Source organism: Corvus kubaryi, unplaced genomic scaffold, assembly GCF_017639235.1.
Source record: "Corvus kubaryi isolate FWS band 111438036 unplaced genomic scaffold, C.kubaryi_AGA036_p1.0 37300, whole genome shotgun sequence".
NCBI lineage: Eukaryota > Metazoa > Chordata > Aves > Passeriformes > Corvidae > Corvus > Corvus kubaryi.
In genome coordinates, this window is record NW_024581093.1 from 15,879,571 (window position 1) to 15,951,659 (window position 72,089).

General features: G+C 40.9%; 1 long non-coding RNA gene across 1 annotated transcript; it reads left to right on the forward strand.

The window, feature by feature from the left end:
* Window positions 1-9,245: 9,245 nt before the first annotated feature.
* LOC121664363 lies at window positions 9,246-57,284 on the forward strand. The gene is made up of 3 exons (XR_006015984.1): window positions 9,246-9,819; window positions 20,481-20,602; window positions 55,540-57,284. It is a non-coding gene; the product is annotated as an uncharacterized LOC121664363 (long non-coding RNA).
* The last annotated feature ends 14,805 nt before the right edge of the window (window positions 57,285-72,089 follow it).

Below are 72,089 nucleotides of genomic sequence, written 5' to 3' on the forward strand. Positions count from 1 at the left end.
GAAAAATTAAGCGAGCTTTGACCAAACCTTGGGAACAAAACTCAGCAGTTAGCAATGGCAACCCAATTAAAATACTTTCCGTGTACTTGTTTTTAAATATTCATGCTATTGAACCATTCCCACTTAATGCATAAATGACAACATAATATCCGACTGTAACAGTTGGTGGAAGCCATTTTAAGTAGCAGTTTAACAAACAGAGATGGATTTTAATTTGCAATGCCAGTTGAGCTGTAATAAAAACTAGTATTCCAGCTGTGAAAAAAAAAAAAAAACACAGCTTGGTTTAGAGTTATTTACAGATGTGTAAGGATTTTTTTTTTTTCCTTAAGCTGTACAATGGAACCATTTGGCCATTATTCCTCTCAAGAAGTATTTGTATCAGATGCCCTTCCTACCCCTAATTTCTGGAGTCAAACGCTCACAAAAATTCACATTAAACTACTATGGCAATTCTTAAGTGCTCATTGATTACAGGATTCAACTTCCTGTCAGAAATGTGACTGTTCAGTGTTAATATAGCTGTTCACTTGTTTTATGGACTCTGATGAGTTTCTGTTGACTTTGAGATAAATCCTATACTGCTGTCTTTGAGTGATTTCCATGGGTTGGCATTGTTGCTGTCTCCTGGAGTGTTATTAGGATTCTTGCAACTTTGATTTCTGTTTGTTTATCCTTCTCAAAATACCAGCTGCTGGAATCATGGTACTTTGTGAAAGTTTTAGTGCTTTGTCTTTAAAAGTGAAATTCTCAGTAGCATGACAGAAAAGTCTGCAAGTAAGGACCATGCACATTCTTGAAATCTCTTCGGAAACTCAAAAAAAAAAAAAAAACCTCCAAGTTTTTTTGAGCATTAGGTTAAGGCAAGAGGACAGGTCACATACTCTAAAGCAAGCCTGGAGGAACAGCTCTTGGTGCAGCAAGAGGTTGTCACTGAGTAGCTCAGTGACTTTTCTGCCCTGCTTCATGGCTTTATTGAACACATCATGGTCCCTGGAGGTTCATCTGTAACTAAACACAAGCTCTCATGACCAAAATGTTCATTGCCCTGGGAAGGGTTAGATAGAATACTTCTATTATTTGGATTAAGCGATTTAGCCAACTTTCTTGCTTTTCAGGTTTGTTTGTTTGTATCAGCATAGTTTTATTAGAGTCCAAACGATGGTAAAATGGACCATATTTTTAACCAAGCACTCAGGGGCCTGCAAGTCTGCAAACAAGAAGCAGAGCAGCAAAGCTCCCAGAGAGGACAATCCGTAGAACTCATTAGCCTGAAGTGCTTTAGTGAAGAAGTTCAGAAAATAAATAGGAGCAGCTTCAAAGACACAAAAAAGTTGGGATTAGATGTTTGAAATACACAGGCAAACCAGGGGGAGGTAAAACAGGTCTGGTGCTGGAAATCAGGTTTCAGTAGAGGAGAAGAAAAGATACAGATCAAGAAAAGAGCTGGAGTGCCACAGGAAGTGTGGCCAGGTGGTCAGGGAGTGGATCCTGCCCCTCTGCTCAGCCCGTTGAGGCACAGCTCGAGTGCTGTGTCCAGCTCTGGGCTCCTCAGCTCAAGAAAGAGAAGGAGCTGCTGGAGAGGGTCCAGAGGAGGCCACAAGGATGGTTTGGAGTCTGGAGCATCTCTCTGATGAGCAGACTGCAGGAGCTGGGCCTGGTCAGCCTGGAGGAGAGGAGCCTGAGAGGGGATGTTATTAACCCATGCAAATATCTCCCAGGGCTGTCAGGATGGGGCCAGGCTCAGTTCAGTGGTGCCCAGTGACAGGACAGGGAGTGATGGCCATAAACACAAACACAGCGAGTTCCGTCTCAGCATGAGGAAGGAAGGTGGCAGAGCCCTGGAGCAGCTGCCCAGGGAGGGCGTGGAGTCTCCCTCTCTGGACACATGCCAAGCCCACCTGGACACATTCCTGTGTCACCTGCTCCAGGTGACCCTGCTCTGGCAGGGGGGTTGGACTGGAGGATCCCCAGAGGTCCCCTCCAACCCCAAATATTGTGTGATTCTGTGACTGTGTAGGAAATCACATCAATTGCGCCTACCTGAGATTCAAGGTTTCCTACTTCAACTAAAATTTTCGGAATGGTCGAAGGTTTCACTCTAAGCAGCTGAAGTACAGTGCAGGACTGTGGAAAATACTTCAGTGACAAATGGAGAAGCTACAAGTAAATGTCTGAATTATGGGCTCCTTAATTGGGAATGACATCAGGAGAGTGTGACAGGAGTCGCCGTGGTCTGAACTGCGTGTGCGTTAAACAGATGAAGAGCACAACAGCGCTTGGCGTGCTCAGGAATTGTTTGGGAGGAAGGCGATTATGGGGAAAGGCTGAATCACAGTACAGGGTATGTAAGCCCCAGAAATATTCTTGAACACTGCAGGGAAATTGATAGTGCATCTTGTGAAGGACAGAAAGGTTAAAAAAAAAAACCCTGAGAAAAGAGTTTTGAAGAACGTAGTTTTATAAAGTGTGAAGGATTTCAGTTCCACCCTACAGCAACTGTACAAAGTAATCTGTTTCTTTCATGGTATTTTTTTTTTTTTGTATTTTAAATAATTACCTTTTCCAAAAAATGTGTAATGAAGGATTTTGCATCAGTGCATGTTAGGTATGAGAGTCCTCAGCTGCACCAAGAGGTGTGGGAGGTGTGTCCTGCTGTGCTGTCAGGCTCCAAGCCCAGGGGACTTTATCTGACAAGAAGGAGGCAGGGTCAGCTGGTCCTTTCCCTGGTGGGAGAGGCGTTGGCTGCCCCTGGGTCTGGGACTGATTCAATAAGCTCTGCTGGAAGGGCACCTAAAGCACCTGTCAGTAGAAAGGCTGAGGAATAATGGCTCCTGTCTGCAGCCAGGATGAGAACTTCTCTGCCTCAGTTTCCTTTCCTTCTGAAACAATAAATATCATTGATGTGTGATTCTTCTGGGAACAGACTGACAACAACAATAGGAGAAACAAATGAGAGTATAACACGAAAACTTGACTTATATGCCAAGACATAGGTAGGAAAGATGAAGAAAACACCGGGCAATAATTCCCTTCCATCCTTTTGCAGGACTCCAACACTAAATAGCCATCTTCTGGCAGGCACTTGCTCGTGTACCTTCCCTGAAAATACTGACATCCATCCTGCCTTAAACCTCTTGAGATTCCAGGACAGACTTTTCAGAACCAGAGCTGCTCACTTAGCTGCCTTCAGGGCTGGATTCCTGTCATTCTTAGTTAAAAGCTGGTGGCTTGGCATTTTTGCAGAGGGCACCAGTATTACTGCTATGCAGATCACTTAATTATTCCAAGTGTTCTGAGTGCAAGTCTCTGAAGATGACAGAGGAATGCAGGGAAAGCTGAAATGAGAGGTAATGGAAGGTAATGAAAAAGTCAGAGGTAGACAAGATGATCCTGTGATGTGAGGTCGAACAAAACAAAACACTTAATAAAGGACTGTGGAGCTGGAATTAGTCAGGATTGCTGAATGGGCCACCAGTGTCACCAAAGCAATATCCTTCCTTCGAGTGGGGAATGTGCAGGGTCACTGCCGAGCAGAGTGAACACCCCACACTCCCTGCAGGCTGCTTAAATGCTAACAGTGCACCTCCTGGAAAAGATTTATCCTGTGTTCAGCTGCTCTGAGGAGCAAGAAAGATGAAGCTTCTTGAGGAAAGTGACAAAGCAAACACAAAATGACTGTCAGCCCCCCCCAAAAAGGGCTGCCTCAAAACTATAGGCTTTCCTGAGTGAAGGATGCAACCAGAGGCATGGACATCTCCATGAAATCTTTTGTCCAAAATGAAAATGTTGTTAAAATTTAGGAAAAAGTTTCACAGAAAATAAGTAAAATTTACCTGATCATTCAGATCTAGGACCAAACTATTCATTATCAGGATTTTACTTCATGACCAGGATTAGAATATTCAGTTTGAAGGGAAGAGACTATAGGAAACCATGCCACACCGCCTTCCTTCTGAACCTCCCTGAACCTGATCTTGGTGTTGATTATTACATTTATTTTTTTGAATTGAGAAGAAACTGCAGTCTCCTTCTGGGTTGGACCATGACCCTCCTGTGCTAGGTATTTTATAAACAAAAATTAATAAGACACTCCCTGTCCTAAATCACTTTTAATCTTAAAACAGATAACAGATGGATACAGGCAGATGGCAGAGAAAAAAAAGTGACTAGGTCTGATCAAGAATGTTTTCTCATCAAAATCATGGTGATTGATAAGCCCTCCTTTAAACAATTTGGATTTGACAGTCTTGACAAAAGTTTTGCTGAAAAGTAAAGGAGAGAGTTTCCAGTTAAGGTAAGGGGGACCAGCAGGGATTAATGATGATGTCTATTAAGTGGGCTGCAGCAGATCAAAGTTCAAGTGTTTCCTCTGAATTAGGTATGAATTAATCAGGCTTTTGTGCTTTCTGTGTGACTGCTGCCCCTGGAAGAAGGCCCTGCAGATTTTAAATACACGCACACACACGTGTGTGTATGTGCAGGGACACACACACTCACACACCCAGACACTCATGAAAGAGTCTCAGATTTGTCTCACTGCAGAGAAAGACTTAAGTTTTCATGAAGAAACCATTTCCATTTTCTGTGTACATGGAGAAGAAAGATGCAGGAAGGGAAACAACAGAAATGAATTAGCTGAAAGGCAAATGTCTGTGTCAGTCTCTGGTTTGGCTTCAGCGCTGGCCTCAAACTGCTGCAAATCCAGCTACGATGGAGGAGTTCCAGTTTAAATCCTCAGCTATGTGATTTTGGGGCCCACACTTAAATTTGTCTTAAAACTTTGGGCAATAAGGTGGAGTTGTGGTGATCCCTTACAGAGGAATGGCCGTGTGAGAGATTTCCTTAGGGAATGCTGCTCTCACAGGGCAGAACTCTTCTTCCTGAGTTCTCCTTCTTCACTTTCTCACCTCAGCAGAGCACTGCATTTCCTCTTTGGGGAGGGGTCTTCAGCAGTGTTCAGCTGCAACTCCTGAGTGTCCTTCACTGGCATCACTGCAGTGAGAATTCTCCAAGGAGTTTAAGGTGAGAGATGAGAGGATGGCTGAGGAATGGGAAAAAATCTTTTGTGCCATAGAATAATTTACCCTTCTATTAAAAATTGTGTAAGAAAGTTGTTTCTGTAACCTTCAGAGGGTGAAATCTCTGATGAACCACTATCAGAAACCCAGTAAAAATGTTTAGATTGATATGAAATATCCTCTCAAATCATAACAACAGCAATAAAACAGCCTTATTTTCAGGATGTTTATCATACACCACAAGGAATGGGAAAAACAAACAGGGATCTTTCTGTCTCATCCCCTACAGTTATCCCAAAGAAAAGTGTTTTAAAGCAAATTTTAAGGAAGAAATTTCATTTGCATATGAATGTACATCTTATTCAGCACTAAACTGGCAATATCAAAGCTAATTGAGGGTAGATACTAATTGGAAGTCTGATTTACATAGCTGAACAGTGGAATAGTGTAAATATATGTTGAGATGCAAAATATAACATGAATCTTAATTCAGTACCAGTATCCCTTTCACTGTTTTGTGGGTACAATCAATTAAAGCATCTCTGTCCCTTCTGTTCTGACAAATTGCAGCATTTTGTCTAAGATTAATTTTGATACATTGAAACACCCATAAAATAGTTTGATTCCTACTCATTGTAATAATTTTGTGGATGAAGTCAAATATTTCATGGCTTAGATTATATTTCTTACATATCTATCACGTTCAAAGTTTTATTGACTTAAATATTTATTTCTTGAGTTTCCTTTGCTGCCTGCTGGGTCATTTCACCATGAACAGTCCTGCACAAACCTGGGGAAGTTTAACCCTGGCTTTGAATGACATTGTTTGGGACAAGGAGGTTTTCTTCCAAACCAGATCTACTTCTGTGAGGGAGAATAGAAATACAAACAAGACTGAGTCTTTTTATTTGCTTTGTTTTATTTTGTTTTTCTCTTGACCAGAATGGAACAATCAGCAGTAGACAGTGAAGTTTTCTCCCCTAGCAAGCACAAATTATTCATTAAGATGCCAGAGTATTTTAGCTTTATTTTTTTTCTTGAGAGTTACATTTTGATGTTTTTCATGCAAAATATAGGTCAGAAAATGAGATTCACCTCAGTGTACCTCTGTTTTTATTTAAAGGATTGCAGTTGGATAAGAAACCTTTTTCAGTTCCTAAACTTAGCTATTATTTTTAAAGATTACAAAAAAAAATAGTCTTGCAATTAAAAAAAACCCCAACCCTTTCAGTCTTTATTTGAATTTAATTATTCCAGTAAGAAAATCTTTAATTTTAACATTTCCTTTTAAGGCTGGAAGTCTGTTTCTGTAATTTAGAAGTATGTCTTGTGAAGTAAATTAAAAACACCATCAGAGTACAGAAAGAGGCACATAATGAGGATTTCAGATATTTTTCCTATATTCTCTGATTTTTTGTTACTAATTGCCTCCTTATATGATTGAAAATGGGAATAATATAATTTTATCTTTTCTCCAGCACAGCCATTTAAAATTTGTTAGGAGGCTAAGTTATGTCTAAATACTGAACAGAAAGTGGGAGGAAAACTTCCTGTTTTGACTAGAAGTAAAAATATTTAGTGAAAGCATTAAAAAAAACCCACAAAACAAAAAAAAAACCTTTAAATGAGAAGTTTAACTCCACGAAAAAGATTTTGATTTTTGGAAGGAGCTAATAATAGGAACTGAACAGGCAAGGACCTGGGTTTAGGAAGGAAATCTCGGCTGACCTGCCCCCTCTCCACCTCATGGAATCTGTCTTGCTGTGCCTTTTTGTCCATTCAGTTTCCTTCTGGCCCCAAAATATGGCTCTCTCTTTATCCATCCTTCCTACACTGCTTTAAGCCTTTAAATCCTTGTAAGATACCCCAAATAGAAATACTTAAAAAATAAATCTTAATATAAAATTTTTATTCTGTCTCTGGACAACCTTCTTCTTATGCTGGTCTGGTTTCCTTAGTGTCCAGATAATTTTTGTCCCTAAAATCACGTCTGAGTAAAAGCCATGAGGTTTAAAGCCCCTGCATTGTCTTTCACCTGGGACTTACCCAGTCCTACCTGTGGTGGCACACATGATACAGCAATTTTTAACTTGTACATAAGGAAACTGCCTGAGCTGCCACAGAAGCAATTCCTCTTCTATCTCAGTTAAAATAATAAAAGTGCATTTCTGTTAAAGCCAGTAAATGTGGAATAAACCCAAAATCACTGTGATAGTTTTTCTTTGCCTTTGTGGAAGTATAAGAAGGATTAATGCACTGTATGGGCATAGTAGATGATAATAAAATAGAATAATTAAAATCACTTCAACACATTGTAGATAAACCTTTGAAAATACGTAAAAATTCAGTCTTAAGTCTCAGAATAATTGGAAAGCATGAGTGTGAGTAACTTTTCCTAAGAAAAGCTACTTTTAAAATGCTCATTATCAGGGTGTAACAGAAGCAAGCCTTGCATTGCTGGAGATAATTTGCACAGAGGGCTGAGAAATTGAAAAGGTGGAGAAGTCTGCAGAAGGTCAGGGGAGAGGGGGGAAGATGATCCATCTATCATTTCTGCCACAATGCATCTCCCTTTTTTTTGAGAGAATAGTGTGACCCTAGAACAGTGAGAACAAAATTGCTCTGCTCTTACTGTTTCCAGTGTCTTAGCATCACCATGCAAGTCTTTGTGATCACGAGCAGATCGTGTTCTGTAAGTGCTCATTGTCACAGGAAACACGATTCCTGTGTTTCAGTACAGGGCACTGAACGTTTCTATTTCTGGCAAAGAGCAAATTGCTAAAAAAAAAAAAAAAAAAAAAAAGGGGATTATATTTAATACAAAATGAAATAAAATTAAAAAAAAAATATGAAATATGCAGGATTATCTCTTCAGTAGGTTTCTGTTATCCATCACATCAGACTGTAAATCCTCTGTCATTTTTTAAACAGCTCTAGCAGCCACTAACAGCAAAGAAACTCGCAGACATTTGGGTGCTGGAGCCAGGAGGATGCCAGAGCACTTGGAAAAATCCTGTGCCACCTCAGTCTGGAGGTGACAGACTCCGAACCTGGAGTGCAAGAAAGAAACAGTGCTCTGGTGCCAGTAGAGATGTGGATAAAGGGCTTGTGTAGGTTTGTGTTTCTCTGAAGAGCACTGGAAAAATTAATGCACAATTTCTTCTTACAAATTTTTTTTTGTACAGGAAATTTCAGAAACTGAGCAGCATTTTTTTTAATAGGAAAAATTGGTATACACAGCACACAGTATGCTAAAGGTCATAAATAACATAACTGCTGGTCATAATTAATATTAGAAAACACAAACAGACCTAAGAACTTGCATTAATCTGTTTTTCTAAGTGCTGGAAATTGTTCTGTGCTTAATTAAGGGGTAGGATAATCTTGTCTTTATGGCTGTGCTGGAGCTGGGTAGGTGTTCAAGTCCCTGTTCTGCCACATGCTTCCTTTATGATGTTACTCAGAGTGCTTTTATGTCTATTATTTTTGTATTTGAAAATTGGGCATAACAGATCCTTTCCTCACAAGAGCAAATATTGTGTCTTACGCTAATATTATAGTGAATATTTATGGAGTAAAGCAATTTTATTTCCACTGTATGTGGAACTGGGTAGACAAGGATTCTTCAATTGGCAAATATCAAAAAAGAAATAAAATTGGAAAGATGAAATTAAAAATTGTAAAAGCTTAGTAAACAGCCGAAGCAGAAACCTGTTCAGAAAAATGATAAAATAGATCATAGCAGGGAAGGTAAGAAAAGGCCAAATTGTTTAACTTTTTTCAAAAGGAGACTTAACTTTTACTTGTCTTCACATCTAAGAATTTTCTGATTGCTCTTAACTTTGTGAAAAAGGATAAGGAGTTACAGTGAGGGGAAGCCAAACCCAGACTGGTTCAGAGTGGAAACAGAGGGGCTGTTTGAAAAGGCCAGTGGGAAATAATATCAGTCAGATTAGAATTTCTATTGTCTCTAATCTTTTAATGAAGGCTTAACAATGTTCTGAGAGAGATTTTATAGCTCAGCAGAACTGACAGACGTGATGCAAAAATTATTGGTCTGCATCGTGAGGAAGGTCAGTGTGGACTGTCCCAATAGTTCTTTCTGGCCCTGCAACCCGTAAATCTCAGGATTAATGACTGTGGGAGAGGCTGATCCCATAATGATGGGGGCATGGACACATGTGAGTTATGGGACCTTCCTCAGGGTCCGAGCAACGAGGAGGATGAGAGGGAGCTCCCAGAAAACTCTCCAGGAACAGCTCATTGCCATATTTCTCACAAGTTAATTCTGTGAAGGGCATCTTATGTTATGTAATGACAAATTCTTGTGCATGGCTGTGAATCCATCTGCTTTGTTCTGTGGGTTAGCTGATGAGGGAAAATTGGATTTGTTGGTACAGGGGGTTATGTCTTAAATGAGTGGTACAAAAATAGGTCACAAAACTGAGAACTAAGCTTGCTGTTTATTTATTTCTTTTTATTTTAATCACCCCAGATCCTTTATTTGAGAAGAATGGGCTACGTAGGTTGCCTGCTCACAGATTTGGTCGCATTTGCTAATAATTTCAAAGAAAAGGAAAAATCGTTGTCAGCACTCAGTGTCCTGGATGGAGACGTGGCAGAATAATCTCTTCCCTATGTCAGGAGCTGAGCTGCTGCAGAATCCATCAGGAATATGGCAATTCTGGCAAATCCTCGCTCCTGGAAGAATTTCAGCTCCGGTTTCCCAGCTCCCAGGAATGACCCACCCTGCAGGTGTCAGCACATTCTGGTGGTGCAGAGGCGGGACCAGCTCCAGGTGAGCTTTCTGATTATCTGCTTCTCACTGTTGGCTTGGGTGTTCATGGAGATTTAGAGAGAACTGAAAGACTTTCCTTAAGAATACCATCTACTATCAGTAGAAATAGCTGGGGACTCCCTGTGCTCCTCTGTGCTTTAGCCATGCACAATTATATGTATAATTGGATAAGTAACTTCCCTGGAAACACTGTGAAAGTCTTCTATTTTTTTTTTTTTCCTTTTTCTTTTCTTTTTTTTTTTTCCTTTTTCTTTTCTTTTTTTTTTTTAAGCTTTACTCAAACCATTACTCCAATACTTTATTTTAGAAGCAGAATGTTGCACACAGGGTGAAAATTTTTTGTTGGATTATTTTTCTTTCTGCATGAGAAAAAGGCATATTATTTAAAATCCATTTGAGCCAAAAGAATACACAGCTTCTTTTGCTTTTTTTTTCTTTTCTTTTTTTCTTCTTCTTTTTTTTTTTTTTTTTCCCTTCATTTGCTGTCCTGAAAATAATTGTATAGTTCTATGGGCTCTTGGGCATGGTGAAAATGGAAATAGTCAAATGGCTGCTGTTAAAATTCGAGATGTGATGAGTCCTTGTGTCTATATAGACACTGGCTTGGATTTTTTATATGTTCACTATGAACAGAAGAGGCTGGAGTTGATTTTGGTATTGTATTATGCTGAGATAACCACTAATTTGGGTGGAAACTATATATTAGTGCACGGAATCATATCCATAATACTTCAAGTTATTCTTCTTAAAGAAGGTCCCTGGCAGAATTGATGGCTCTTCATCTTGCCCCTACGAGAAGCAACAGTTTAACACAAAACAGGGGGGAAAACAAATGCCTTTTCTCTGAGTTTCTGACTGCTCCAAGCCCTTGCACAATGAAGGTTGAACGCACCTTCATTCATCCCTTATCTGTTGACATTTTTCAAGGCACACGTTGTGCTCAGTGTTCCTGCCTGGGGCAGCAGATGTCCTTAGCACATCTTCCAGGACAATACCCTGCTCCCTCCTCTGCCCTGGCTCAGAGACCAGCTCGGCTCTGCAGTTTGGGAGAGGCTGAAAGCCAGGGACAAAGAGCCAGGTAAGGACAGACACCTTCCCTTGGGTCTGCCTTTCCCTTGACCTGGGCCGCACTTTGCTTTTCTTGTTTCCCATCTGTGTTGAACACTTGGAATTATTTTTAATTTCGCTGCTTCCAGGAGTGGAAAGCACAAAACATGAAACAAACATGTAAGGTAGAATTCACTTCTCAAAAGGCTTTGGGTGACTGATGTTCGTCTGCAGAGTGCAAGTAACTGATGGTTGTTCACAGTTTAAAAAAGGACAAAAAATAGGTCAAACACGTTTGTTCCACTCTGAGCTCTCAGTAATATTAATATTGATAACTGAACTACAGTTTTAAACAAAACCTGGTTTAAAACATAACATTGAAATGAGTAGAATTGTTGAAAATATGTAAAATATTTTCTGAGAAAGATTAATTTTCTTGAAAATATTTCAGATAAGCTCAAGTTTTGGTCAATTTGAGTATTTTCTTAGGTGGTCGGACTTTGTTGTGGGTGGAAGGAAGATTCTGTGTATGTGTTTCAGCAGGTCAACAAGAACTGAAGAAGTCAAATAAATTGATACCAAAAGTCACTTCAATTACTTTAAATAATGTCCCTCAAACTAAGAAAATGGGGCATGCTACTATTTTTAGGAGATAAATTTTCCCTCCAACTCATATATGTGTTCTTTCTATTTTCTGACATCCCCTCACTAATATGCACACAGACATTGTGATTGTCCTTCTGCACTTCAGAATACATTACTTAAGCAGCTTATAATAGATGTAAAATCTAGGCAAGATACTGCATTATTTATTCCAGTCTCTTTGAGTTATTGATTATGGCATTTGGAAGTATTTCTTCCTTGCTTTTTTTTTCTTCTCCCTCCTAGACTGATAATAGAGAAAATAAAAATGAACAGGGAAAAATAAGAGCATAGTCTTGGTTTCATTTTCATTTCTTTGTTAAATTCAATAGCACATTAACGAGGCTTTTGTTTTCCTTCACAGCATTCCCATTTCCATATCCTGCACATGGCCATCCCTCAGAGAAGCCTGGCTGCACACATCATATCAGCCTTGCCTTGATATGAAGGTGCAGAATTTTCATTCATAGAGGCACGGTGGTGTTTTTCCTTCTGTAAATGCCAAACTGAATGAAAAATACTCCTTAGAGAATTAGAAAATAATGAATGATTGGCATTTGGTGTACAATTTCTTATTCTAGTGAGATTTTGGCATGCCATTCACTAGGAAATTCAGAGCATTGAATGACATCCACGTTTACCAGCTGGGCTGTCAGGCATACTGTGTGTCAACACCTTTGCAGGGTATCACTTGAAGCCTAATTCCTCTTGTTTGTGGACATCTGATCTGGTGCTTCTGAATGAAATATTGTGAGTATTTTCTTCCCACTCCCAAACTGTTCATGTCACTAAAGCTACAGCTTGGTCTCTTCACCCACAGAGGGCTGTTTATGTGTGGGAAGGGGGTTTGGGGAAATCCATGAGAGCACAAGTTCTTAATTCTGTGAGGTTCTTCTGAGCTCTCTCATTTGCTGGTACCTTAAGGAAATATGGATCTTATGGCATCTAACTACCAGGAGCTAGTTCAGAGCCCAGCTGGTGGTCAGTCAGAAGTTATCTTCCTCAGGAGTCGATCCTAATAAAGGGCTGCTGTTGTCTAAGCCTTCAGTAATGATCTGTTTGTTGAGGTGAAATCTTCAGCAAGTTGGTGGATTACACCACAGCATGTGGAATAGTTGATCTGTTTGACAGCAGAGAGGGGCTGCCACTGGAAAAGTTATGACTGGGATGAAGAAATGGGCTGAGAAAAACTTCCCTGGGGTTCACCAAAGACAAAAGCATTGTTCTGTGCCTGGAACAGAACAAAGGATGTGGCATAGGAGGTGAGGTGTCTGTCAGAGGACAGCTCTGTGTGATACTTTAGTAACATAGTCCCAAGTGTGGGCGGGAGAGAGATGGGCACTGATTTTCCAGTACTTTGTGGACACCAGTGGCCACTGAGAGGTCACACTAAGTGTAGTTTGGTGTTTGAAATGCATAAATGGTGGTTAAGGTTTCATCATACCTGTACATTCCAGCACTGTGGTGCTGGGAAGAACCACAAAATCCAGTTCAGCTGTGTTATTTCAGTGTCTGCTGTGCTCCTTGCAGCAGGGTGGCTCACAAAGGAACCTGTTTCACCCCTCTATTGTTCCCCTTTCTGCAGGTTCTCTCTGCTCTCTAAGCAATACCTTATTTGTTGCAGTGTAATCCCTCGGCTTGTTGCCCTGCTCACCACAGCTTGGTGAGCAGATTGAATTCTCCATTTGATGGGTTTTTTTCTTGTCAGCTGTGTTTCTCAGTCTCTGATCATTTTTTTTCCTCACTTCTGGGTTCTCTCAAATTCATTCGTGTCTCTACAAGTGTGTTTCCCAAAAGTGAACTTAAATTAACTGAGGACTTGTGAGTGCTGAGCTGAGCTCAGAGATTTCTCTCTGTGTCCTGCAGGTCATAGTTTTCCTTATAATCCCAGTATGGAGTTTCCTTTTGTGTGATACCTAAGTGATGATTCATGTCCAGCTTGCAAACCAGTGTAGCTCCCAAATCCCTTCTTATGAAACTGCTATCCAAACACTTCATTGTGTAGTGATTTATCTAGATTTCTGAATAACAGAATGAGTGGTGACCACAGCTGACTGGAATAGGTTTCATTCTTGGCCACAGACCATCTAAATAAATATCTTTAGAAGGTTGTTGCAGCTGCTTGTTAGAGCAAGCAGCCAAGAACTAGAAAAAATCTGAGATCAAATCCTAATTAAACTACTGACTTGCTGCATGACCTTGGGTGGTTGCACTCTTTGTGCAGCCAGGAGCCCCAGATCAAAACCTCTCCACTGAACTCTCTGAAGAGAGATTTAAAAAGCTGTACAAAACAGAACCCATGTCCATCACCGGCAGTAATGTTCTGTTGGTAGTGAACTCCTAACCTAACCCCTGACACTCAATGCAAAATACAGTTGTGCCTTCCTGTATTCTTCTTGTGCTTGTTTGTATTGCTTTGTATCTGCATTTTGATTAACACAGATATGTCCACAGATAGGAGTACAGACAGCAGGGTTTTGCACATCTGATTACCTGTGTTATCACACAGAGATGTGGACATTTTTTTGGTGCAGCTGGTGTAAGATGATGCATTTTTGTGAGGAAGTGTGTTGGCTGTAGCACTGTGTCCAAACTTCAATACAGAAGTTTTACTGCTCAGCACTCCCATAATAAACATTAAGTTCTTGACTTAAGCCAGGCTGTGTGCAGAAGGCTAATGAGTTTGGGGCAGCTGGGGAAAATTGGAGCTGAAGGGCTACAGTGCTGCCTGCCTGTGAGACTGGAGCTGCAGGAAAACAAGAGCCGGGAAAAATCAAAGCACACGTCTTTGCTTGCAGTTTGCCAAGGACCTTGTCTGGAATGTATTTTAAATGCTAACCATTCATCCAAACAAGCTGTGCTGTGCCAGTTCGAACAGCACCACTTGACACATTGGGCAGCTGAGCTGATGGGAAATCTCTGTGAAGTTTGCAGGATTCCCAGTCCCAGGGGAGAGCCAAATGCAGGCACAGCTGCCTCTCTGCGGCTCTGTCCAGTTGAAGGCTGCAGTGTGCTCCAGCTGGGGGATATCTTTAGCTGGGTAGTGCTGAACCTCCCAAACTTGAAGGAGATGTTTCTGTTGTACATTTGGAGAGCTCACAGAGATGCCCCAAACGCGGATGAGTCAAACTTTAAAGGTCAGACCATACTCAGAGCCAAATCCTGCCATGACTGCACAGCATTGTTGCAAGAGTGGCACTTTCCCATGGAGTGAAATGCTGATAACTATGGAAATAATAGATGTGAAGCTCTGAAAGAGCACACATTCAGTTTATTAAATGCCCCAAAAGGGATTATGAGGTGAATGAATAAATTAGATATTCCAGCTTTACAAGATTTCTCAAATGATATAGAAACACAAAGAAAGGAAGTGAGAGCAGAGAAGATGGGTATGAAGGCAGGCACTATTCCTTTACCAGGTTTGCAGTTGCCTGAGGTGGTTGCTTGGCTGATTAGTTTTTGGCAGGGTGAGTTGTTTGGCTTTTTACCTTGTGTTGAATGGGACCTAGTGGTCATTGTCACGGTGCTGATAAAAGCTGTGGGGAACCCACGGAGGTGCTGAGGGGACTGGAGCCCCTCCCCTGTGGAGCCAGGCTGGGAGAGCTGGGGCTGCTCAGCCTGGAGAGGAGAAGGTTGGGTGGAGACCTCACAGCACCTCCCAGGGGCTTCAGGGGCTGCAGGGAAACCAGAGAGGGACAATTCCTCAGGGACTGCAGTGACAGGACACAGGGAATGGCTTCCCAGTGCCAGAGGGCAGGGCTGGATGGGAGATTGGGCAGGAATTGTTCCCTGGGAGGGTGGGCAGGCCCTGGCACAGGGTGCCCAGAGCAGCTGGGGCTGCCCCTGGATCCCTGGCAGTGCCCAAGGCCAGGCTGGACATTGGGGCTTGGAGCAGCCTGGGACAGTGGGAGGTGTCCCTGCTCATGGCAGGGGTGGAATGAGATGATCTTTAAGGTCCATGCCAATCCAAGCCATTCCATGACCATGTGCTGAAGAAAAGTCTGAAGATGCTGAGCCAATTTTCTGTAGAGGTGTTAACTGGGAGGTGGCTCTTTGAACCACAAGGTTTGTACAGAGTGAAGTGTTGCCTCGTTATATAACATAGTTCATCTATAGCAGTAGAAAAATATTAATTCCCTCCTTTTCAATCTATTTTATCCTTCAAGTAAGGAGCTCTTATAGAACTCTACAGAATCATGTTCTATGGGTGATTTCAACATAATTTTTATGACAGCAATTAAAGCTTGACATTAAAACATATTTTTATTGCTTATAACATGAACTTATGCAACTGAGCTGAAGAAAAATGATGTTATTCTTTGAATTGTATGAAATTTATTAAAAATGAAAATTTCACCTGGAAACCTCTCTTCACCATCTCACAGTGTGGGTTGTTGAGTAATAACTATTTGTCATCCAGTTTGAGAATCTAATGCTGAATTTTCCTTGCTATTAAGCTGAAAACACTTCCCTTCAAAATGTTGCTGTCACTGAATTTAATACTCATTTTAATTTATGGCCGTTGCTATCACTTGTAATGTTCTTAGAGAATATTGTTCTATCACTTGAAAAAACACTATTACAAATCTCACAAATAGCTGGTGGCACCACTTATCATTCTTTTCCATATGCATACTGAAAAGTTTTCTCTAAAAGAGTGAGTTCCTTTCCCATGGTGGATTAAGGCCTCAGGAAGCCTCTTGGCAAACCCATAACTTCTAAGGATATATTTAATAGGACTCCAGATAAGAGCATGTGATAATATATCTCTAAGAGCAGGTATCATGCAAAATACTTTAATGACAGATGTAGAGTACAGAGATCCCACAAGAATAACGCTGGGAGTCCAGGTGGGCATGCACAGCTGAGGAATGATCCGTGCTAAACACCCAAACAGAGCCTGCCTGCAAATAATAGAGAATTTCTGGGCAAAACATCAATGAGAGGGAGTGTCCTCCCTCAGTACTTCACACAGAGTAAACAAGAATGGAAAATTATTGAGGGATAAGGCTGTTTCATCAGGAAAGTTGACTTCCCAACAACAAGAGCCGCTAGCTCACACCCTTGTAGTATGCACTCTTTTCATGGAGTGCCCTTGCTGCTCTGTTTGACTGTTTATATCACTCATTACTCATCCACGACAAAAGCATCGACTCCAGAGTCAGCTTATGTAGATCCAAACATCAAAGCTGATTGAAAGATATGAAGTGTCAAGGAAGCTGGAGTTTAGCATTTTATGTATTTGGAACCCCAAGTTCCATGAATACTTTGCAGGCAATTCTAGAATCTCACAGTTCTTTCAAACCCAGCAGTAACTGTGGGTCCCGGCTTTTGGCTCTGGCTTTTGCTTCACTTAGTAATTTTTCAGAATGAAATTCACAGGTTTTCATCCATCTGAAAAGGAATCAGCCTCCTCAAGTCTGTTTTCTGTGCTAGATATCTGAGATTTAGTAGGTAAAAATATATTAACTGAATGTAGACAAATTGTGTTGCCATATAAAGAACACAAAATGCTTTCCAGTTTATGTACACAGTAGGAAATAATATGTTATTCAAGGCAATTGCCTCCCCCTTGTTTCAAAAACCTGTCAGTGAGGCTGATGTAAACAATATATAAAGACAACTGAATATTAACCAGAGGTGGGTGTTCTGGAACACCTGTTTAAGGCAGTATGCATAGCAATTGCTCATCATCTCTCAGGATCTGACCCCTTATATGAACTGTAAAACTCCAAAATGCACAATAGACACAGAAAAATAAAAGAGGAAACAGGAGGTCTCATTCAGTGTGGAAAAAGAACAGCACTCTGCTAACAGGGCTGAGAAGAAGAATGTGCTTTCATTCCAGCTGATCTGTTGGAAATCGCAGTATGCCCAATATTTTCCCTGATTCATCTGAACAATGTGAAAGTCTGAACTCCAGCAAGTGCTCATTGCTCATTGTTCTCCCAAACAGCCTCATACCATTCTGTTTCACCCAGCCCAGATCATCGCAGATGGATTTGAGTGGAGATTTTCAAAACTGTTTATGCTAGCAGCAGCTGATAACTCGGAATAAAATGTGCCAAAATTGCTTTCAGGACCAACCACACCACTCAAACACAAAGGCCAACATTTGGGACTATTTGCAGCTTGAAAATTCCCCCCTAGAATGCAGCTGCCTCAAGTGCAATTGCATATATGTAGATTTAGTGCCACTGAGGAGTATCCCTATTTCTCTACCCCCAAAAGGCTTGAAAGCTGATGACTTTTTTTTCTAATCTTTACCCAGGTATTTTATGTGCATCTGACCAACATTTGGCCTATTAAAGTAAACAGGGCATTGTCATTTGATAGAATCAAGATTACTTGACAATCCTCTTGACAACCATTGAGAGCATCAGCTCCCAAACATCTCTCAGCCTCTGACTGAATAAGAATTGGAAGAATATCAAATGGGTCTATTTAGAGATTAAGTAGAGACTAAAGCCACACTTAGATGCTATTTTCTAGTCCCAGATACATAAATAGGACTTGTGTTCCTTTAATTCACCATTCCAGCTTCAAGGCACCTTTTGAAGTAGGGTTCCTGCTGCCTAGACAGTTTAGTCCTGTGAGATTAAATTGGGAATGGAGCTAAGAAGGAAACTTCTCTTTACACACGGTCAAGAGTATAGATAGGCATTTTACTTATCTTCCTGAAATACATGGCTCAGCTCCAAGGGCTCGGGGATGTTTAGAGCTAGGCAGATGTGGCAGACTTTTTTGGGGGATTTGTATTTGGTTTTCATATTAGTAGAGAAACCTTAATGAAAGCCAGGCTTTTTTTTTTTTTTTTAAATAAACTTATTGCAAGTTTTGTATCAATGCGGTATTACAGGCTCATTTGTTCCTTAGAAAACAGTCAAGAATATATTTTATTGGATCTTTTAAACTCAGATGGTTGGTTTGCATATGTTCAGATTATGTGGTCTACTGTCTCTGAGTCTCAGCCTAAGCAGCAGGAGCAGAAGGTCAGGAGGGAAAGTGTGTTTGCACAATAATTGTTGCTTATATTCAGGTATGGCCACTCTGGAACTGCATGGGACAAGCACTGAATATGACTGGTGAAGTCAGAATCATTGTCCTCTGAAGCACAGCTAGTAAAAAGCAAGCAAACACCTGAAAGAGCAGCCCTGGATCATGCAATTAGCATAAAATAATATTCCAGAGGTGTTATGTGTGCTGCTATAGCTGAGGTTAAAAAGGATTTGGCAATAGAATCTGCATTTTCTGTGGGATTTGTGAGTGAGACAACTTGAGTGAGTTGTTCTGGGTAGAAAAAAAGTGTCAAAACCCAGTCCAGAGAGGAGTGCATACTTCCCACTTTAAACCCAGGAAGAATTCGTGTCATGCATGTACAATTGTGTAAATATGAAGGACTGGACCTTCCACTGCTTGCTAAAAACACAAGTAAGCATTGGAATGTCTCTTTTCCCTCATGGTTTTGTGTGTGTCACAGCAAAGTGAACCGGAAATGGGCATTGGGTGAATTCTGAGGGACTGTGTGTGTTTAAAAGCTCTCACTCTGACTGCTTTTACTACAGTCAAAGCCCGCCCTGCTCAGTGTTTTTATCTGCAAATAGAGCTGTGCAGGTGTTGAGGCTCCTGTCCTTAAATAAGGGTATTTTACACAACCTCTCCATTGGGCTCCTTAAACTCTTTTTGTATCCTGTGGATCTGATGGGTTCTGAGTATTTCCTACAAGATGTTGAGAGCTTTCAAAGAGGAAGGAAAGTAATACTTTTGGGAAAAGCCTCTGGTCTTTCATGCAGAATCCAGGGCATGTTTCTTGTCTTTCCCCAAATCAGGGTGTTTTGGTGTGCACACCTGTTTAATAATACATCTTACACACCTTAAATATGTATTTGTACAAGAGCTGGAACCACTCCAGGAAGAACCATTACATTCTGGTCATCAACTCTATGGATTTTAAAGCATTTATAAATAGGTTTTTAGCTATCACACTGAAAGTGTTCCCTCTGAGACAGTCCACACATGATATGCATTTATAGGACTCCTCTTTAAATACATTGTTTACCAGGCGGAAACAGGATATTGCTTCTGCTATGTACAAACATATCATTTACTTGAAAAGGACCATTAAAATATTACTTGTTTCTGCCTGAACAATTTTAGTCCTGCAATTAAACCTCAGTCAAGTCCTCATGTGTTGAAGGGTGTGACATCAACACTATTAGTGTATTTTCTTTGAAGAGAAATGAGTATATATGAAAGATACAGTAAAAAAAATTAACTACCTGCTTACCAGTTACAAGTTACCCATAATACGGGTTTTCTTAGATCTAAATTTCTAAGAAAGTATGAAAGCAAATTCTTCCAAGACATTAATATGCTCAGTATTTTACTAGCAATGTTTAAAATGTTTTGCACATGTTGATGTGACTGCTGGTACACCCACACTGTCACTTTATGAATTGCTGAGCCCAGCCCTACCCAAGCAGGGAATTTTATAGTCTTTTGCATACAGTTAAGACCCTCACTTTTAAAACCACTGAAGACTATTTTTTAGGAGATAGGGAGTGTTAACTGTTTAATTCTGGACATTTTCCATGAGTGACTGTATTTCTGATTATATTCTATATGCAGAGATATTCTATATCAGACATTTTTAACCTTTTTTCTTTTTTTTAACAGTAATATTGGCTTCTCAAAAACAAAGCTTTGAAAGAAATTATTCTGGATTGGAAAAGCATTTTCCAGATTTGAATTTCTGTCTGAAAAACAGAGCAGCTCTTTCACATTCCAGACCACTGCTGTGATAAACAGACTCCAAGTGGACACTTTTCATGAGCTTCCCCCCTTTTATTTCCTTCCCTTTTTAATGGTTTCCTGCTCTTGGTTTCCTAAAATTGCTGTTTCAGGGGAGGATTTTGAAATCTCAGTGCTCTGTGGGACACTAAAATATGTTTTCCTTTCAAATCTCTTTCTAGTAATATTTCCTGAGTTGAATCACCCTCAGAGATGGCTCAGATGTGAAACAGCTCAGTTGAACTGAGGATGTGGCTCTCATCCTCTCTGGGATTTTTGAAATGCCCACCATGGCTGGTGAGAGGTGAGTGCCCTGGGATGAGGATAACAAAAACCAAGAGTGTTTTTTGACATGGGGATTTATCCCTAGTAAAGCCTACCAGATTGCTTTCAGGCAATTTGTACTGATTAGCTCTGAATTGCCTTTCTGCATACAGCATCTCTTCTTGAGTTTGCATCCATGTGGTTCTTTGCTTCCCTACAGTTCTGCACTCTTGGTGCAATCTAGAAGTGTCCAATCTGAGCATTACAGAGTCTTGCACACTCCTGAATTTTCCTTCTCCTTTACCTGGTGGTACCACTGCACCACAGTGCTGAATTGGACAATTTGTTCACTGAAAAAAAAGCTTCTTAGTTATTGCAGGAGGTACCCATGATAGTTTTTTCCAGATTTTTTTCTTCTTTTTTTTAATGACCCACAGTCTACTGTACTCTTAATTGGCCTTTTAACCTATTCCCAGTTTTCTCCAACCTTCCCCCACATCCTCCTCTGCCAGGTCTTTGTTCCTTTCTCACCTGCTCCATTTATCTGCCTTTCCCATCCACACCTCTGTCTCTCTTTTCCATGTCAGCCCTTGCTGTCTGTCTGTCTGTCCTGGAACCTCCTTCTCCCTTGCACTTGGACACTGTCCAGCAATTCCTAGAAAGAGAAGTCTCTCTCTAGCTGCTATCTAGGGAAAGAAATGCATCTAATTTGAAAATTCTGGTGGACAGTTTGTTTTGACAGCAGCAATTATGTGTAGTATTAATGTATAATAATTATTTGCTATTGCTGAAATTGGGAATGAAAGTAGTGCACAGTAGTTCAGATGTGATTGTTATGTGAGAGTACTGCCCTCACATAAATGGTTTTTAAATATTAAACAGTTTTTAGATATTCCAGGAAAAGGGGGGATCTTGGGATTTTATTTTATGGCAACAATGATTGATAGACTATCTGCAGATTCTGGTTTATTGCTGGACCAGCTGGGATTAGAAAACCTTGAGAAAAAAGCATTGATTCTCTCACTTGTCTGAGTTGAGTGTGTTTCAGTAGAGGGTTGTAGTGTGTGGACAGTGATTGTACAGAACCCTCTTGCTGCTAAGGAAAATAACCCTTCCAGAGATAATAGTGTCACCAACACATTGGGGTGTTTGAAAGCACATGAAGAGATATTATCTTAAGATAAATTCCATCGAGCTGAGACAGATTTCAGTATATTCATTAGCTTTAACCTTCGCCCAAATCTCCTTCCTTTGCAATTTAAATTTTGGGTCTCATGCTCAGAAAAATTCATATTTTGTGAGTGCCAGAAGTAGCACTGCCAGTATGAAAGAGTGTTTTGTACTTTAATAAAGAATTGTTTTATAGTACAAATATTACATGCAGTGTGAGTGCACCATCAAAAAACCTTTAGATGTATTCCTATTAATATGGCTTTTTTTCACCTAACAATCTATCCAAAAGAGAAAATCCTATCAGCATCAGTAAATCCTTCTTTAAGGTTTCATTGATCTTAGCCTTTGAACAAGATTATAGAAACAGTCCTACACAGAGATAATGTCTGGAGAATTTTGGCTAATCTCAGCCCTCATTTGAGATTAGATCTAGTCATATTCACACACATCTCTCTCCTTATAGATAACAGATGCCTACCAGTGTTTACCCTTAATTAAGATGCAATAACTGCTTTTGTTTCTTTTTGTCCTAGCAAGAATAAGGCCAAATATCTTCAGAGACCTTTGATGATAAATGCCTTGTACTCAATGTACAGCATTCCAGGCTCAGGGTCGATTTTTCCTGATGAGGATTCCTTTCTAACAGTGCAAACCTGTGCAGGGAATCACATCGTCTCCCTGCATCCTAATGCCTCACACTGCACTTGGGTATTCAGCTCCCTCCTTTATTCTTAACTTCCATTCTGCAGAAACTTGTATATAGAAAGATTATTCAAATAGCTTTTTGTCAGTGAGTGAATTATTTCTGGGGAAGGACAACACATAAGAAAAATGTTGAAATTACCATAAAAGTTGAAGAAAGGATTTCATTTTCACTGCATCAGTTTTCAGACGTCAGGCTGTAAATAGAGGCTTACAAAGACTTAAGTTAGCAATACAAAGAAACCAGAATTTAGACTCCACTCTTAAAATAATACTGTGGGTAATATTCTATACCTCAAATCTGTCATTTGGTAGCATAATTCCTCATGGATTTTCAAGCTCAGCAAATCACCAGTTTTCAGGGTGCCTTTTTCTAACACACATGCACATTTGTCAGAATGTCTGAGTCTTCCTTCTAAATAAAGTCATGGGCAATATTATTATGGGGGATCTTTTATTATAGCTACATCACGTTATCCAGTGCATTGCTTTCCATAAGGGAAAACAGGAGCCTCCAAGGGTGTAACATTTGTTTGCAGCTGGATCTTTTTCTCTGTGAGAACATTTTGCTTTGCACTATTAGTTAATAGCAAGGGAAAATGGAGAGTGAAATTACTGCTGCATAAACAAATCTGTTATACAAATGCTTTTGATATTCTAGGGATTGTATGATCTATTTATTTTTGTTTTAGCAGGGTCACTTTTGAATAACACATCGGTTGAGCTTACAGAGTTTATCAGCTGTAAAATGGCAGAATTATTTAGGACTCCATTCTTAAGCACATTAAAGTTGATGATTAAAATCCTCTTGGCTGAAGCATTTGTACAATAAGTCCCAGACTGTCAGAGATTTTTGTTGTGTAGCTAAAAAGCTACATTTTTTTTCAGCAACAGATGAAATGGTGTCTTCCAATAACAATTTCTATGAGGAGACTGACAAAATATCTTCTTGAAAATGGTCTCAATTGTGTGCTCTAGTATTTCCTAACCTCCAGCAGGGCTGGAGAGTGTTATGCTCATCCTTCTTACATGGATAACCTGATCTAAATACCATGGTGGAACTGAAAGCTGCAGCAGTTGCTCTCTTTCTGTAAGGGTTACAAGTAAGTATTGTTCTGATGAACAGCTAAAGTCATGTCTTTACATATTTCTGCTTAAATTACACAAACTCCAGGATAGTGGTGGTTGTTATTGTTGTTATTATTTTATATAATTACTTTATGTCTCTAAAGTCATTAATGCCCTATTTTAAAGCACCTGTTCTGACTAATGGTGTGTGACGTTGGAAGACAAAGACAGGATGGGCTTTACTCTGCCCACGTTAAACAATTCATACACTGAAAATAGCACAGAGCCCAATAAACATTCATATTGTGCTAACTTAAAGCTGAAACCACTGAGGGTTTCTCACCTTTGCTTGGTACCTCAGTTACTCTCTTCCCTTTTATTCCTGTTTAGTGAAGCACATCAATGTATTTAATTTTTTGCATCTGCTTCAGACTCAGTGCCCAAGGATATCATTATAATTAATCCTGTACTATATTCCTGCTTTGCATAAACATGGCTGTGCATCAGTGGGTTTTCTTTTTCTTTTATTTGATATTATGATTGATATCGTCTCCAGGAAAGTTATCTGTTCTTTTCTCACAAAAGATTGCTCATCTTCAGACTTGGGCTGAGATAGGGGGCCTTCCTCCATTCCTGTGATAATTAACAATAAACTTCCCAGTGACTTCACACAGAATCCTACCTCCATATCCATGTTTTCACATCCCTATCCATTTATTTGAGATATTTGAGCAGGTTAATCACATTATCTTTTGGTGGGAATGGCTAAACTCCATTCATTTTAACATGGTTCATATGAGAAATATAAAGATACTAATATGAAATAATCTGCCGTGTTTAACAGATCATAAATTTTATAGTCAACGCACTGCTTACTTAGCCATGAAGTATCCAATGTGAATTCTCCTAAGCAGGCTTGTTCTCCTCATTGAATTGTGGGGCAAATTTGCCATGTTAGGCCAAAGGAGTTATTGGTTTTACGAGGTCTGAACTGAGGGACCCGTCTGGTTCCACACTGACTCTGCCATACCTGGGCTGTAGGAGCTTGCACAAGTCATGGAACCAGCACTAAAACTCACAACTGCAGTCAGAACCTGAATAAATGCTGCTGTGGAACATCCCAGTGCCCAGCTGCCAGAGCTAGCCCAGCTCCCAGGCTGTTGCCTCCATCCCAGAACCAATTAATTCCATTCAGCAGCCAGTGCTTAACCCTGAATGTGTTGGCACAAACTTGATTAGTACCTGGCTTTTGGTTTGTGCTGGAGATTTCTAAAGAGATCCTTTCAAACATATTTTTCAAAATCTGCAACATATCTCTAAGGCACTGATGAAGTTTTCCTGCTCTGAAAGACGCATTGTGTATTGCCAAAGTTTTGATAAAGGTGTGACTCTGTATATGTGCTGGAAAGCTGTTTTCCACCTGCACTGACTGCTGCTTTTGGGGCCCAGTGGATTCCATTTACACTGCATAACCTCCAGCTCCTAGGGCTGGCTCTGCTTCTCAGACTGCTGGCAGAACTGCTCCTGTAAAAGGCAGCCAGAAGCACTGGGCTTGCTTCACACACATCCATCAGTGTTGTAAGATATGCACCATTTCTTTCTGAAAGTGAAGGGAATTAGAGACTGAAATACTTTTTAGTTAGAATTCCCTTCTTTTCACTTTGTTTCCGGCATCTCTGGACAAAGACATGAATCCTTCGGACTACAATAAATTCAGAGATAGTATTAAGGTTTTCAAAATGTTACCAGTCCCTATTTCCAAGGAAATATCTGAATACACAGGTGCCCTGTGCAGAGTGCAGATGTAGCATGGGCCTTATAATTTGTCCTGTAGCTTGTAAAATATATTAAAAAACCTGGACACAGGACTGGTTAGAAAATAATGTTGGAATGGTGAAGGAAGTTAGTAGTCTTGGCCTTTCTGTAGTACCAAATGGAAAAGTCAAGTTTAGATTCATGAACCTTTCAATTAAATAATTAAGAAGTATCAAATGCTGGGCTGGCTGAGATATTCCATTTTTTTGTCCTGATATTTCTATGTAGACCCACTCGTGCGTGCATTTGGCTGCACAACTACCAAAACACTCGGGCTACCCAAGGCTGGCACACAGCCCCTCCTCCCCAGTGGTTTCCATCAGACACTCTGCTCTCTCTACACTTGTGAACTGGTGAATTCCTGCCAGACACCACACAAAGGGGAGGAAGATCAGGACACAAGCATCAGCCTTGCTGTTTCCAGCAATCCAGCCCAGATCCTCAAATAACCATCTGGAGTGGCTCTTCAGGGAAAGGTAACCAGGGCCCATCAGTGCTCATTGTGTTTGGAAAAGTTCAGAGGCTCGAGTAGTATAATGTAGATGTCTGCTCCTCCACTCTAAACATTTTACGTTTTTAGCTCAAACTTAATTTATTGTTGACAGCGACAGTCTCTCTGTTTATTTCCCTGTGCAATCTTTGTCTGATTTCAAGTGTGCCTGTAAATACTCCTGCCGTTTCAGCAAACAAGTTATTAGCTCTTTCAAAGGAAAAAACATGAGAGCTCTTTGAAAGGTTAAGTCTTCTGAAAGTGCCTCTTGAAGGCAGAGGCCACTTTTCCTTTCCTTTGAAGACAATCAAAGTATGGAGAGTAGCTGGTCATGGACAAAATGATCAGGGTGGCATAACTAAAGCTTATTGAATTTGTGCTGAGGATCCCAAAAATGGCAGTTTCATTTGTTCCACACAGTTTTATCCTCTAATTCCTAATAACAATGCTGTCTTATTGTGCACAATGAAAAGACTAATTTGACTAAATCCATTCATAAATGACAAAATCAATAGTTCTCCTTCTGAAAGTCACTCAGCATATAGAATATGAGAATTTATGGTTAGTTTACTGCTGTCATGGATGGGTCTCTCTCTCTGGTAGGAACTGATAAAGCAGCTTTTGAAGTCAGACTGTCTCAATAAAGTACTTAAATCCATCTTAATGTACCCCGGGGAAGTGAGTCTGAATTAACCTCGTACCTTACTTTTGCGACAATAATAAGGTGAAAGGGAGTATACAGCAGAAACTGATTATAATAAGTGATACAAAAGCAGACAGCACCAATGAGGCAGAAGTAGAATGGGAACTGGGATTAAGGGATCTCTCACCCAGCCATGTGCAAAAATGTTGAAAATTAATGTTGTATTGTTTAGCTAACAGCTGTCAAGTCATTCAAGTCATTGTAATGTGCTGTGTGCTTGCTTTCCTCCCCAGCTCACCAAGAGCATGTTAGAAATCACATTCCCTTTCTTCTGCAGAATGACAAAGTTAATCCTGCCTTGCATTGCTTTTAAGACAAACTCATAGCAAAGTCTGTCTCTTAAATTTGTCAGTTAGGATATTAATGGAGCATGAAACTTTGATGTTAAACTGGCATTTGATGAACAGGGTTAAAAACCACTTAGAGCCACGTTCTCTGTAGTTGTTGTGCTTGTGTGGAGATGCAAAGGATGCAGATACATCCTCAAACATTTGTGGGGCTGCTGCAACCAGACAGAACAACGTGTTCCTGACATGGGCTGTGAGATGCACTCCTCGGAGAACACCCAAAGGAGACCAAGGAGGAATCCAAGGTTCTTTCTGTTTCATTAAAATAGTGTTTTCCTTAAAATAATGATATAATAACACTGGGGAAAAAAAAAAAAAAAAAAAGAAAAAGCCTTTATTAAACCAAATTGAAAAGCAGTATTGCAAGACATTCTTAAAATCTACTCCCAGGCAATGCTCATATCACTCTATTCTGACATCTGTTATTATTTTTCCAGTTATCCTGGCTCATTGCTCTCTTTTTATACACAAGACATTGCATTAATAAGTCAGAATGTTAGAAATCACATTCCCTTTCTTCTGCAGAATGACAAAGGGACTCTAAAAGATTTAGAAAATTTATTTGCTAAACCATGATTTTAAAAACCAATATTAAAAATTAATGTGGTTTGTGATATATCTAAAAGTTTTTGCATGGTTGAAATCAGAAATCAAAATAAGTTGGTTGGGACATTTTTATCTCAAATTTTGTCCTTGATAAGCAGGAGCTGCTCATGTTGTGGATGAGGATAGATGATTGGTGTGGTGTTTGCTGACCACCAGAGAGAAGCTTGTCTCATTCTTACATGTTCCTTTTGCTCTGCTCCTCCTGTTTGTGAGACAGGGCAGCTGATCCAAGTAACCAGCTGAACAACAGGCACTTTTTAAGGACACAGAACAAAGCTTTGTGTGCATTCCTTTGATGTTTATGGTCTCTTAGATATTGTTAAGGTCCTTTTACCTTTTCAGATGTCAGTAGATTCTTATGGAAAAGCAAATTGAAAATATTCTTTCAACTGTTCTGTTGTTCTGGTGCTGATTAGCCAGGAAAAGCCCTGTGTTGGAAGCACTCTGGGGAAGGGGTTTCATCCTTTAACAACAACATCTTTGCAGAAAAATAAAAGTACATCCACTATTAGCTTGTGGTAGCTTTAATGTAAATGGAAAAAGAAAAATAACTTAATTCACATCAAGGTAATCCTAATTTTTGACATGTAAGTGGTTTATGCCTGAAGTAAGAAGCACATGAATCTTGCAACATGAGGATGCTCTCGCTTGTAACAGTCTCGACTATTGTTGGCAAATTTACTTCTGAATCACTGCAACCAAGTGCTCTGTTGTCCCAGAGAAAGTTGCATTCTGTGCAGCAAGAGATGCCTGATGAAAGACTGCAGAGATGCCTGATGAAAGACTGCAGAGATGCCTGAGGAAAGACTGCCCTGCACTGGCACTTGGCGTTAGGAACCTGCTTCCCCCAGTCTGGATGCCTCCGCTGAAGAAATGCTGCAAATACATTACCTGTTTGAAGCCCTCATGACTCAAGGCTTCCAGCAATTAGGGGAAACTCAAAATTGGGTAGTGACCAAGCTTTTAAATAATAGTCAAAATCTTCAGAAATAATTTTCTTGGTAATTTGACATTATTCCACCTAAAAATATGATGCAAGACCATGCTTTCTTTGTAAAACAAATGGAATATTTTGTTCCTGAAGTGAACCAAATGGCACCCCTTTGCAACCTTGAGCAGCCTTTGAATCATAAAACTTCCTGAGCTGGAAAGAACCCACAGGGATCATCCAGTCCAGCCCCTGGCCCTGCCCAGACACCCCACCAGTCCCACCCTGGGCATCCCTGGCAGCGCTGTCCAAACGCTCCTGGAGCTCTGGCAGCCTCGGGCCGTGCCCATTCCCTGGGGAGCCTGGGCAGTGCCCAGCACCCTCTGGGGGAAGCAGAACCTCTCCCTGCTCTGCAGCCTGGCCCAGCTGACTGCTGGCATCACACACACACCACACACTGCATCAGGGTGGAGCTCAGCCCCAGACTTTGCTCTGGGGTGACCTGAGGATGTTTCCATGGTGATTTGCATTTGCTGTTTACCCCAAAATTTGGCTTGGGTAGGACTAGCAATACTCTGGCATTAACCTCTTCCAAATGGAAATCCTTGCACCTTGTAATTTCTTAATATTGTCACCACTACCACTCAGCTCTGCATTGTTATTTCCAGTCCTCTCTGCTCAGTGCAATATCCCTCTAAAAATGTCTTTTTATGATTCAATCTACAAATGAGCACAACTTTGTTACATATCACTTAGTTACTTCCTCCCTGTACTCATTATACCACCCCTTGTGGGTAGCATTGCAAAATACCCAAGATATTTGAAACAAGACACTTGGGAACATAAAAAATCAGTGGGAAAAAAGAAAGGAAAATGAAGTGAAATAAAATGTTTTCGTATCCAAGTATGATTAGCTTTTTATTGGAATTTTCCATTAAGGAAAATTATCTCTAAAACCCTCTGTTTATCATAATTTATCAGTTTGGTGAGAAAACTCCCAACAGGAAGGGTTAGTGCTGTGGGAATATTGCCTCAGAGCAGGAGCAGGAACCGTTCCATCACTTCATGCTGGGAGCTGTGTGCTGAGCCCCTGCAGTGCCACTCCTGGAGCCTTGCCACGAGCAGAAGCCTTGCCATGAGCAGGAACCTTGCTTTTCTTGGAGTCTTGTTATGGCACAGTGTACTGACAGTGAACCACTTTCAATCCTGAGCAAAGAACGCAGTACTGTTCAGTTATTCCTTTGCTTTCTTTCTTTTCTAAATTGAGAAAATTCCTAATCCTACTCCACAAGGCAACACACCTGGGACAGTATCTGGATCTGGGCAGGCTGGATCCATGGGCTGAGGACAGTGGTGTGAGGGACAACAGGGACAAGTGCCAGGTCCTGCCCTGGGGTCACACCAACCCCATGAATGCTCCGGGCTGGGGCAGAGGGGCTGGAAAGCTGCTGGTGGGAAAGGCCTGGGGGTGCTGGGACAGGGGCTGGACACGAGCCCAGGGGTGCCCAGGTGGGCAAGAGGCCAATGGCACCTGAGCTGTCCCAGCCCTGGGGTGGCAGCAGGACCAGGGCAGTGCCCGTCCCCTGTGCTGGCACTGCTGAGGAACCTCGAGGGCCGTGTCCAGTTCTGGGCCCTCATGGCCAGAGAGACCCTGAGGGGCTGGAGCGTGTCCAGGGCAGGGAACGGAGCTGGGAAGGGGCTGGAGCCCCAGGAGAGGCTGAGGGAGCTGGGAAAGGGGCTCAGGCTGGAGCAAAGGAGGCTCAGGGGGGACCTTGTGGCTCTGCACAAGTCCCTGACAGGAGGGGGCAGCCGGGGGGGTCGGGCTCTGCTGGCAGGGAACAGGGACAGGAGGAGAGGGAACGGCCTCAGGCTGGGCCAGGGGAGGCTCAGGGTGGATATAAGGGAAAATTTCTTCGTGGACAGGGTGGTCAAATATTAGAACATGCTGCCCAGGGAGGTGGCCGAGTCCCCATCCCTGGAGGAGTTCAAAAAACAAGTGGATGTGGCACTCTGTGGTACGGTTTAGTGGATGTGGTGGCATCCAGGTGAAGGGTGAAGTGGATGACCTTGGACATCTTTTCCAGCTTTAATGAACAAGCAACCATTGCTGAGCCATAAATACTCACCTTCACTCGTCCTGGCCACACTCTTCATGTCAGCTGCCAGCTGGTCAGAAGCTGATCCACTGCAGTCCAGCTTTGATCCACTAAAATATTCTTTCTTCAGCTAAATTCTCTTTAATCTAGAACAGCTGACATTAGGCTGTTTCTGTTAGTTTATAAACCAAAACCAACCTTGGCACATCTTCTCCACTCCTTCCACAGACCTTTTTTCCTTGATTCTGACCTGCTAAAAAGGTATTTTACTAATGATTATGAGGGAAAGAGCAACTGTAAGGAAATTGATATAGTACAAAAAGTGCAGATTCTGTGAGCAAATATTATTTTTCTCTGACAAGAGATTTTCTCATCAATCTGTATTTTGTTCTCTTTTTTTGGCTGAGCAGAGGTCACTCACTTCAGTCACATTGCTGACTGTGATTTTTTGGGATTGCCATCTTTACATAGCAATAATCTGTGCAACATCATTTTCTGTGGGGAATTTTCACCTTTATCAGACACAGTTCTCTTTCTTTTCTCCCAAATAATATGCTCACAGCTATATTTTGGTGCAAGTATAGATGTTTGATGTGAAGTCAATAGATGAAAAGCCAGATGCTGAAATCTGCACACTCTGTTCATTTTTACAGGAGCAAAAGTACAAGTCTTCATTTTGTGGATACAAGTCTTCATTTTTTCTTGTAGTTAAGATTTGTGACCCTTTCATGTTTTTGGATTTTGGATTTTTTTTCCCCAAATACTTCAGTGGAACCCTTCAGCTGGCAGTTTCTGTGCATAGATTTGTCAGCAGACCAGGAGAAAGCCAGGCTAATGATGGGCCTGGAAGGTGAGCACAAAAAGCTTAAAAGGCTGGTCCAGCCAGCGCCTGGGAAATGAATGTCAGTGATAATAGGATAGATATCCGTGCCAAAAAGGCATTTGTTTTTAACAACTGTTCAATAGTAAGACTTTAAATTATCAGTATCAGCTACTGGAGGCATTTAAAAGGAACCGCAGTGTCCTGGCAGTCCACATCAGTTGTTTTAACATTCAAGACGGAGGTGCAGAAAGGAGCGACCCACACAACGACATGGATACAGCCAGAAAATCTGAGAGGGAAGGTAAATAGCACAGAGACTGCAAAGACAAGCACTGCAGATATACAGGATTTTCCAGCGATGATAAAAGGGAGAAAGCTTTTAAGAGTGTAGCTTCAAGAGCTCAGCTTTTATTACCCAAGATTTAAAAAAAAAATTGAATAAACTTTTTCTCATGCCTCAGGTTTAAAATCCACAGGATGTGAGGTGGATAGATGCTGGAGGGCGGATATACATTGATTTCTCAACTAGCTTTTTTCTTTGAAAACCTGTTAAATAAATGCATTTCAAAACGGGAATGGTCTTTCTAAAACTTTCAGCAAATGCTGGTTTCATGCCACCATCTCTGTGAGATGTAAATTATTACAGTGGTGCACACTGGCTGCTCAGATTTGAGACCAGGATTGTTTACAAATGCACAAACAACAGAATCACTGGCTGTTTATGAGCATGGAAACACTAGGATTCCACATGAATATGCAGGCTACCTGGGCCAGCTTAGATAAGACCACTGAGAGGAGGTTTATGTTCTCAGAATAGAAAATAATATGCATTTGTATCAAACCTGTGGGGTTTTGGAGCCTGAAATAGAGGCATGTGCCTGGTCTGGTCTCCCCCAGCTTCAGCTAACAGGGTATCATCCTCCACCCACAGCACATGAGACAGAAATGTTCTGTTTCTAAGGCCAAATTCATTCAACTTACAGTTTTCCACTTAGGTTTAAAATTCAATTTTACATACTTTTTTTTTTAAAATAGCATCAGTATAAAAACTAACTCAAAAAAATAAACAATACATTCCTTACTGTTTCATGGTTTAAATAGTGGAGAAAATAATTTTAAAAGCTTCCTGGGGATAATTTTTTGAAAGGTGAACTGTTTCAATTTATCATTTTAAATGCACTGACAATAACCACATTTTAAAATCTTATGGTACAGTGCATCAGGTTGCCCAATATTAATTTAGTTTTCATAATTTATTTAATATAGTATTGATTGCATTAGCATTTGGATTAATGACCTTTTAAATGCTCAAAGACTAAAGGAGCTGTCTCATAAGACGAGAAGACAGTCATGAGGCTGAAATAGTTGGCCAATCAGCTTTTTTAAAACAAATTACAGATTGTGTAAACCAAAGCAGTGTTGAGAATTAGGGCTTTCTAATGAGATCATCAGCTCTAAATCAATATCAACAGGGCACACGCTTTTGTTTGATGTTCACTGGGTACTTGAGAGGACCTCAGTAATCAATCACTGGCTTTCTGACTTGCAGATGCAGAGTCCACCTCAGCGAAAGGTTTGAGACTGCAAAGCAGGACTCTGTGCAAGTTTGGGGAATGTAAATTGGGCTGTTTCCAAATGGAATAGCTGAACTTTCCTAATCACATGCTAATCTCACTGAGAATCCTACAGTAGGTTGAATTGAGGCTGATCCCTTGTGAAAAGAAGGGGGTGCATAATTTCCCTGATCCAAACCTACCCGTGAGAAGAGTCTCTGCTGCCAATTCCTTTGCTGAGATCCATATAATTTAAGGGGATAAAAACCACAGGCATGGTGGTGGCAGGGGGTTCAGGAGAGAACAAATCTTTCCTACTCTCTATGGAATCTGACTCTGGGACTGCCATCTCCAATTGCTTTTGCCATATCTGCATATCCATTTCTTCTCATGGTTATTTATCCTTGTTTTTTTTCCCTCTTCCTTCCTCTCTCTGTCCCTATGAAAACTTTCATGTGCTGACTTAGAAATACCTGTGAGCAACTAAGAATGTAAAATCAGCAGTGGGACAATCACTGCTCTTTATTACTTCACTCTTTATTTTCCAGTGTGTTGAATTACTGCACCCTTAGAAATACATTAAGGTTTTGCTTTTTTCCCCCATATACACCAGTTAGAGTACAGAGTGAATCCCCTGGATAACTCTTATCAGGGAGGAAGTCCACACTGGGTTCTCTGGTTGTAGGAGACTGATGGATTTGCAGCCATCCATAAAGGAGAAGCAGTGAGGAATTCCATGGCTCTGTGCCTCATGTGAATCCAGTTTGCGGAATCTGTTTGTTTTTTATTTGGTTCTCTTGAAACCAGAGCCATTATTCTTCTGTTCTCTCTTGCATATCCCGAATATTTTTTTAGTGGACTAACTGTTGTTATCCACAGACAAACCAAAACTGCAATTTTTCCAAAGCACAGGGATTTGGTGAAAGTTATTTTCTATTCTCCTGAGCACTGTGAGTGGAAGGGAAGGACAGGCTGAGCCTCCAGCACACAGTAGAGGACGGGGGGTTTTAAGCCACCTTTGCACTGTCTGGGCTGTGTGGGCAGCCCCCAATAGCTTAAACTGCAGGGATTGTTACCAAATGTAGGAAGGGCACAGACAAATGCTGTCTTCAGCTGATTAACCATCCCCTGATGAAGTTTTTGCTGTGTTTGTGAAATTGTGGGAAACAGTCTTTTGCTAATACACCATTAATTTTTAAGTACGGTTTCCAATATGAAATATTTTTATTTTGGCTATTCATTTTTAATGACTCCACAATGCAACTCAGCAAAACTATACAAAGCAAACCAATAAAAATATGATGCTATTAACATCAAATATTTGCATAAAAGCCATGAAATACTGAAGCAAAGAGTTTGTAGGTAACTGGCAGTTCATGCAATGAAGACAAAATGTACAGAAGCTGCCATTAAAACATCAATTTATCAGAACAAACTTACGGTGCTACATTTACTGCATATCCCCTTCTGGCAAACTTTTACTTTGGGGTTATAATAATGGAGGTTATTACTAATTTATTGTGTCTTGGAGCCATGTTCATCAGTGAATTCAGTGGGTGGTCAAACTTGTTACCTTTTGCCAGCAGCTGTGCATTACCTCAGCCAGGAAATTGCCTTCAAAACACAGATTTGTGATTTTTGTCTATCCATGAAACACACAAATGACCAAGTTGCCTTTATAGCTTCTAGGTGTACACAACAAAAAATAAGGTGTTTTACTTGTGCTGTATGTACAGCAAAGCAAATGCATAATTTTACAGAATACCTTTTTAGATCCTCAAAATATGTGGTCAAGAATCATCCATCCTTGTATCTGTGGGAGCTGCATCATTTGAAGAGTTAGAATGGTTACATGGATAGATTCCAAAAACTGGGGAAAGAGCAGAACATCTTTAGCCAAAGTATGAGAAGATGTTAATCAATATTAATCAATATATACATGTTTCACTGTCTTACTTTAGGGGACAGTATTTTTTGGCTTTTTTTTTTTTTTGGGGGGGGGGTAGTTAAATATTTTATATTCCAAGTATTTTAAATTATTTTTTAAAGATCTTTGTGATTTTGTCTATTTCTTTTTCACCTTCAGCAGGGCCTACAGGGCCCAGTAATGAGAAGAGGACAGAAGACAGGATTGGTTACATCAGAAAGGACTCAACAGTTGCTAACTAAACTAGTCAGGGGAAGTCCGGAAACTTATTTATTTCTATACATTAAATACATCCATTCATAATAGTATAGTAGCATTTGAAGGTGTATCCATGGAAAAACACATTTGACCATATAAATGTGCAAATATGCAAATTGTTATTTTCCTTTACTAAAGGACTCCAGCTGGCAGTTGTTCTGGGTGCCCTGAAGACCCTTAAAACCTAAATTAAGGCAAAAGTACAATGTAAAGTCAACTCCTGAGCTTCAGAATGAGGAATATATTCATAAATTAGTTTTGTATATCTCAGACCTCTGAGTGAACTCTACAAGCATTGTATTATTTAATGATACTCCTGGAAATCAGCTTGATACTTCCCACGAACTGTGCCATGGGAATATATTCATTCCAGGACCACAGTTTGAGTTCATATTCCTTTGATCTTTCTGCACTTAACTAATGCAGAAAGTTTAATATATGAACTCTGTTTCTCAGGTGTTTTAAATAAAGGGAAGGATTTGGAGGCAGGAGGTGTTTGTACACCGGCAGACACAATAATGAGCATGTGTATCTGTGTCTGTGTGTGTGGAGATGTGAGAATAAATATGTGTGGACATGGAGAGTGGATGTTTGCTGTCATCAGCTATTTAAGGATCTAGAGATACTGGTCAGCCTTAAGTCCTAATCTTTGCTGTGTCTTTTCCCTCGTTAACACCAAGTGCACACCTTCATCCCCTTCAGGGGTACCTGTGATAGGCTGATCCTTGTGAAATACAGGCTTGCTGATGGTCCAAATGGGACTCTGTGCGCTAATTAACATTTCATTTTATGGCAGCCCTTTCTTCTGTCCTATGCCTGCATGCTCCCTTAGTGCAGTGAACAGATGCAGTCACACATCTCGTGCTTGGCAGAAGAGGGATGTCACTCTTTAGAATAAATGCATTCAGTCACCATCAACATCTGTCTGCGTGGCTGCATTCCATGGACGGGGTATGGGAATGGCGCTGCAGGAATTGGCTTGCTCCTGTGCTGTCCAGGGAATGGCTTTTCCTGTTCTTTGATCTTCATATTCTTGATTGAAGTTTGAAATGTGTAAAATATTTCTGCTTCTAGCTGCTGAGACATTTATGCAGAGAGTATAATGTAAGAACATTCTGTGAGGTAAAAGTAATTAAAAATTTTCCTATTAAAACAACTGAATTTTCTGAGTTGTAAAACTCAGTCACTTTTAAAAAGACTCAGTGTTTTGCCCTCAACATCTCAACCTTTGGTGGTGTTATCTTCCTTAATTATAGTACATCAGAGTTACTACATTCGCTTTTAAGTGGCCTGAGAAGGTGCTAAGCACTTCTGTCTCATGATAACTAATTGGCCAGTTTTGTCAGTGCAGATGCACTGTTGAGTAAAATAACACAGGGTTTGTGTATGCCTCAAGGACTCTCTTCAGCTGCTTCAGATACATTTACTGATGATTTTGCATGATTATTTAAAAATATTGTATCCTTTAGTAATGGGTCTGTGTCATTGCTTTGCTTTTGCTAACATGTATAGAAGAGATGGGCATCAGAGGAAACCCTTCTCATGTCCCTGGGCCCTGGGGCATATAATTTTTCCTGTTGTACATTTAAGTTCTTTTGGCAGTTTTCTGCACACTCAAATATTAATCTGTGCTGCATCCTGTCAAAGCTCTCTTTTATTTCACATGTGATGTACACATACGTGTGCACTCCAGCACAGGAGTCGTCAGTGCCCTGGGGCCAGGAGGGACATCCATGTCCTGGGGACATCAGGCCTGGGAGGGGGTTGTCCTGCTTTGCTCTGGGCGGGGGCAGCTTCACGTTGAGTATTTTGGTCACCACAATATAAAACAAGATATTAAACTATTAGAGAGTGTCCAAAGGAGGCTGTGGGGATGGTGAAGGGCCTCAAGGGGAAACCACACGGGGAGCAGCTGAGGGCACTTGGTCTGTTCAGCTGGGACTGAGACTCATCACAGTTACAGCTTCTTCATGAGGGGAAGAGGAGGGGCAGACACTGATCTCTCCTCCGTGTGACTGGGGACAGGATCTGAGGGAATGGCCTGAAGTTGTGTCAGGGCAGAGTTAGGTTGGCTAGCAGGGAAAGGTTCTACTTCCCCCAGAGGGTGCTGGGCACTGCCCAGGCTCCTCAGGGAATGGGCATGGCCCCGAGGCTGCCAGAGCTCCAGAAGCGTTTGGACAGCGCTGCCAGGGATGCCCAGGGTGGGATTGTTGGGGTGTCTGGGCAGGGACAGGTGTTGGACTCAATAGTCCTTGTGGGTCCCTTCCAACTCAGCATCTTCTGTCATTCTGTGATCTCTCTCCTCTGACATCCACTCCCACAGACACCTCTATTTCTCATCCCAGCCTTCCCAGGGAACCAAGGGGGCTTTGCCACTGAAAATGTTGCAGAATTAACATGTAATAAATGGGAAGAAAATAACAAGAAAAAGTGCCTGAGATTATCTGGCTTCTCTGCAGAACAAGCGTACAAGGTGTTGTTGCAAATTAGGGTTATGCAGGATTGTGCAGGAAGGAACATCACGTTCATTGGGGACCAGTCCCCGCAGGGTCAAGATTTGCATTCCATTTCCACTCCCATTAAATCTTTGTTATGGGATAAACCTGTCAACATGGGTGTCAAAGCGTGGCAGCTCTGAAAGCAACCTTGTGCTGTTGGCACTGAACACTGGGAAATGGAGGGAAACCACCTTATTTCCTGTAGGTCGCAAAGTGACTTCGAGAACAGCCGGATTTTTACTAAGTCATGCAAAAGAAAGACAGTAATGATCTTTCACATGAGATCAGGGCCTACACCTGCCTATGTTAGATCATTTAAGTGCCTTTTCCACCTGCATTTTGGAATGAAACTAATTAATGCTCTTTTCTTACATAGCTTCAGTCTGATATTAAGGAGCTCAACATTTCCATTGATGACTGAAATTAAATAATCACTCTGTAAAAAATATGATTAATTGATAAATTTTGAATAAAATATTCCATTTTTGCTTTTAGAAAGCATTTTACTGTTGGATATTATGAGGGCAAAGGACACAATGGTATGTGGAATAAAATGGTGTTGAATTCCAGTTCCTCATTTGTCTTTCTCCTTCTCTTTTGTTCTCTTTGTAATAAATTCCTCAAAGATTATTTAATTTCATTAAAGTCAAGAATAGTACCTAATTCATGTAGGTAGGCTAGAGGTTCCTTCTCTTCCACTGTGAAATACCAGTGTGAAACCAGTGTCAGTTGCCACCTTTCCTTCTCAGAAAAAGTAGGATGGCTTCTACCTGGAAGTTACAAACTCTGCATTTATATTTCTGTGTGAGTAGGGCTTCTGTGTTAATTTAAGCAAGTGCAGGTGTGCATACACAGACTGCATGGATCAGTTGTGTCATACATAGTCCTTATACTGAATGTAGACTCATGGTGTTTGAGCTGTGCTGTTACCCTTGTTTTAAAACCCTGGCAAAAGAAATTGGCTTCTCTCTTTTAGGGGAAAACTCTCATTTCCTTCCATACTAGAAAGGGTCCCCTTGACTTTCAATTGCTGCAACAGGCAGGGCTGCAGTCGGGCTCGTACCAGTTCTGTCACTCAGTAACATTTAAGCCTGTCGGCTGAGTACCATGTACAAATGCTAAATGTGATGGATTTGTTTTCAAAACATTTTTAAAAGTAAGGAAAAGGTGGAGTGTGCTCTACACTGAAGCTTCCCTGTGAATTTTAACACACTGTGGTGTAAATCTAAGAAGCTTTTGTGCCAAGAGTCTAAATAGAAGCTGGTGTGTGTGCTCAGTAAAAGTAGTTTGCCTTAAACAGCCAAAAAAACTATGAAGATAGATAGAAAAATGTGAATTTTGTGTGTATTTAATACATTTTCATATTCAGCTTGTGGCTTAGGAGTCACTACAGGACCTTTTCCCAGCAGATGCATTCCCACATGACATCAGTAGGAGCACTATTTTTATCAGACATATTTCTTACAGCATCTCCAACACTGGAAATAATTAAGTTTTCCTGATTTAGACTGTTACCTAAATCATGTGACCAACCACTTCAATCACAGTTTTAAGGCTGGAAATCAGTGGATAAGATGCAGAAAGACATTAGCAGATGAGAAGGTTTGCAACACATTTGAATTTCTGCCTATAATGTGTTTGCAACTTCTGGAACTGCTCTAATGTTCAGTGTGTATGCAATTACTTCTGGCACTGAAGGGAGAAACTGCCCTTCATGAATTTTAATCCAATGGCCCTTTGGATTCTCCTCAGCAGCTTTTCACTGTCTTTTGTTGTTAAGGCAAAGCAGGCATATTTGAGAAGTGGTGTTCACAATACATTTTAAGAGAGTGTACTGCTTGAAAAGGTTACTGGAAAAGTTAATTTACATTTAGAAAGCTAAACAAAAAACAGTTAAAAAAACCCAACTTTTGCAAATGGTACGTGACATGAAAATATCTCACTTTTGCTTATTGATCCACCATTGATTAATTTAAATGATAATGCTACCAAAAATTAACAATAAGCCAAATTTTCAATGTTTTATTCCCAAGGCTGAATTCCTGGCTAGCAGAAAAGGACTTAGTGGTGTGGGTGAGACACTGTAGTTTGTGTGATTTCTGTGAAGCAAACAAGTTGTCTGCCACGTACTGCACCCCTGATATCACCAGCTGAAAGGGGCGTGTCTGAGATTTGGGGTTTTACCTCCTTGCTCAGAAGAAAGGTTTCTAAGAAAGCCTCTAACCATCTGTGAAGGTAAATAGCTTCTATGAGAAAAGCGCTATGATCAATGTGTTGTGCAAAAAAAGATGTTTGGATAACCAAGACAATAAAAAAATGTGTTTTATTTCAGAGTAGAGGGGAGAAAACTTTCAGATATGTACTTTGAAGTGTTCAGCAGTCCAGAGGACATCTTTTATTTATTGAGATACATATATATGTATATATAGGTGCATCACAATGAAGCTCACAATGTAGAGTGAAACCCTTCGATATATTTTTTACTGTAAAGGTGGATGTGGGTAGTTTAGTGAGCTGCTCCTTAGCTATTCCTCTGGAAATATTTCCTGGAGAGCTGGCACTGGATGTTTAATTTTCTACAAAATGCAGCACATGATTCACCTGGCACACTTTGGAAGAGTCTCTGCTACACCTTTGAAGCCTCAATCTGTATTTCGTCAGCTGTTCCTTCAGTGAGACCACAGACACTTTGAGGCTGACACGTCCTATGTGAGTGTGTTTAAAATGCTGTAAAACACCTGGCCACCTCCAGCTTGACAATCTTGACAAAAGCCTCATGTTTTTCATGCAAATCTTGGAGTCCTCAGAGTAAAAGTCAAGCTAAAAAGAAGGAACATCACATTCATTAAAAGTATTTTGTTCAGTCTCCTAAAAGACTCCATCAAGAGGACTCCTATTGCTTTTTTTCCTCTAGATCTTTTTTACCTGCTTTCCCAGTAGCCATCAAATGAGTCTGGATCAGTATAATTCCAAGTTCTGAAAAGACTGTTGTGACCATGTAATGTCTGATGCACTGTGTGACAAGACTGCCGAAATATCATCATACATTTGGGCCCCAGTCTGATTATTTATGTAATCAAGATGAATTTCAAGTACCATAAAGTTTATTAAACCAGACTGTAAGAAGTTTAACAGACATAATCCAGTTGGGTTTTTTTTCCCCAAGTTTTGACAAGCATGTTTTTCCTGCACAAATTCAGGAGCAAGCAGTTAACTCCCACTGGTTTCAAAGCCATGGGAATTAAGCAGGTGCTTAAAGTTAATGAGGTACTTAATTGCTTTGTAGAACCAAGATGGACTGTTGCATTGCAGGTACAATGAGAAATTGTCCCTGATTTCCTTTCTGAGAAGGAGAATTTTAAGGATCAAGATCTCACTTGCAGGCCAGCTTTTCACCATTTACATGTAATGTGATGGTTGAAAATCGTAATGTTCTGTTGCAGTCTTGGTGGGTTCAGTTGCAACATCATTAAAACCACTCAGGCTTGATACAAAGATTTTATAAATTTTTTAAATAGTATGACTCAAACCACAGAGGGCTGAGTAATGCCTGAGCATTTTGTGCTACCACTGTTTTAGCAAAATACAGCCAATGCCAAATCATACAGACCAGAAAGTCTACAGCACTGAGGTGAATGGATCGTAAGAACAGACTTTCATCCTGACAGATGGGGCATGTTGTCCCGGGGCAGTGGACTGTGGAGAAGGAAAAACACTGATGGCTTGAAACATGAGTATATTTTTGTTGGAATGAGGCATTTTTATCACAGAAGATGACTTTGCATATGGAAATGTTAACACCAGATTTTTGTTCTCAATTGTACTGGTGAAAATCCAGTCTAGCTCTTGGCACACCGAGTCACACTCTGGCTGGCCACGGCCTTTCCAGGTGAGACAGGATTCAAGGAAAGCAAATATGGTCAGGTACAAAGCAGGGTGAGTGTTTATTTCTGTCAGAAAGCAACGTGGCTGTAGCTGTGGTTTGTCACTGTGAAACAGCACAGCACTGAGAGGTAGTACAAAAATTCACCTTGGATCATTCACATTGCATTTATGCTCTAAATCTTACCCTAATGGAAATCATTTACTCTTCTGTGCTGGGTTTGGCTGAGATCAAGTTAATTTTCTTCATGGTAGCTGTTACAGAGCTGTGATTTGGGCTCAGGATCAGAATGTTGGTAGCACAGGGATGTGTTGGCTGTTGCTGGGCAGGGCTTACACAGAGCCAAGGACTTCTCCGTTCCTCATCCCACCAGCAAGGGGGCTGAGGGGGCACGAGGAGTCAGGAGTCGGTACAGCCAGGACAGGGGACCCCAAATGACCCAGGTGACATTCCAGACCATGTGACATCATGCTCAGCATATAAAATGGGCTGGAAAAAGAGGGAAGGGGGTGATGTTTGGAGTGAATGTGTTTGTTTTCCTGAGGAACCGTTCCATGGGATGTGGCCCTGCTCTCCTGGAGGAGCTGAACACCTGCCTGCCCGAGGGAAGCAGGGAATGAATTCCTTGTTTTGCTGTGCCTGTGTGCACAGATTTTGTTTTACTATTAAACTGTCTTTATCTCAACCCACGAGTTTTCTCACTTTGACTCTCCTGCCTCTCTTCCCCATGCCAGCATGGGGGAAGTGAATGTGGCAGCAGGGACTCTGGTGCTGGGGAGGTTAAACCAGGACAGTTAAACCACAAATGCTCTTTAATTAACATGGCCAACATCTGTTACACTTCCCCATCTTTAAAGAGTAGTATTTTACTCTTGCATGCTAATGTTTCTTGTGGCAACAAAGACCCCACTTCAAGAGGAAAGGAATTTTCTACTTTTGTGTCTCAGAGTAACTTTAAACTGTTTATGGTATTTCTGTTTAGAATAATTCCAGAGGTGTGTCTATTTATCTCCTGCATTAAAATTCAAGAAAAAGGTTTAGCTTTTGGCTTGCCTTAGGGGCTAAGCTGTGCAGCAGACATGCTTCTCTGAGATAATTTGTTTTCTAATTGCCATTCGTTTGCTGAAATACAATTAAAGTTATTGCTCTAATATTAACATCAACATCTTGATTACCTTATCAGAATATGAATATGTATTTTTCTTACTCTGCTTGGAGACATCTTTCACTAACTTTCTCTGAACATGTAGCTCTTAATTAAAGAGAATTTTTAATTCAGCTGTAACAGTACTTTTCCAACAACTGTTGCCAGTTGGTTGGAGGGTCACACCTTAAATTGGAGTTCAGACTTTCATCAGGTATTGTCATAACACCAGGGCTCATGTTCACCTGGAACATCCGAGCCTTTGGATCAGCTCACACAAATGATCTGGTCTTTGTGCAATTGCCAGAATTTATTTTGCAAGCAGGCAAATCTAAGCCAAACAGAGATTTCATTAGAACTGGAATATGGTGAGGAGCTGGAAAAGCACTGAGCAACCAGTCTGTCTGAAGGGAAAAGGGGCACTCAGGCCACAGGAGGAGAAGGAGAATTCTCAGCTCACTGAGCAGTAACCAGGGAGTGTTCCTGAGCAGCACAGCTGTGTGCTCCCCTCACTGTGTTGCTGGTCTAGAGAAGCACTTACGTGCTATAGTCAAAACAGAATTACCAAAAGAGAATGGGCACAGTTTTATTTTTTAAAGGGTCTTTATACAATTCTTTACCTTGGCTTTTTTTTTTTTTAAACACTTTAGAAAGATGTTTAATGAACAGGATTCTTTCAATCAGTGAAAGCAGGAGAATGTTCCAAAATAGTTACATAAATGAACAGGCCGCATGGGATGACAAAAACCAGAGATACAGTGAAGAAGCAGTCCCATTTGGTGATGAAATTGTTCTTTTTCACTTGAAGAGATCCTTTTTAAAATCTTTTTTTCTCATTTAGTAATTTTCCTTTTATGATAGCATATCTATTTCCCATACCTCATTAGCTTCTGAGCACATATGAATATCCCACTGTGTTACATTGAAAATTATTTTTTTGAATATGATAGAAATGCAAAATTGAATCCTAGTTTTAAAAAAATAATAATGAAATTGACATTTATGCTCTAGCGAGTTGTTCTCGAAAATGAATTAAGTGTATAACAATCAGCAAAAAATTAATTTGTAATTTGTATCATGTAGGGGGTAATTGATCCATGTTATAGAACCTGGTGTTTCAAAACTGGAATGGGAACTTTAGTGGTCTTCCAGCAGACCTCAGGCAGCAGGGATTAAGGGTGGGTTTGATTTCTCTGGGCTAAATGTTGCTGAAGTTTGTTACACTAAATGTGTCTGGCAAGGAGGGTGACCAGTTGAGTAGAACCAATTATTTGGTTTTTCCCAGATCCAAATTTCCTTTTTGATTTCAAACCCACATATAGGTTTGAATCTCATTTCACACTGGCTTTTATACCTTCATGAGCCATTAATTCAGGTCTGACCAGAGTCACTCTGAAGATTAGGGTGTCCAGAAATTATGAATCTGTTAAATACACTGTTTATGTGGGGGTTTATTCCAGGAATAGGAAATCATCTGAATTACTACAAGCTCAATAGCTGGATCAATGATTTTGCTTTCTGGTGAAGAGTGGCTTCAAGTGACAAAGAAGAATTAACCTACAAATAAAAACCATGATGTTTAAAAGATATGCTGACACATTAATAGTATGGTAAGGGTTTGGATTTCCAAGCTCAAAATGTAGAGATTTAATATTAATAATACGAGCCTATCATAGCAGGCTTCAGCTGAGCTCTTATGAAAACAAGTCCATTTAGCAGTACTTGTTGTCTTGGAAAAAAACCCCATGCTGATAGTCCTTGGAGAGACTTTTCAATTAAAAAAACACCCAAACTGCTAGAAATAGTCTGCTGTGATGAAACTCTTAGGATCACTACATCTCCTTGTACATGCGGCAATCGTGGACATTTTTTATGAGTCCCGCTATGATTAAACACATAACACTTGTTTAGAAGTGTACAAAGAAGTAACTACAAGGCTTGTAGAGCGCACAAGCTCTTTCATGTTTCAAGGAACTCTCAGTGTTTCCTGCTATGCTGTCTCATGTTTGGAATTGCCTAAAGTGCCTTTTTAGTGCATACATGCTGCATAAAAATCAGCTTGCCTCATTGATTTCAATGAGCAGTTCCAAGGTCAAATGTTATTCAGCTGTAAAATTATCTATTAAATTTTTTTACTAAGGGAAAGCATCTGAGTACTGAAGGACAAGATAATAGTCCATTTACTGAATACAAAGCATTGCCTTTTGTTTGTTCAGCACATTGTAACAATAGGGATGTGCCTTGCTTCTCAACTTCTATTTATAGCATTACAAACCTTAGGGTGATCACCAGTTGTGAACAACACATCATTATGAACACAGGGCTGTGGAAATGGAGTTCTTGATATATCACAAGTGTATGCAGAATAATTACAACTAGGAAATGGGAGGAAAGCTTAAGATTTCCTGAAAATTGCCTAAAACAAGAAATAAAATCAACCAACTAAAAAAAGAGCCATTAAAAATAGTGTGTGGCCAGGAGATAACATTGTAAGTTGTTTTTTAGAGCGTTGTCAATGTATGTGGGGGAGACAGAGTGAACTAAACTCCTTTAATTCCACCTAGAGATAATTGACATTTTCCAACAGAGCCGCTTTCTCAGAGGGATGTCTGAGCTGTTGAACTTTTATTTTTGAAAGTATTTTGCTTCAGAGGAGAAAGAATATAAAAAATATTTTATTTTTCCAAATGTTTTAGCACAAAGCCAATTTTGTTAATTTTTTTTTTTCTTTTTTTTTTTTAGTTTTAGCTTTACATTAGATTATTTCCCCAAGAAAATTCAGGCAGTCTTACAAGAAAGCTGTGATCCTCCATGCCTGTGAGGTGAGGCAATAATACCTTTGGCAGAGCATGCTCCCTCTTGAAGCTAAGCACTAATAGTCTGTGTGCATGTAATGTTAGCAGGTAAGAAAGGAGTAAGTCCTTCTCCTGCTTCCTAGCTGGGAGCCATAAGAACTGTGCAGTTCAGAGAGTGAGACTGAGAGAGCAAAACCCACTAGGCAGATCAGCAGGAGGGAGAGAAAGCTCCTCAAAGTCTAAAAGTATTTGCCGGTAATGTACTCCCCACTTCTTCCTGAGTCAGGAATGATATCTTGCTTTCAACAGGAAAAACTCCTCGGTTTCCTGCGCTCTTGCCTTCCCTCATTAGGGGATACTTGGCTTGCCTCAATCGCTCTCATTAAATCCCAGCCTTTGTCAGAAGATTATGGTAATTCAGGTTATGACTCTGAGGAATCCTGTTAAACTGGAGATGTCCCAGCTCTGCAGTTGGTGTAGCCATGCTACAGCAGAGTCTGGCTGAGCAAGGCTGGGCTTAAATAGCTTCAGCCTCCCCCATGCACAGAGCCGTGGTCAACATCAGATAACAGAACTGAACTGCTCGGATTCAGCTGCTCACAGTGTCCTGTCCTGGTGAAAACTCCCCAGCTTACTTCTAATAGGAACCTCCATTTCCATGACTTATTTCTTTTATTTTCCTTTTCTTTATCCAGCTAGATTGGCCACAGAAATTCAAAAGCAGTTGCTGGTGCTCTGTGCACACAGAGCCATCCCCATCTTTGAGATAAGGCACTGAGATCCCCATTTTCATGTGAGCAATTACTCGCTCACCTGGTGATTGTAAAAATGCTTCCAAACAAATTGCAACATATTCCCTGCTATTGCACCACTATTTCCCACAGGACCCCACAGATAACACAGATGTGTCAGGATAACTGGCATTCTTTTATAATGTAGTAAAATAAATTGTGTTTTTATAGGATGGCCTTAATGTACAGTAACAAAATTCTTCAGAGAGGCATCAACAGTAAACTGGAGTTAAAAGGAAAATTTTACAGAGGAGTTGCTGAGGTTGTTGAGTTTTCAGGGGATGATGAGGTGTGTGACTGAACTACCAATATGAGTTAAGACAAGTGAAAGAGTAACTGAAAATTATGAAGCATCTCAGCTAAACTGAATGATTTTCATGCCCTTATTTCTGTGATTAAGATTTTATCCATTAGCATACAATTTGTCAGCCTAGGCAGAATCTAATAGAAGAATAGTTACAGCTCTGTATGCTCAGTAAGATGTGGAGAATGGATTATATAATTTATCTAGCTCTTTCTTGACAACAATTTAACATTTATTACAGTGGTCTGCACCACAATATTTCTGTCTTGACATTAAAGTTATGACTTCCGTAATTTTGTCATAATTGTTCTTAGCTCTTTCCCTGAGAAGTAATCAGCAGTACCCAATCAGAGCAGAGGTGAGGTAGGAACAGAGAACTTTTATCAGTTTGTCTGATCATTAGAAATAATATTTTTTTTCTTTTTCTATTACTTTACCATGTTCATATCCTTTGAGCAGCAAGGCAACATCGACTACAGTGAGCAGTGTGTCAGCTCAGCCAGAGGAAGACATCCTCAAGCAGTCTGAGTACTGGAAAGTCCACCAGTAATTTTGCTCAGACTCCTAACCCAAAAGAATATCAAATTATAATTTTACAAAGGAAATATTTCTTAGGCTTCAGTGGAAGAGGAACTGAAGAAACTGGAAGCAACTCCCAAGTGGAAACTTGGAAATGCTGTTCCTGTTTAGTTATGTTCTTACCTGCTTCTAATAGTGCCTCTTTGGAGACACCAGAGCTCTGGAGTTCTCCATTTACTTACAAGGTGTTTATATTAATTATTAATGCCACTGTCAGGACTGTCCAAGCTCAAGGAGCAGGTGCATACCACCATGAGGAACAAATAAGGAATTCCCAGGTAGGTAATGCCCAGTTTGAAATGGGCTTCTGGGAGAAAGAACGTGATTTTCATAGTCACTTACTCTTGTTTCTTTAGAGGTCTTCTGGTTTTTGATTGGTTATTTTACTCCTTTTATGAAACCTTTTCAAGTAGTTGAGGTCTTTAGATGAAGAGCTGTCCTTCATAACTTTCAGTTAATAACTTTACTATTATCATTAGAAGAAAGGATTGTTTTTATGGTTAAATCAATATGACAGGAAGATCAGAACATAGTGAGGACCCTAATGGCTGCAAAGATTTGGAAGTGGTTTTAATGAACACTCAGCATGCGAGAAAATGCTCTTTTATGTTCACTCCAAACAAAAATATACAAGCTGGGGAGAAAAAACCAGGCTGTGGCCAACCTTATTATATGAGAAGTGGCTGTGAAATTATTTATTTCATCTAAACTAAATAAGGCCAATTATTGGCTCTTCATATAAAGCACAAGGGAAGTTTTCAGAGGCCTTATGATGCAAGAACGGAGTTTGATGGAGAATTACACAGAGTCAGCTTGCAAATAAATCACATAATATTCCAAGTTGGAGGGGACCCATCATGGACATGACACCCATCATGGAGGGGACCCATCAGGACCCAGCTCCTGTCCCTGCACAGGACATCCCAAGAATCCCACCATGTTCTTATGCATGTTTTAAGAAAGAAGCTATTCTTTTCCTCAGAGATAAAGTGCAAGCTGTACCCACAACTTTAGTGGCTGAGATCCTCTTCTACTTTTATGTTGGTATATGTGTTTCTCTAGTGTCATACAATACATATGATGTATAATATAACTTAATACTATATTGATCACATAGTACCATATTAGCTTACCCAAGCTTAGAACATTAGTAAGGGCCTTTACACTGAAAAAATTTCCCCAGCTGCCATAGTGAATCAGGTGAAAACATAGCTGAAAACATCCACCATGTTCCCAGGAATCCTTTTTTTAGCTCTGTGAAGAATCCAAAAAGTGTGGAAAACCATCTCTGTGACGCTTCTGAAATCCATTTCTGGAATTTCAGGGGTTTTTCTTTCCATCCCACTTCTCGTGTCCCCTCTAAGAGGCTGAGTGTCTGGCAGGCTGGTGTGTCAGGAGTGGTTGTACTCAGAATGTGCCTTCTTCCATTTAACTCTCTGAGAAGTCCCAGATGATTTAAATGATTTAGTGGTCTCACGCCCAGAGGGAAATGAGATGGAGAACATGAGGGAGCAGAGCCTGTGGTGCTGGGCAGCTGGCTGTGGGAAGAGGGCAGAGGAAGAGAAAGGATTGGGAAGTACCTCAGACAGAAGTTCAAGCCCTGTAATTTGAAAGGCGATTTCAAGTCCCTGTTCTGCTCTACACTGTCCTCCTGTGTGCTTCAGCTATAATAAACTGCTATAATAGCATTTCCCTTCCCAGGGGCTTACTGGGAGAACAGCTTCATTAAAAAGCACCAGCAACTTCAAATATTGCAATAGATGTGCAAAGACCTCTGGTGGTGTGTCACCTCTGGGCTCAGCAAAACAAACACACAAGTGTTTCAAGTGTGATCTTGTGGTTTGTTTTCTTTTTCCCTAGCAGAAATGTGAAACTGTTCAACAAAAATAAACACATGAACATGGAAAAGAAGTTCTCAAACTAAAGTAAAAAAATAAAAATCAGACTAGTTCGGAAAGCCTAAACAAATACTGTAACATCTGTTTCCTGAGTTATTGATGGAGTCTGTCCTCAGGCTCGTGTCTGCCTTCAACATCTTCCAAAACTTCCTTCTGTGTGGTTTCAGAAGTCAGAAAACAACTGGCTAGTTGTCCTTCTGGAAAAAAAAAAAAGTATACCTCTTAACCTGAAGCTTGTATGTGGCTTAACTGTAAAGCAGACAGAGAGGAAGGTGATAATGTTCAAACGCTGCTAAACAAGTGGTAAAATTACTTGTCTTATTTATCAGCACTGTAATAACCTTCCCATACCTCCATTCTCTACAACACAAAGAAGATTTCAAGCTACTCTTATTTTAAATGGGAGAGACTAAACCTGAGCTTTTAACAGAGGAAAAATAAGTGCTCAACGCTTTCAGCATTATTACCTATGAATATGGAGGCAAGACTTACTGCTTGTGGTCTGCTATGAACACATTAATTAACTAATTATGATTCTCACTAAGAGACATTTTATTTACAGTGGTCTTTGTAATATTTCCCACTGACAGAGAGTAGGGTTTGATTGGATATTAGGAAGAAATTGTTCCCTGGCAGGGTGGGCAGGCCCTGGCACAGGGTGCCCAGAGCAGCTGGGGCTGCCCCTGGATCCCTGGCAGTGCCCAAGGCCAGGCTGGACACTGGGGCTTGGAGCAGCCTGGGACAGTGGAAGGTGTCCCTGCCCATGAAATATGATCTTTAAGATCCCTTCCAACTCAAGTCATTCTATGATTCTATTTTAATGATCTGGATGTTTTGCTGGCCCAGTGCTGGATCCAGACATGGAGTTCCCCAAAGAGCAAAAAGCAGAAATGTGACCCTCATCTTTCCCTTTCTCCAGAATCTGAGGAAGGTGGATAGGAGAAGTGGATCAAGCTTGGAGAGGTGTGGATTCTTGGTCTTCCAGTCTTTCTGTAGGAGACCAGATAAATCAGGTCTAAATTCAATACAGTCCAAAGTTTAGATGCTCAAGATCCTTAGCTAAGCTCTTCTAAGCCTGGAAGTATCTGACATCCCGTGTGTCAGATTTTCTAGCAGTGATGTTCTCTAGGGACCTTTATATTTCTAAAATATTTAGTAGGCAAGGTTTTCAACAAACACAGGGATCTGGAAACACTTCCAAAAGGCTAATTTTGATCAGGACTGAAGTTCTGGAAAAGGTGAGAAACACTGGTTTTTTATCCCACAATAAAAGATGGAATTCCAAGATATGTTCTAGTGTTTCCTTGGGTCTCCCAATGGCTCCTTGTGTCAGATGCACAGCCCAATCTGATTATATTGAATACTACTTATGTTATCTGTCAGCTGCTTCATGCTTCTGAGTGCACTGAGCTTGGTGACAGGATAAAAATATTTTCCTATAATGGGAAAAGAGAGAATTGCAGTCATTTGGAAGCTGCAGACTGTTCCTTCAGCAAAAGATTGGATGCTCAATTTAATTGGTTGTGCTTCACTAGAAAAAACATAGTGCACTCATTAAAACATCAAAACTCTAAATTCCAAGATATCTGCTCCTTTTTTGAATTACAGCATGAGTAGAATATGAGATTTGATAATATTTCATCGTGATTATACTTTTGTAACCACCATTTATAATTTGCAGACAATCTGTGGGGGACAGGGAAGCTCTGGGTATTATTGATTTACACTGTTGAGATCAATGTTATAAGCATATTTGCATTTATAAAATAGATAGAATAGCTTTATTCTTCTCCCTGAAGTCCTAAATCAATGTGAAGCTTGTTTTCTTCTTTGCTTCTTTTTTTTTTTCATTCTTTATTACAAAAATGGAAAAAAATTCAAAATAAAATATTAAGAAATGCACAAAGCCTCATCTACCACTGCTCCAGTGGTTCCACGGGCAGGGAACACCACACAGGTATTTCATTTCAGCAGTCCAGTCACATCCTCTGTAGGACAATATCCCAGAGTATTATATGACAAGCCATAAAATATTACAAAGACAATGACTGCAGTGGGGGAGGGAGGATTATTTAGAGAAGCAAAGGTTTCATTTTGTTTTTCAAAGCATTCTGTCATGCAGTAAATTAAATATCAGAGGCATGAGTTTCCTCTGGCAGTGCCCTCACACCCCACAGAAGGGGACAAGTGCTTTTCTAGCAGGGACACCAGCCAAGGAGCCATTGCTGTAATGAGCATACAGAGCTTTTCCCTATCCGTTTGTCATTTTGAATACAAAACAATTTCAATATTATGGTGTCTCTGCCTGCTCTCCTCCCTTAGATTTCATGATCAACACCAAGGGGCGCTGTTTGTGTGCAAGGCTTTGCTCAGCTTTAACAAAGAACTTGGCTGTGTCTTCCCAGGGCCCCACTGAGGAGCTGGGAGGGCACAGAAGTTTGTACCTAAGCTGCCTTTGGGTAATCATGTTTTTGGAATACTGAATACCCTCCCCATGACAGATTTTTTGGCTCCCAAGCACTTTGCCTTCTAATATGTTTTTGATGGCAAGGTTTGTTGTGTAATTACAGATTTGGTGCAGCTCTAGGAGTTGTCACAATTTACTGTTCTCTCTGCTTTTTGTGGCGCTTTTGATTTAGTTCCTCACACCTGAGGAATTCTCAAGGCTATCTGCAATGTTCAGAGAATGAAGAATAAGAAATCAGTGAGATGGTTTATCCGCACAGATTTTTTGTTTTACTCCATCACCTTCTCCTCTTCCCATTTTCCATGCTTTATAGCATTCAGCTGGATACAAAGTGCATCTGACCATGTATTATTAATCTCATTACAAACTAATTTTGTGAGGGAGACTGGCAATAATCACAAACACATGCACACACATGCACCACATGTCTTTACAGCTCTTGTCTCTCCCAATGTGCAGCAATTTAGAGAAATTGTAGAATCGTTCTCTCTTCCTTTTAATAAGGTTCCATTGAAGAGTCCCAAATTAATGAGATTCTTTTTTTGCTCTTTATTGTAAGAAGTTCATTTACAACTTAGCAATGAATAGAAGATGCTTAAATAATTCTTTCCAACCCCATGTCATTTCACTTTGTGTTGTGTGATGTGCCTTCATTCAGCTTTGAGTAATCACACTTCCAGGATATGTCCTGTCACCTTGTACATCTTAAGAAATTGTGTCATCTCTGCAAATTTTATCTCCTGGCTGTTCATAGTATTTATCAGATCTTCTGAGTTCTATTATGAGACTTGGGGAACTCTAATTACTAAGCCTGAAATCTTAAATACTGCCAGGGACTTGCAAAGATCCTCCATACAGGAGTGAATTTTTCTCCTAGAATATTGATGTTGGGGTCCTTATAATTATTTCCTCAAGTAGTTTCATCTGTGCAGCTCTCTGAGAGTCTTACCTGACCCAGTGCCATTTTATTTGGAATTCTGGGACAGCTCTCAGCTCACTCTAAAGCTGTGTCAATCTTCAGGTACTGTTATTTCTTGATCCTCTTTTATATGAAACTGATTCCCTTTGATACCTCTCTGGCATTTTTTTTATACAATTTTATTTTCTTTTAGTGTCATCCCCTGGCAAAAAAAAAAAAAAAAAAAAAAAAAAAAAAAAAAAAAAAAAAAAAAATTGTGTTCTGTATCTCTTTTCCCTACTACAATACTCCTTCCAGCCCTTGTAAACCTCTTTTCTTTTCTTATACATATTCTAAAACCATTTCAAATACAATTTCAGCCTATTCTCTTTTCTTTCATCATTGTTACAGTCTTTTAACTTCATTTACTCTTATGTACCCCTGTGTTTGTGAGTGCTTTAGCTCCTTAAGCTTTGATTACTTTTTGCATTTAGAGATTTTATTACAGTGCTTGCTGCTGCATGTCCTGCTATGTACTACCCTCTAGGACATAGCATTAATGTTCAGAAACAATTTTTCTTCTGCATCTTCTTCCTTCATTTCTTTATCCAATTTCCTTTTATCCAAAGCTTACATGACTTTTCTAAATCTCCAGTGTAATATCCTCACCTAGAAATCTTCCACTTTTAAGATAAAAAATGAAAATAATGGGGCCATTTTTTAACCAGTAGCTTCATCACATCTGTCTTTCTGCCAAATTTAATTGATTCTCTCTTTTCTTCTTTATTACATTGTGTGCAAATTGTACTTCTACTGCCATGCCATATTTTAGTGATTCCTTCCTCTTCAGAATTTATATCAAAGTGACTGAAAAGTGTGGTCATTAACTGTACTTTCACGTTTGGTCCAATGTCTTTTTCAAATCATTGGTTCTTCCTGCCAATTTTTTCCTTCTTTACTTTTAATTCTGTATTATATTTGTATCTCCACAATGCACAAAATGCTAAACATTTCCTGATGTACTTTTCCGAAAGAAATCTTCTCCCTTGCATCTTACAGGCTTGGAATTTAGCATCTGATTTGTACAACTGTTACCTGCAGAACACAGCACCAGGTTCTTCATTCCAGGTGTGAAGGCAACACTATATCAGGCGCATTTTTGGCTAGATCACTGTAATAAGATTTTTAGGGTCAGTAAAAGAAAAAAAATGTTGAAAAAAATCGGCCCAGTGTCTTGAAAACTTATTGATACGAGTGTGAGTGTCACTCAGAAATGCATGTGCACTCAGTGCGTGGTTAATTGTCCAGACATGCAAGGTTCAGATTGGGAATGTAGACTCTCTGGTTGTGTTTTGATAACTTAAAGCCTTCAAATTGTGATGTCGAGACTAAACTGTATTTCTTATGTGTTCTATAACAAAAGTTTTGTCAGGTCTGAGTGCTGAATCTTGCCCTAAGGCCTTTGGTCAAGATGGATTAAAAATCTAGGAAGGATTCTCTTGAGAACCTCTTTAAACAATGGGGAATTTGTAGGTGTGTAACAGAGTTTTGATGGCAGGTCAGAGGTGTGGAAGTGAAGGTGTTCAGGGCCAGGTTGGACGGGGCTTGGGGCAACCTGGTCTGGGGGAAGGTGTCCCTGCCCATGGCAGGATGTGAATGGGGTGAGATTTAAGGTCCCTCCCAACCCAAACTGGGAACTCTGTCATTCAATCATCTAATGAACACTTCTGGGTATTTTGCATTTGGTCAAGGGCTGCCTGGCATCTCCCCTGCTGAACTGTTGCTCTTGTTTTAGAATGTTTTTGCCACCACTTTAAGGAGCAAGTAGGCCAAGAGGATAAGCTCCATTTGCAGAGTTTTAAGAGATTACACAATGTATGTACCTGCCTGTTCTGCAAACTGACCCCCAGGGAACTGGAGATTTACTTTACCCCTTGCCTTATATGAAGCTTTCCAAACACAGCAGGTGATGGTAGGAAAGACACTTATATTTCATCATTATAAAGTCTGTCCAGGAGATTACAAATTCTAAAACAAAGCCTCTTCATTAAAAAAAATTCTCTGTGGGAAACTAATAGGGAATAGAGAACACTTTGTGAGAAAGGAAAATAAAGGCTAATTTCAATTTGTCTCTCATCCTAATTAAAAGTGGGCTGTGATACAAGCTAGAAAAATATTATCTTTCAAAATAAAATACTCTTGAAAATAAAATTATGTCAATAGGCTGGCAATGAATGAAAAAAAAAATACTAGACATCTACCTGCATTTTGGGTTTAGGTGAGATGATGTCCCATTAAGACCATAAGCAAACCATGCATTCATTTCAAATTCTCAAGGTTAATAAATATTTCAGCAGTATAATATTACTGCTGACTTAGGACATAAAAATTTACCTTTTATACATTAACTACTCTCAATTTCATTGACAAATTGATGTAACTCTTCAGTGAAGACAAAGTTACAGGAATTATGATTCCAAAAGTCAACATTTATAAGGCATGGCAATCTGTTGCTAGTTAAATCCTGCTTTTAAATTACAGGGGAAAATCATCTACCTTGTTTCTTAGCTGCTGTGGAGTAATTGCTGTCGGAACATGAGCATTTTAGAGGATGGTAATTGCTCCTGCATACAGAATACATCTCCTGAACTCTGCGTCTTGCAGAAGAACACAAGAAACTATAATGGGCATTTTACTGATACCTGCAAAGGCAGTGAGATGTGCTCTTGTCCGGGTGAATAGTCTTTTTCAGGTGATTGCTCATGTAGAGATGAATTCCAGCAGGATCCCACATTCAGTGTCCTGAACTGTTCAGATGTTTGTGGAAGGACTAACTAGGCTTGTAGTGGAATGATTCCCATAAATTTGAATATGGTCAAAACAAAAGGCCTTTTAGGTTTTTATTCTTGGGTTTTTTCCTTTTTTCCTTAGGATCTCACAGGTGACTGACTGGAGGCCTGAGACAATCAGGGACTAAAACTGACGCTGAAGAGTGACCAAATAGTAGCTCTTGCAACACTTGTCCCAAAAAGGTTTATTTTTATAGCTATGAATTATTTTGCTCTTGATCCCAAGCTTGTTCACAGCATGCCTGACATGCAAACTTTACTTTCATGGTAGCAGTACCCTGTTGTAAGCACACACAATTAGCAATAATTATCAGTTTAGATGATAATCTGGGTCTAGCAGTTGAAATGCATCTTCTTAAACTGCCCATGTGTTCATCCTTAGGACAGGCTTGAAGCAGCCACGACAAGAGAGGGAGGAAGGGAAAAGAAATCATCTTCACAGTGACAGAGGAAGCTGATGGAGCCAAGCCCTCGTGGTGGAGGTGAGGAAGCTGAAGAAGAAGAGATCCACTGGTTGGCAGAGGAGCAGCCCAAGGCTCCTTCAGGTTGCTGCTGAAAGCAGAAAGAACCAGTGATGTCCAATATCCCTGATCCAAAAGGTGTTGCCATAGTAATGTGCTGGAGGAACCCTGATATGCAGATTGGAGATGTGCTGTGGGATATAATCTATCAGTGGTGAGCCATGAAAACAAACACACCGAAAATCCAGGCTTGCCTCAGTCTGTGAATCCACACGGGCTGTTGTGGTTGTGCTTATGTTACCCTTCCTCTGTGGCAGCAGAGGAGAGGGGAGGAAGGAGGGACACGGAACCAGCCTTGGGGGAACTCGCTCCTCTTGTCTTGGCAGCACCAAGAGCAGCCCCAATTTTCACTGCTGTCCCCTCCACTGGGCTTTCTGCCACCAGCCCATCATCCCCCAGCCCACATCTTACCCCCAATTCACTGAGGGTTTATCTTTGGAGAGCAGTGATGTCCCTCCTTGCCACAGAGCAGTTTTGTAGCACCCTTTATCCCAATCAACCCCTCCATTTTTCACAGGTTTTCTCACTTTTCCTAAATTCATTTTTCCTACTGATTGACTCCCTCTTTCCTCTCCAACTAATCTTGTTTCATTTTTTTCCTTCACTGTGAGGAAGACACTGCCAAAATGTCACCTCTAATCTTGTTTCCCATTTCTAGCATGTAATTTATTAATCCTCTCTCTGACTTTTTTTCCATTTTATTGAGCAGTCTACATGCTAATAGAGCTCAAGTTTTATTTTCAGATTGTCAAATAAATAATTTCCCAAGTCTTAAGAGTAGGGGAAAAATAAGAGCTTTGAAATAATGATCAACTCTGTCTTTTGCCAAGGCATTTGCTTTTAGATCTATACAAATCACTTTATTCAGGGATAATATAGCTGTCCCATATCAGTTAAATTAATTATTGGATGGGGTATTTAAGAAGCTAAGGTGAAAATCCAGCCTTTGTCTGATTGACAAAGGCCCACTACATAAAACCTTCACATTGATATAACTCTGGTCTCTTAAATATAATATTCCTCCCCCTGTTCTTTAACTCTGTGTTGTCGGGTGGCATTGGGAGACTTATTCTTTTTTTCCCTTTCCTACTTTGATTTCAATAAGAGTTTTCTTTGGCATCCTGCATTGGTACACTGATAACCTGATTTTGGCTCTCGTGAACGCTTTCACTGGATCTCTAAGTCAAAAGGAAAGAGAGAACTGTCAGTCCTTTTTTCAGCAGAGATTAATGACCATTAAACACAAGCACAGCTTGGTCTTGCTGTCAGGCCTGCTTTAAAGTGCAATATTATATTTACTGATAGATTTTTTTACCATTGCTGTGTTCAACAGGAAAAGAATCTTTACTTTCCAATTTATCCACCATGCTGTCCTCTCACAACCTAAGACATTGTGGATGCCCTTCTCATTTCCTGGGCTGTGTCTGGGGGCTTTCAGTCTTTTAATGGGAGGTGCTAATTTGGCTACAGGAGTTCACAGAATCCCAGAACCCCAGGATGGGTGAGGCTGGAGGGGCCCCCAGGGGCTCCTCTGGTGCCACCTCCCTGCTCCAGCAGGGCCATCCCAGAGCACAGGGCACAGCAGTGTGTCCATGGGGCTCTGCAATATCCCCAGGGAGGAGACTGCACAGCCTCTCTGGCCAATCTGCTCAGGGCTGGGCCCTGCCCAGGGCAGAAGTTCTGCCTCCTGTGCAGGGGGAGCTCCCTGGGCTCAGGCCCTGCCCGTGGCTCTGGGGCCATTGCTGGGCCCCGGAGCAGAGCCCGGGCCCTGCTCGGAGCCCTCCCCGCACACAGGGACACCCAGGGCTGAGGGCCCCTCTCAGCTGGGGCTCCTCTCGAGGCTGAGCAGCCCCGGCTCCCTCAGCCTGTGCTGGGCACGGAGCTGCTCCAGGCCCTTCCTCAGCTGCGCAGCCCCCGCCGGCCCCGCTCCAGGAGCTCCCTGGCCCTGCTGTGCTGAGGATCCAGAGCTGGACACAGCACTGCAGAGGTGCCCCCGGGCTGGGCACAGGGGCAGGATCCCCTCCCTGACCTGCTGCCAAGGCTCTTCCCGATGCCCCCAGGCCACCCTTGGCCTCCTTGGCCCCAGGACACTCTGCTGCCTCAGGCACAGCTCCTTGTCCCCCAGGACTCCAGGTACTTAGCTCTGTTACTGTCCAGCTTTTGCAGAAGTATAAATCTCATTGATGAGTAGCTGAGCATCTGCATGTGCAAGAGCCATAGATACAGGAAAATACCATGCCGGGCAGGTAAGTCCAGTAATTGAGTACCTTTGAGACTGTGAAGGTTTTTCTTGCTTGCTGATGAATTCTGTAGGCACTGAAATTCTTTGAGTGAGGGCAACTGTACAACTACAGAGTCTGTCTCCATCCATTACACCCTCTTCATATCCATTTCTGCTTTGGGACACATCCAAAGACAATCTTTCAGTGCTGAATTTCTGGGGATTTTGCTCTTGTTTAACCCTGTTAACCAGTTATGTCCAATACAGTTTACATTTCCTGATGTACCTCACTTGCATGGGCTTCACTGGACAGTCAACCTCGAACATCAATGTATTGGCCTGACGCAGAACAGCCAGGCTGGCTGATCCCTTGTCATCCAGCCTGGAATATTTATTGTTTTGGAGACAGTTTACAGAATTAAGATTAAGATAAGAGGGAGAGTGTCACCTACCAGATTGCCTGAAACAGCATATATAGCATGTTTTGGGGCAGGACGTTGCCCCAAACCGGTTAAGCAATAATAACATATTTACCTTATTGAATTTACATAAGCTATAAAGCTTATTATTTAAAAATAATGGAGGCAGCAAATGTGACCTGACATTTCCCTTACTCAAATCAGTGTTCTGCTCACCAGAACCAGTCACTCACTCGTGCTCCTTCCACTGATTCAGTGACCAGGTAAGGACTGAATGAGCCAGCTGTGACAGGAGCCACAGAGGTGCAGTTTGGTGCTCGGTCAGCACTCGGGAGAAGAGCAGGGGAAGCAGGGGAAGCTTCATGTTTTGTATGCAACCTGGTAACAGCAGACAAGGTCCTTGAATGATGCTTCCCTTGGCTGTGCGTGGGAGAGATGAAATACCCAATTTGTACCTCCCAGCTCACGCAGTTTTGTGTCTCATTGCTTGGTGTCTGCAATATTTGGGCAAACATTCTCAAAACCAGTCTGGTGAAAATCTAAATTATTTAGATCTTCCTGATGAATGCAGGGTTTAGTTTACAATCGTGTGGCTAAAATGCCAAGGTCTTTTTATAGCTCTGCTGCAGGTGTCTAACGAGGTACAATTCAGGCCACATTTCGCTCCTTGGGATCTCCAAGTGCCTGTGCAAGTTCACACCCAAGTCTGGTGGCTTAGATCTGTCAGATCTTTCTCATTTCAGTGGGCTGGAATTCTGAGTGCCCTGCTCAGAGCTGCAGCTTACACCAGACAGCAGGGCACTGGGGAATTGAGTACTAATTATTAAAGTCTTTCTGCCTTCCCAAAGTAATTTGTGTTTCTCATCCCACGTGTCGGTAGAGATGCTGTGTTGAAATTTGCAGACTCAACAGATTCAACAGTAATTCCTGCTGGAGTATGACAGCACACGTGGATCTGGGAACTGACTGCAGATCATAGACATGTGATGTGTTCAGATATGAGCAGTCAGGAGTTCATGAGCAGTGCTAAGGATGTTCTGCTTTTGGGAATAACAACCGTAAGGAATACTGCTACTTAAAGGAGACAGAAACATTCTCCAGTGCCAGAAAAAAAAAAATAAAAACCAAACCAAACCAAAACCAAACATCCCAACCTGGTACTTCTCTCTGCTGTGCTGCTGACATGTACAAATAACCAAGAGCTCAAAAGATCACTACCAATATCTGTTACCTCCTTGCAAGCGTGACAGTGTTCTCTGCCTGTGTTTGTCAAGCTACCACAAGCTATGCTCATATTCCAGATGGATACGTATTTTTTCTGTGTTTTCCTTTGACATTAATGCTCTGGCAGAGCTTTCTAAGTAGTAAAGCAAGGAAATTAACTTGCGTTTTCTAGCTTGCTAAAGTAAATTAGCTACACTTTTGACTTTCTGTGGTCTCACTCTGAATGGGAGAAGCCATAAAAATGAAATAAGGCTAATCACTGTTGTTCTATGGTTTTCTCTGTGGTGTGTTAAGAGGAGAAGAACCCATAACAAAAACTCATGAGTTCATATCTTCTTAAAACAGGTCTCTAATTAGCTTCTATAATCGATCTCCCAGCTCTAGCAGGTGAACCAGGTAATTATCTTGTTTATACTGTAGGTGAGTCACAAAATGTTAGATAGCTTCCTCTGTATCTTTAAAAGATAATGCATTGTAACAAGTGTTCCCAATATGAATGAACCACTGTCATATCCCAAACCATCTGTCTCACAGCAATGTGATATTTCATTTTATTCTTTGCTGCAAAGAGCTCCAGACATCAAAGAATTGTCCCTTTGACCGCTGTCTCCATCAAAGGATTTTACTTAGACAAATCTTTGCTTCCCATTACAATTTCAATGCTGCAGAATATCAGGTGTTTCCTGGCATTAGGAGGAGGAATCCAGTCACTGGTGCTTCTTTTCAAGGGCCAAATCTTGTCACTGTTCACTTCCCATGGGCCTTTTGAGTAGCACAGGAACTCCAAACTCAAGAGTTAATTAGGGTTAGTTACTTAGGGCCTGAGGCTTGAGAGACAGACTGTGGTGCACTATACAATGCATGGCTTTTATTCAGTATAATGTGTCTGTTCCTCTCCAGAAGGTGAAGTACAGCTACGTTGGCTCAATGCATGGTTAGGATTAAGTTGATGTATAGAGAGTACTCTCTCAGTGTGTTTAATTGCTCCCACGGAAATCCCTGTCTGACATACTTTTGAGCCTTCTTTATTCTTCTGTTATTCAATCTGTGCTTTATTTACATAATACAGACATTTCTCTTCCTGGCAGGTCGTTTCATAGGAAGCCCTACAAAGGAATAATCCTTTTTGGGAACCTTTAAAGGGTCACAGTCACATTTAAAGCCCATGACCAGTAGCACTATTAATGGTGTATTTGCAAAGAGAGGACACACAGAGCAGTTCTTCCCAGGATAATGTAGAAGTGTTTCATCTCTTTTGTACTACAGAAGAGGCTTCTTGCTTGTGGTGAATGGCTGAAATATGAGACTACATGTTTTCCACAATCATTGAAACAATAATGTACCAGCTTCTCCCCAAGCTAAAAATAATCCTGTCGTGGGCATGCCCCTTTTCCTCTCCGCCTTGATAACCAAATTCAAATTCCCATAAATAAGGTTCTTTTTTTTTCATTTTTCATAGACTTGTCCCTAGCAAATTTAGTTTCAAGGTCTTTTATTTCTGTTTCTAAAGTAATTATCCTCTGGGCCTCTTCCTTTCTTCTTGGTATGATGCTAGACTAATTATTCTTCTCCTAATGAATGCCTGAAATGTATCCCATATGGTGGCATATGCGCCTTCAGATGGAAGTTTCATTTGAATAAAATAAGAAAACTCTTCTCTTGGGGCTTTCTTAAATTTTTCATTCTGTAACAATGATGAGTGAAATCTCTGTCTTGGGGATAGATGCAGCCAGCTTGCTTTCTATTACACTCCGAGCTTTCTCTGAACTGGAGATTTCCATGTCTTTCTCTTTTGCTGTGGCCATCACAGCTCTTCCTCCACACTGTCAAAAAAACTGCTTGAATGAGGCACAGCATTGGTACATCTGATCTGAAAAATACTGTGTATACCATTATTTCTCTCACAGTTCTTTGTCCCTTTTTCTATACCTACCCCATGCAGTACCCATTGTTTATTGCCTATGGAAAACTGCAGACTTTAGAGTTCCTGCTCATGGATATGTACAAGGATATGTACAAGTCCTGCTTATGGATATGTACAAGCTTCTGCTGACAGTTGTGCAATGGAGAGGGTTTTCACTGACTCAGGTAAAAGAAGGGTCCAGGATACTACTTTCTGCAAGCACTTGTAAGTAAAAGAAGTCACACTGATACATTGAGCTCACATCAAACAAATATGTGAGACATTCTAGCTCTGCCATCCAAACTCTTAGCAAATTCAGTATTTCTATTGCCTAAAATCCATAGTTTTTCTATAGATTCAATGTTAATTCTGTCGTGTTTTGAGTATGGCTTTTAGTCTTTTATTTATGGAAGTACTGGAGTGCTGTGTCCAGCTCTGGATCCTCAGCACAGCAGGGCCAGGGAGCTCCTGGAGCGGGGCCGGCGGGGGCTGCGCAGCTGAGGAAGGGCCTGGAGCAGCTCCGTGCCCAGCACAGGCTGAGGGAGCCGGGGCTGCTCAGCCTTGAGAGGAGCCCCAGCTGAGAGGGGCCCTCAGCCCTGTCTGTCATAGAACCATCAAGGTTGGAAAAGACCTTCAAGATCGTCCAGTCCAACCCCAACACACTGTGCTGGAGTTCACCCAGCAATCCTGTAGTGGGTAAGAGTGCACCCTCTAGCTCTGGAGGGGATGCAATGGCCTGGACCAGCCTGACACAGGGCTTTTGATACAGCTGCACGAAAGATATGCCAAAATGGAAATATATATAGACAAATGAAATTGAAATGCTCTTTCAAAAACCACTGATTCTGCATAAAGTTATTTTAGGAGTGTATCACTTGAAACATGCTAATGACTTGGGAAAACACAATCATTTTATCTGCTGCAGGTATTTTCTCTTGCTTTCACAAACACAGTGGGGAAACACTACATTGATTTTTTTTTGGAACATTTGATCCCAAGTTGATAAAGGACAGTAACTTAACTCTGCCACTATTAATATTGAGCTCTGCTTGGATTTTGAAAACACCTTCAGCAACGTGTGAATCTGCAGGCAGGGAAAATGGTAGAACAGGCAGAAATGCCTGATTTTAGGATGTGCTGGGGGCCTTAGTTTCTATTTTACTTGAGAGAGTGTTTGCTTCTGAGTGGTCTCAGCCTGAGAATAGCATCCATTTTGTCCTATTCTGCAGAGAATTTTTTGAAACACTTGTGAAGATTTTTAGCAGCCCACACCTGGGAGAATCCCCAGTGATCTGTTCAATAACTTGTGTCCTCTACCTGACTTTCAATCACTCACAACAAATAGCCAAGGGAACATAAACCATTTTAGGACATAATAATTTATCCTTTGCAGAACTGTTGGTTCCTTTTCTCTGCTGACTCAGTGCAGTGACCATCCAGAATGCCTAATTCAGGGTTCAGCAGCAGCTTCTTGTTCAGCCTCCTTATTAAAATCACAGAGTCATTTTCTGGCAGGGCAGTATTTGCATAGATAAATAAAGACCACAGGCCAACAGGGCAAGGGGAAGGGGTAGTTTCTTATTCCCATCTCAGCACTGGCTGTTTTCCTGCTGGACAGTGGTTCTGAGCACCCTCTCTAACAAGGTGTGCTGCTGAAGGTAATAACTAACTCTGGGAAGCTGGGCAGCAGTAGCTTTTCTTAGAAAACCAAAGCGTTCAATGTTGGCTACTTAAAGTTAGGCCCCTACATTCATCACTAAGTACCAAAACAAATTGCTGTGATGATGAAAAATTCCACTTAGCCACAAATCTAATTCTGCTAATGTGAGCTGTGAGTTCTCAGAGCTTTGTAGCAGCAGACCACTTTGATCTATGTAGTAAGATTTGGCATTCTGTCTCTGCTTACATCTCTCCAGGAGTAGCGTTCCAGGACTCTTGCTCAGGCAATATCAAGTGCAGGACACTGTCATGTCCCTGACGAAAAGGAAAAAACTTTCTGTTCTCTTCTCAAGTTTTTTGTTTTTTTTTTTGTCATTCATTGAGCCCCAGAGACAGGAACTTCAGGAGTTTGATGCATCTAGAGGACAGCTGCAAAATCAGGAATACTAATGTCTTTCATGGCACCAGGTGCGACCCAACATTTTTGGGAACTGTGGTGGCATTCCAAGCCCATGTAGATGTCTGGTGGGATCTACAGGATTACTGGAGCAGAATGTAAGCTCCAGTAGGAGCAGGATTTCACTCTGCAGGAATGAACCACCTTACCTGCTCTACCCATTCCAAAAATGCCGTGAGAACAAGAATCAGAACCTGATATTTATCCCTTTGAATGGGATATTGCAGGAGTAATTTTCAAAAACCAATCAAGTTCTCTTGAAAACCAGCTACCAGTTTATCCACCCTCAGGAACCCACATTAGTTACTTAAATTTCTTCCTGTGGAATTGGCATAATCTTGCTGCTGGATAGAAAGTCTCTACTGTCCAGCCTAAATTTGTTTCTTGAGCAGGATCTGTCTTCATCACTGTGTACCTAAATCCCTTTAGGAACCTTGATTTTTGTGCTTTCTATCACAAAAAATACAACAAGATACATGCAGGGGTTTCTTTGCCTACTAAAAGTGTGGCAGAGCCCTGAGGGAGAATATAATCACCTGCCTCAAATAAAACTCCTACACAAGATAATAAAGGAAAAAGAGAAAACATTCATGCACTGGGTGTTACAAACTCAGGAGAGAATGAAATAGAGAGGCTCCTCCTGTTGACCAATCCCACTTCTTTTAAAAGCAGTTTAAGGCAGTGACACGCTTAATGGTTGGACTGGATGATCTTAAAGAATCTTAAAGATCTTCTCCAACCTAAATAATTCTGTGATTCTATAATTAGACCATATTAATAAGTCTGCAATGTCATGAGCTTTTTCACAGCTCTGGACCTAAAAAACAGCCTTCTCAGTTTTACTGCTTCTTTCCTGTAACTGGTTATCTGCTGTATGTTGGCACCTGGTAAGAAGCATAACAAGACAATAAATCCCCAAAAGCAAAGACATTTGGAAAGCTCCAAGCAATACTCTGAAGCACCCCAGAATATTTCCTTGTCTGACACTTTATATTTAAAAATTATCCCAGAGCACCCCCACAAAAAATCTATTTTACTTGTTTAACAGAATGGAGTATTGATTTGCCAAAGCCTAAACAAAGCAGCCTACATGATTCATTGATCATGAATTTGGGCTCAGTCCATGTGATCATTAACTTCTTTGTCAGATACATTAATTTATTCATAAGCTTTGTTTATGGCAGGCCCTTTTCACTGGCTGATTTCAAAATAACAAAACCCAAATGCCTTCTTTACCGTCCATGTCCCTGAATACAGAAGACAAAACAGACTGTGCTATCTGCTTCAAAGATTTAATGAGCCTTGTGAAGAACCCAGGAACTCTGGAGGCTTTTATGTAAGTCCAAGCTCCAGCACTATTTTGGAACTGTACTTCATGAGCATACAATTCTTCAAAGAAAGCAATCCCTTGTGCTGCCATGTGGGGAACCTACCCAAATCTGAGACTATCAGCAGTCAAACTATGAGGAGCTCCATATGCTTTTGTAGGATTGTCAGGAGATGCTGGTTGTGTGGCACAAAGCTATTTTTTAGATGGACCATTTTGGCAATAAAATATATTGGTTGGAAAGCTCTGATGCACAGGTTAAAGGATTTTAAACCAGGATCCAGTTAAAATCCGTATCTTAATAATGCAAATCAAAATCTTTTATCTTTTCCTTGGTACATGCCCTGTGATTTAAAGTAAGTAAAGCAAGAGGAAGCAAGAGAGTTCTGAATGTTGGTGTTTTGAACATGGTACTGTTTTACATTCCAGACTTGGCTGTACAGCTTAGTAGGCAGGAGATATCAACAATGAAAAAAGAGTCTTCATAATCAATATCTGAGTATTTGCTGCACTCCATTAATCCAGAATCAAGTAACACTGCAGTCACGAAGAAGTTCTTATAGGGTAGAGCAAGGAGTGGTCTTACACTGAGTCAAACAGGATGTCATAACAGACAGGGTTCAGCATCTTGCCCCAAACACAGGGAAGCCCTCGGAGGCAGCTGGATAAGCCCTGCTGCCTTTGCCCCGAGGTGCTGGGGTTAAAGACCTACCCAGAGCCAGCCCCCTCCCAGGAGCTGGAGGTTCCCTCCTTACCTTGCCAGAATTCCATGGCAAGCCCATCTCCTCAGCATGCAGCTGTCAGCCTTTGAACATCAGCAATGGAAATGCTGGGGAAGGAAGATGAAACAGTTTGTGATTTTCTTGGTGCTGTTTAAAGAAAGAATGAAGTGGTTTACTCTCAGTAGTTTATATGGCTGGAGTCTTGTTTGCATGCTGGATGGACTGCAATGGAAACTAGAGAATGCAGCCTGACTTTGGGAGCCTGGGAATGGCTGAGGATGTGGAATTGTGTCTTCCTGCATATCTACAAGTTCTTGCAAAGGAAGTTATGGAAATCCCTCTATATGAGTCAGGACATTAATGAATAAACAGCATAAAGAACATCTGAAGTGGAAAATACATGTCTCATCCAGAATGGTGAGGATGGAAATTCTGCCACAAAATGGAGTGGATTTTGGATTGCACACCAAGTCTGTAGATGCTACACAGCCATGGTGATGTGGACAGAGTTAAGTAGGTCAATTTTTATATATTTGGATAGAAGAAATGAACTTTATCCTGACCTAACTTACTGTGGATAACTTGATCAAACCCCCAAATAAGAAGAGAGTTGAGTTCACCTCCATGCTTGGGACCTCAGTACCGGACCCTCTCTCAGAAAATTTTGGGTCCCACTCTTAAAACTGGTGAATTTGGAAACATCTCATACTGAACCCAATCACCCGTTATGAGAGACAGGCTGATTTTAGACTTACCTCTGATGTAACTGCTGCTTTTGTGCCAACAATGGAACAGAAAACAGAATCACACCTTTCCTGGGGCACAGTCTGCACACAGTCTGTTCTATCATCAATACAAATCACAAACCTCTGCACTGAGATCTCATTACAAATATTTTTATGCTCTGCAATTCATTTGATTAAACTTTCCTTCTTAAGTTCAAACTATTTACATTTGGACAGAGACAGTCACGTATTATGAGCCATAAGAAATGAGCCATCATCTATATGTGCAGTGGATTCTCTGCACACACAAAGTGTGTACACCAATAACTGCTCAAGCTGGCCCAGAGAACAGAAAAAATAAATTAAACCATTTGCCTGATATTAATGCTATATATGTATATATACATTTTCCTGTTAACAACATATTTTCACTATGCTTTCTTTCTGTTAAAGATTGAATATGTGCCTCCAGAAATAGACTTTAAATGGATGCACCATAGCTGGCTACAATGGGTAATTTCATCTAGGCACAGAATTACAAAGTAGCCATTTTTAACTTCAACTGGATTGCACATTTACTGAACCCTCAATAAATTCATCATTTGGCTGATTCATGTTGAGAATTGTTTTAAATAAATCTATGTGAAAATTAAATTTAAGTTGAAAAGCAGCAGGAAAAAGATGTATAGTAAGTACTTCATTTGTTGTAATAGGACTATTTGGAAGGAATACAAACGCACTTCAAATTGTAAAGAGCATAATTATTTTTCTCCAGAAGCTGAATGAAATGGAGCAGCTTCTGCCTATATAATATTTGATATGAATTATCTTCATAAAATTCAAGTTGGGTTTTGAAAATTAAACTTTTTCTTGGTTTACAGGAAATTTCCAAATGAATTCTACAGTTTTTTGTTATATTAAAGTGGCCAAAAAAGCCATAGGAGTTGTCTAAGCTGGTTGGACATGTAGTTCAGCTTCCTTTGGCAGTGGGCACTAACAGATGCTTCACAGACATTTCAAAAACCCATTTATTACTTAAACCAGAGTGGGGATGGTGGGGATGGATGGGACGTGAAGGGCCTGGACAAAACCCTAAACCTGCAAGGACCTTAAAGAGGTCACCTAGTCCCCAATAATCCACAGAGAGGGGAAATTGCATTCTACCCCTAACAGTGAATCTTGGCTTCGGGGTCTCTTTCCCTTCCCCTCATTTCTGACAAAACTGTGCATATTATCCATATGATGCCTAATCCTTTCCAAATGCCATATGGGGTTGGAGTACTGGAGATGTCTGCAAGAGATTCGGAGTGCCACGGAATAATTTATTGCTAATAGGTGATTGCTGGGATTCTGAGACATTTTGTATGGCCTGGATTAGATAGGGAATATCAGCAGGAATGAGGAGATCGTTCCAGACAGCCATCCATCAAGTGGCACTTAGGAGCTGTTAAGAAACCATGTCAGAACTGTTACTTTTAATGACTCCAACCTCCTTTTCCAGACAGCCTACCAAACTTGTTCTGACAAGAAATAATTAAGGACTCACCCCTAAAGAGGAAAAATCACCAAAAAAATCCACAAACAACAACAGAAAGGCAGGATTTGAAGCAGGAGGTTTTTAACAAAAGCGAGGGCGAGGCTTTGCTGCCCGGTGGAGCGCCGAGAGCAGCGCTGCAGCGTTTGCAGGGCGCAGAGCCGCGTGTTTGCACGGGCAGCGACAACGAGAGCCCGGGGCCGGGCAGAGCCACTCGGGGCTCGCTGACAGCACCGGCTTCGGGCGATGTGCCTTCATCTGCTTCCGGGCTCTCCTGGCCACGGTCGCCACCAGGAACCAGGGTAATGAACGTGGGGTACCTGGAAAAGCTGCCCCTGCTTAATCCAGCTGCTTCCTCCTTGCTTAAACCAGCGTTTCAAAACCTCCCCTCCAAGTTTCTGTCCTTTTTTGTTTTCTTTTTTCTCTTTAAAGATTTATGCCCACAGTCAAATGCCACACAAAGAATACTTTTCTTCTAAAAATGTTATTGTGGCGCTGACCGTCCTTCATGCATAGAATTTTTGGGGGAGTTCATCCTCTGGGGAAAGAATGATTGATATCCTGTATGTCGTAGCCCAGGGCCTGGTCTAAAAATGAAAAAAAAATTGAAAATTCCCCTCGAAGGAGCCCTACAAGCCAGGAATATACACTGGACAAGGGAGACAGAGATGCAGCTGTTTGACCGAGACTCTGCAATATGAATGACAATGGACAGTTACACTGGGCAGTGATGAACTCTTGGCTTCTGTGGGTTTAAAGTGCATCGCCCTTGTCACCATCAGGAAGTTTAAACAAGAAATTTTGATTTACCCATAATTTTGTACACTCCCATTGTCTTCACTTTCCTGTCTCACAATTGTTATTTACCCTTTTTGAGACAGTTCTGATCTCTGCTGTGTGAGTGGATGATGCCATTTCTCTGTTTTGATGCAGCATTAATTAAATACTTTTTGAGTACTTCCCTTAAGAGAGACAACACTAAACTCTTTAGAGACTTTGTCTAAAAATAAAATCGTGCCAAAGAAACTGCAAGCATTAAATGCCTACTTTATAAATAAGTAACTGCCTTTGGAAAGGAAACAAATGCAAATTCTAGTTACTGTGCTTGAAAGAGGTGACAAGGAGAAATGCCAGCATCTTGGCTCCTGTTGCTGCTTTATTGTCACAAATTGTTAGTTACATTTGAAAATTATGGATCTCTCTCATTGTGAAAGTTGTGTCTGCCAGTTGGTGCCTGTACACTAGAGTGGGTTTACCCAATTAGCAGGATTTCCCATGCAGGACCCGGAATAGCTGTGCATGAATCCTAAACGCAGCTGCGGCTCAGCCTGGGATTGTGCCGGGCTGAAACCGAGCGCTCCGGCAGGTGAGCTCCGCGCAGGGGAGCTGTGCAGGGCACGGCTCGGTGGCTGTCAGCCCTGGCACAGCTAATCTGTGCCTGTAGTTGTCTCTCTCTCTCTGACAGATGAGGCTGCCCCAACGGCAAACACACTGCGCAGCAGGCAGAACGGGACAGTGCGCTCAGGAAATGAAACAGGTCACGGAAACAAAGCCATTTGAGTGCTACTTGTAATCTCCATCATGGGCCATCTCCAGCTATTTGCATCTCTGCGCTGGCGCTCGACCAAGTGAGACTCACCCTGTGCGGAGCTATTCAAGGCACATCTAAGGCTCTCGCTGGGGTGATGGGAGGGCGACCAGGCAACTGCTTTAAGGGAAAAACATCCGAGCGACTGAAGAGATTGGATTCATGTAAGAGTTCAAAGTAAAAGAGGTGGCGTGAGTGGGGAAATAGCAGTCCTGGGAAAACATGACCCTAACTGCAGCTCTTCAGCTGCCTGTGGCCTGAATTGCCTGTTCCCTGTTTCGGTTCCATTAAACGCTGGAAACCGAGTACAACAAAGTTTGCCATCAATAATGCCAAGGAGGCACTTTTCCCTCTCCTTTTGCTTGGATATAGATTTCGGCACTTTTTTAGTACAGGCGAGTAGAGATGCAGCATTTCCAACTGAGTGACAATGTACAGATCACACTGGACTTCAAATAAAAGTTATTATAGAATAACACAAAGTGGTGGACCATAAAGTATGAGCCATGGGCTATGAAGTATCTGCTGCTTTTATAAGTGGGTGGACCAAAAGTAATATTTTTAAAAACAAAGAAAAGAATAACTTCCCCCTAGCAGTAGTTGGCAAGTCACACATTTTCCCTCCCTTTAAATAGTAGGTTGGGTTTGTAGGTAAATTTTTGTTTCTCTAGCAGGCAGTGAAAATGATCACTTTATACAGGAAACCAAAGTTGCTACAGCTCTCCTAATCAGTGGTTTGATGATCTACAGATCGTGGCAGGCCCTGCTTTATTAATTGGTCCCAAGTTAACAAAAGCAGCTTTGTTCATAGAGACATTCCAATAATAATAAGTGCTGGGAAAATGCTAAACTTATTTATAGCCATCACTAACATTTTAACGGCTTGAGGAGCATCCAAATATATTTAAATTACTTTGAAAAATGTGATGATTTTGATCTTAATGACTGCAAGGCAGTCATGTTCCAAATATACCAAATAAATATAATGAAGACTGTTTTCTTAATATTTTGTCTTTCGTTAGTTTCTAATTTATCAATGGATGTGGTATGATGAAAGTCTTATCCTGTAATGATCATCTTCGTGCTAAGCTGTATGAAATGTTAATATAGTCTACTTTGAAATCATGTATTTTGCATTGTGTGTGTCTCTTCAAAATGCCATCTTTTTTTCTTCTTTAAAATTATGTCTACCTCATCCTGATGTTTGGGTTCTTAAAAACTGCTAAGTATAATTTTTCCTTTAAAAATAAACACAATAGAAAAACTGTTTTCATGGGGATGAATATAGAATTGGATATAAAATATCTTGATTTAACTATGTTAGATATGATTCAATTAATGTTTTTCCAGGAGGAGGCCAAAGGTTTTTCTGCTCAATACACTCCTCTTTTCTACTTACCTAAACTGTGTTTTAATTTTTTCATCTGGAATGTTTTTGTGATTAAGATACCAGACCAGGCCATTCATTATTCATCCACTTGGACGTTATCGATGCTCTGGATGCAAGCTGAGACCCCCACTTTAAACAGATCCTAATGGTTCTATACTTTTCACTATTGATCAGTGTAATTTGCCTTGATTTGGACAGTTATTGGTAACTTTCAGGTGCCCCACATCTCATCTGATGTAGTTAAAAGTGGGCTCTAAACGAGCACTGCCATTTGTGGCCTGCCCCTCTCCAGCTGCCCTGCAGGTCTCTCCTGCTGGGAGAACCTGAGCTGACGCCGTTGCTGCTGGCAGTGTCACTGTCTGCTTTTCATCCAGAAAAATGAGTTTTGTGTCTTAAACACCCTAAAGGAGGCTGAGCTGGATGCTTTGTGTCATTCTGCATTTTGCTCAAGCAGCAAGGGTTGCTCCTGCTCTGTTCCCTCCACACCAGCGCCTGTGACTCGGCAGCAGCATTTCAGAAAGGCTCTCATGGGAAACAGATTGAACGGGATCAAGGCAAAAACTGCACACCCTGGGACCCAGCACTCCAGAAGAATTGATCTGACCAGGAAAAACTGTAAGCTGATTTACATTTCAGCATCAAGGATTCTCTTTCTTCTTGTAAATGTCCTCATCTTTAAGGATGCCAGATAAAAAGGGGGCTCTGAATGCATTTCATTTGGGTATAACAGAAAACAAGGCCTATTTAATCAAAGACCTCACTCAGCAAAAGAATGATTACCCACATTTCTTGAGATTTGCAAACCTTTGTGGCGGTCAGACGCTGCTGACAAAACCCAAAATATAAGAGATCTCATGTTGTGCTCCTTCATGCACAACATGAATTTGAGGCTCCATGGATCCACAATTTTAAAAACACCTTCGCTTTATGTAATAAATCAATGCCCTGTTTGGGTACACTCCCTACCTTCTGTGAGTCCATGAAAGGACAGCAGTGATCTGTGCTTTAACCACCAGGTAATGGAGCTTAGTAAATTCCTTCCCATCAGCTGAGCTGCCGTCATAGAGCAGATCATGTGTGTGCTTCAGCCTGCCCTCCTCCCTGTGTAAAACGAGCTCTGAGCTTTTCTCTGAGTTGTTTTAGATTACAGGCACAGAACTTCTTAGACCAGTGTAATTTAACCATAGAATCATAAAATCATAAAATCAAGGGGTGGTTTGGGTTGGAATGGACCTTAAAGTT